Source organism: Caloenas nicobarica, chromosome Z (genome assembly GCF_036013445.1).
Source record: "Caloenas nicobarica isolate bCalNic1 chromosome Z, bCalNic1.hap1, whole genome shotgun sequence".
Lineage (NCBI taxonomy): Eukaryota > Metazoa > Chordata > Aves > Columbiformes > Columbidae > Caloenas > Caloenas nicobarica.
Window position 1 is genome coordinate 46,027,580 of NC_088284.1, and position 72,089 is coordinate 46,099,668.

Genomic DNA, 72,089 nt, shown 5'->3' on the forward strand with positions numbered 1-72,089 from the left:
ATGTGGCTTGGCTTTCCTCAAATTTGTACAGCCCCAGCTTCCACACCCTGTGCCAATTCTGCTAGGACTCCACTGTGACTCCATCACTACCATGGAGCTGATGTTATATACTGGGAGAATGAGCTTGGTTTCTGTCTGGCCCACTACCCAAGTGCTGTTCATGAGAGTGTCTCACCAGCTTTCTGTCCTGAACTGCAAAAAGGAGCCTGGACTTCTCCTAAGAGAACACTTAGGCTTATCTGGCTGTTGCATTTGTGTTGGTCCATGCTCTGCAGCCCCTTGATAGCTTCCTATCTCATCTATACTGAAAGTTTTGGTGATTGTGTCCTCTTGAAGATTTCCCACCCTTTCCAGGCATTGGATGGGTCCAACATTTGTAGGAAGTTCGTGCAAGTCTGAGTGAAATTGTTTTTTCTAATGAACAGGGATCTACACAGAAACAGACACTTGAAATTCTTCCAGTGGGCTGAGACTTGGGAAAATCAGCTTGGACTTCTGCTGTAGTGGAGTGTCATGAACAAGCTGATCCCTGCACCTTGGCCTCAGAGAGGAAGTAGGCACCACCTCTGTGTTAACTGTGGCTACATCAAGGGCTGATGGCTTTACAGTAGCTTTGCATTAGGCTGCAATGGCTCTCTAAATCCACTGAGAGAGGCAAGTTTGAAAGTAAACGAGATACAAGCCTGATGCTGAACTCCTGCTGACCCAGAAGAGGAGAAGCAAGTGTTATCAGCCCTGCTGCCCAAGCAACCTCCTTTGGGGCTTTTGGGGCCACAAGCTTGGCATGCAGGGAGGGTGGAGGGGATAAGCCTGGTGCAGCACCTGCTCTAAGATCCCTCTACAGAGACATTTCCCTTCGCATGTAAGATGGAGGAGTAGGTAATCCGAGCCTGGGAAACCCAAGCCTTGTTTATCTTGTATAAATAGAAACGGTTGTTTTAAAAGGCAAATAAGAAACAGGTCCTTCTCCTCCTTTTGAAAGATGGATCAGAAGCAAAGTATGATGTGCCATCACTATGAAGACTTAACACATTGAACGTCATTTCAGTGTATCTACATAGGCTTCCTTGAGCAGAGATTGATATGTGTGAGGATTTAATCAGTGCATGAATAATAATAACAGAACAGAGACCAACAACAGCAAGTCAGCAGGACTCTCTGCTCACCACTTAATGGTTATCTGCCTGTGTTTATCTGTTACCCACACATTGTATATCACCGAGTCTCAGCCTACATTAGCTTTGCTGCTCATGCTGGCTTAGCACCCGTATGCTCTTTCATGAGGGCAGCACTAGCAGCCCAAATTCACATGGTCATATGCCATATTTTATTGTGAAACACTCGGGGTTTTTTGTTTATATATCCTAGATACAAATTTCAGGTAAGTATGATGAAATAGTGCACCTTTTTTGTTTTGTTGTGCTTTTCCCATATGCTAAATACCACACTAAAACATGCTCCAACCCCTACTAAAAAGGAGCCGTCTGGGAGGTATAGTTTCATAGCCAAATGTGGACCTTGTCTGAATCAAATTCCAGGATGTAGATATTTGTGATCGAATCTAGATCCAAAAGTCATATTCCACACTTTTGTAAGGTACATGGGAAGCAAACAGCTGAAGCCATTCACCATGATCATTGAGGAGTAATCTTTTAAAATTTCTGGGCTTTTTTTTGTAGAGCGGGGAAAAGTCAACCTGACTTAGAGCAGTGGGTCCCATCTTTTCTGTCCTTGTCACTCATAGTCATATTGCACTTGGAACAGAAAATGCTGTGGCAGCAGCATGAGCATCCTGCTAAATGAAGTGCTTGTGGACTGGCGGCTGCGGTGTAGTGATGCTGCACCCAGCCTTGCAAAGAGACTGGCAACAGGGCTGGGGTCTGTCCCCAACCCCACCATGAATTTGGCAGGCATCCTGGATGAGCTGCTTCGTGTCCCACCCATCTTCTTTTCTCTGTGTCGTAAGGTCTTCAGGTCAGTGACAAAGTCTCCCCGCAGTGCTATTCACAGAGGAAAGTTACATCTAAGGCCACCTGGCAACACATCAGTTAGCCTGACGATACAACACAGTGTTTAGGTTTCACAGGGTTTCATCCCCTCTTGAGGTACCACTCCGCGCAGCTGAGCACTCACCGGCTGGCCAGAGCTAATTGGCCCTGCAGCTCCTTGTCTTTGGGGGTGCACCTGATGGCACAAGTGCCCTTTGGGTGCACACGTGCTGCACCTCTGCTGCCAGACAGCACACAACTGAGAGCAGCTCAGTTGGAGGACTGGGCTTTCACTCTTGGTCTTGGCTCAAAGGTGGAAGAGCTGCTTCCCATTGACTCTGCAAAGTGGAAAGCATCCTTCATGGCCCTAAATCAGTTTTTAACCTGTACTGAAATGGGAGACAGCAAGAATGTGCACAAATCCTGTGCTCCTGCACAGGGTGCAGCAGGGGCGGGTGGGTGCGTGTTCCAGGCTCATGCCAAAGCCATTCCCCTGGGTCTTGGAGCCACATCGCTGCTTCTGACACAACACGCAGCTGCAGTTCGGGTGGTTCGCAGCTGGTGACTGTTCGTTCGGTGGTTGGTGAGGTTTTGCTTTTTCAAAGTGTCAAATTTGTTGCTGCATCAGACTCGTGCTACAGCGGATGCCTTATGAAGCATGTCTGCTTGCTTTCAGCAGCATGTGCTACAGTCTCAACACATTTTTCGTTCTTATAAGGTGCGAATCTTCTTTTCGTCATTCAAAATAAAGCCATAAGAACAACCAGCTTACCCGTAAGAGGGAAATTACCAGGATAAGTCGCTGCTGCACAGTTGGTTTCTGCCTTACTAGAACAAGCAGTGGTAGGAAGCTGGAAGGCAATGCCGAATTTAGATATCTCTCTCCTGGATTGGTAGGCCAAATCTCAGCTAGTCATGCCAGTAAAGAGAAGTATCAGACTCTCTTGTCCAGGACCTGAGAAACTGGAGGTATGTTTCTGCACCTAAAATTATCTCTAGGTTGATGGGCATTTATTCCTTGCACCAAAATATAAAAGCTGTTTATTCAAATGATATGGGATTTGGGAATTTTCTTTGCTTGATCTTCTTGCAACATCTCTTAGGAAGCAAGTGTGAGATTTGCTGATCTTTGCCACCCAGCACACTCTGACTGTGGCTGGCCGGGTGGCTGTTTCACAGGCCAGAAAAGCATTTTCCAGAAGAGATGACACTTTCAGGACATTTAGGCTCAGCAGCTCTTCCTGGCATGCTTTTTGCCAAATGCATTTGTGAACTGTGCCAGGGTCTTGGCGAGTCTATCCGGATTAGGCGTGTCCAATTATGCACACGCAGCAGCATCCAAAACAGGCTGCCCCTCCTGGCATGCAGCTCCGCAGCATTGAAAGCACACTGGAGCCACTCCACTGTGGCAAACCATTTACTTTGATTGACAGCCCTCCTGTGGTCTTCAGACAGAAATCTCTGCAGCAGCAGGCATGAGGCCATTATTTGGTGCAAGACTTCTGCTCTAGGGAATATTATGCATTAGTGTAACAGCTCTTTTCTAGAAGTGCTTTTGCATCACTGGATGATGCTTACTGTATGTCCTTTCTTGGCCAGCAGGTCCATGTCCCTGGAATAGCAAGGCATGCTCTGAGACAGCCACGTTTCCAGCTGGGCTGCTGCTTCATGGCCAGCTGCAGGGTGCCTGAGCCATTCCTGCCCTCCTGCAAGTGCTGGTACTCCATCAGCAGGTTATCATGCTCTCGTGATAAGGTGCATTTTGCCTTCAAACTGCATGGAGATTCCCCAAGTAGGAGATGAGGTAACCCACCTGTGACTGGTTGCCTCCAGAGCAGACATGCCAGCTTAGCATCTATCTAGTCACTGAGGCTGTGTTTTAGCTAAGCCAGCAAGAGAATACAAAATTTGGATGCTTCCTCCTCTCTAATCCCTCTGTGTACTTATGACAGGCAGTGGCTGAGGCTTCTCCACAGTCAGTACCTCAGAAGCCTCAATGCAATAAGAGATGTTGATGGTACCTCCTGTATCACTGATGAGGAGAACACCGTACACCGAGGCATTACTGATCCACGTAAACATTATGTGGAGGCGCACAGGCCTGCGTGGGGCTGCCCGTCCAGCATGGACTTGAGTCTCTTGTGCTGCAGGTACCCCTCAGCCACGGGGCAGACCCTCAGCCTGCCCTGATCGGGGAGCCTGCAGGGATTTCCCACTTGGTACTGGCAATTACACCACCTGCATGGCCTCGCCTTTATGTGAAAGTGCAGCAAGAAGCTATCATTTGAACACAGTCTTCATTTGACAGTGAGAGTGATGAATAGAGTTGTTTTCTTGTAAGAAAATTCTATAATATGTCTGAAATAACCAAAATGGGTTAACCTTTCTGTGGACTGGATCTGCACAGCGTGCAGCACATGAGTTGGATCATTAGCTGCTGCACAGCTCAGGCTTGCCAGCATCTGAAGGGACATTACATTGCCTATGGTTCTCTCTCTTTCTTTACAGTATTAGCTCTAATAAAAAGCACGCACAAAGTCGGAGTTCCTTTCTTAAGAAGCCAGATGGACCAGCACCTCCTGGTGCAAAAGCACTGCCATGAAGACAAGAGTTTACCACTGTAAACAAGTAACGAATAGCTGGACAGAACATGAAAGTTCACATTGAAAACTGAGTTCTGCAAAGAGGAATCTGATTTTCCTGAGGTGAGACTGCTGCTGGGCTATTTTAGCTTAGGCTTTTTTCATGACTGGCTCTAAGTATCCCATGGAAAACTGAATTAATGCATTTACAAACAAGCAAAAAAAAAAAAAGATTTTAAAAAATCCCTAAATTATATGTGATAGTGCATTTGAACACAAAGACAGAATTATCAGGAAAGATCTGCTACGGTTTGCAGGGGCCTAGCTAAAGACACCGTGTCTCAGAAGAAGAATTAGCAGCAGACTTGAGTGTTTTGATTTCAGCTCTTGCATTCAGGCTTGGAATGAGCTCATGTGCATTTCCAGATGCTCTACCACCAACTCTCTGAAGGTGGTAGTGTTCTCTTCTCCAAATTTGCAGCTCCCACACCTAATGCAAAAGTTAAATGATTGTCTGCTGTAGGGATGAGGAAGAGCAAAGCAAGTGGGAAGAAAGAAATTGAACAGAGGGAAGCCCTTGCAGAAGTTAATCTGCACTATCCTGGTGAGCTGAAAACTGTCCTCTGCATCTCAGTGAAGAAGGATCTCTGTTGTGTAGTGCTGAGGGCTTCTTTTTCCACGGTCTTAACTTGTTTATCACTTTTTGGAGCAAAGAGAGAGAGAAATGCAAAGATGCATAGGGCACTGTGGTCACTGCCTCATTTTATTCCTCCAAGGAGTGGTGTAGAAAAGGAGATAGTTCTGCTTGAGCCTACCTATGTCCCAGGGAGGGCAAAATAAGAAATAAAGATGCAGTGCAAAGGTATTTAGACCACTTGTACTACCTATTTCCATTATGGTGACTCATGTAGGGAAAGAAACGTGTTTTGCAGAGGGAATTAGGAATGCATTCCACTTCATTCTGCATTGGCAAATGCCAGGTCTTGTTCAGAATAATCTCTGCTGGATCTAGTTGCGTCTCACCAGCCGAGACGCAGCAACCCACAGTTATGAGTTTTGTACACTGCTGTGTCTCTTTAGTATATTAGATGCAATTTGGCGGGGTGCAGGGGGGGACCAAACCAAACCAAAAGAATACGTAACTGGCAAACCTGGAGGTAGGCACGAAACCAAAGGTCCTAGTTAATAGCATGGCAGTACTTAAACTCAGCTTTTGAGAGTCTCAGTTTTGTACATGACCTGTCTCAGGAGGAAAAGTTTCTGTGATTTGGTAATACCCTGTGCACAGTATTTTGTTGAAAAACATCCACAGTGACAACTGAAGGCCATTTGAAATGTTGTGAAAACGAGCTTGTGACATGTACGGCATGAGAGACTATCCATGCAGCAGCTGACCTGAGATAATCTATTGAAAAATAACGAGGCACAGGAGAAGTTAGAGGTCTTAAGTACTTGCTTGGTGGTTTCTGTCCACAGGTAGTCAGGAAGCCACAAGCAGGGCCAGATCTGTGATATGAGCAGTATAGTGTGGGCACCATGGCTGATGAACGCCTGGATACTCATGTTCTATGCTAATATTGGCAGAAAAATTACTTGATAGAGGAAGAGTTCCAGATCTAAATTCTGCTTTTTCATATGCACAAAATTTTTCTTAAGCTTTCCTTTTGTTGCACAGCACATGAAGTTACACCTTATGCTTTACTAGCAAGCTTCCCACTGTGTATACTGGTCCATTAGCAACAGCCGTTCAGAGACAGCAACATCCCTTCAACCACAGCACGTTGTTCTGTGGATACGGAGACAGATACCACAGCTGAGCTGCTGTCACTTGCGTTTTGTTTTGTAAGAGGCAGCAGGGCATGAAAAAAAAACCACAAGTATCTTAATGCTAAAGTCCTTCAAGCTGCTTCAGATGGGGCAGCCATGGCCAAACACATTTTGAGAAACCCTGTCCTTGTGATGAGATACGGGCTGAAAGTTTGCCAGTAGGAGTATGTTTCCACTGCAAATTTTCCAGCATTAAAGTATGTTTGTGGAAGGACAGCAAGAACTGTGAGGACAGGATATACTTCATTAACAATTGTTCACTTTTCACCTTGAATAAAAGAAGACAAAACATGGAATTTAGCTGGGAGGTAGGTTGTTAGGGTAAGTCTAAGATATGTCAGATATAAAACAGGTTTTCCTGTCTTTGATCCTCAGGTCAGCCATTGATCTGAAATCAAACCAAATCAAGCAAAGCCTTGTGATGCTGGCCTCTAAGTGTCTCTCCAGGAAGCAGCTTGACATGGAGACAGGGATTTAACTTAATCATATTCAGAAAACAAAGAAGCAGAAATTACAGCGTCACTGGAGTCACTGAAGTATTTTGAGTTGCCTTCTCAGAGTCTTAATAAAAGATGGATAAACAGGTTCCAAAGTTATGTGAAACCACCACACCTAAACTCTAGCCCATTCCTAGCATTAAAATGTTAAATTAAACGAAATGTTTTTGAAGGCTTTGAAATGTTTGGTGATTATTTATATGATGGCAGTGCCTTCAAGCCTAGACAAAAATCAAGGCCCCACTGACCATGCACAGCTCTTGCCACTTAAATGGTCGGGACTACACTTCCAAAAATGCCAGTTTACACCACCTTTTAAAACTGGGCTGCTGGCTGCGGCGACTTGAGAAGGCTTCGGAGGACTGTTCTTAGACACTGGCAGGCTTTTAACTCCTTCCCCCCCGTATCAATCTTTTTCCCTTGCTTGCTTTCTAAGAGCAGTTTCCCTTGTGTCAAGCAGCTTCCAGGCCTGCAGCGGGGCGGCAGGAAAGGTGGCAGCAGCGGGAGGCCTCTGCTTGTCCGTGCTGGGCCTGGTGGTGCTGCTGGGCCTGGCGGTGCTGCTGGGCCTGGCGGTGCTGCTGGGCCTGGCGGTGCTGCTGGGCCTGGCGGTGCTGCTGGGCCTGGTGGTGCTGCTGGGCCTGGCGGTGCTGCTGGGCCTGGCGGTGCTGCTGGGCCTGGTGGTGCTGCTGGGCCTGGCGGTGCTGCTGGGCCTGGCGGTGCTGCTGGGCCTGGCAGTGCTGCTGGGCCTGGCGGTGCTGCTGGGCCTGGCGGTGCTGCTGGGCCTGGCAGTGCTGCTGGGCCTGGCGGTGCTGCTGGGCCTGGCGGTGCTGCTGGGCCTGGCGGTGCTGCTGGGCCTGGCGGTGCTTCAGCCCGCAGCACAGCCCAGGCTACAGGGGCTCATTTTGGCAGGTACCACTTCTAAGAAGCACCCATGATTACAGATAAAGACAGTCATGCCTCCAGAGGCTGCGAGACCTCTGATCTCTTTCTAAAAATCGATCTATCACCATACCTCCAAGTCCTATAAACAAGGGTGGAATTTTTTGCACGCTCGTTGGAGTACGCTGGGCCTGAAACCGAGTTTGACCGCCTCCCCAAGTACTATCTGAAAGACAGTTTTCAGTTCCATTTGTTGTGGGGTGCCTGTGAATTACCACACTCCCCGGCTTTGCTAGCATCACTATGTACAAAACGTTGCCATCTGTGGAGAAGTGAGTTACATGCACGCCTGAGTACTGGCTGATGAAATTTAGAGCTGTGCACCTCTGCCAGGTAGTTTACAAAGTGATTGCTAAGGGGAGGGCAGGCTGTTTGCTGTTTTCCTTTGTGTGGCACTCTGCAGTGGTCCCTGTCACAGCTGGCTGGATATGGCAGCTACGCAGGAGCAGAAGAGTAGCCCTAGTGTCTCTATTACCCCACAGTCAACAAACACTCTGCTTTTTAAATTTTTGCACATCATCTACCTGTCTGACTTTCTCCATGAAGATAACCCTCAAATCACATTAAACAACTAGTACATGGGGAAATTTTGTGCAAGCTCCCAGAAGTTTTGTACGTCCACTAAGAGTAAAATAAATTGACAGATTAAATTCATCTTACTCACTTGGCTCAAACGTGAAGGCAAAGTTTATTTTACCACAAGTGTTTATCTTGCTGGTTATGATTCAGCTTACCAACTGTTCTCATATGACCAGAACAAATTTATTCTCATAACAAGAGAAACATTAATAGCCATTTTATCAGTCAAATGTCTAAAAATCTCATTTGCTGTTCTAATGCATGTCTCCAGCATGGAAGGCTACTGAACTGAATGGCCTGTTTGCTTCCTGCTTCCTCCATTGACTTTTTAACTTCCTCTTCAGAATAGCTAAACAAACTTATTAGCACATTTAACGTTGAAATAAAAAACCTAGTGCGGAGGGTGAGTAGTTTTCTAGATGTCCTGGAGGGCCTTGGTCGTGTTCATCAGCTTAATGTTGGCTGTAACCATCAGGTTGGAGCCATGCATAGGTACCTGAGGCTTAAATAACCCGAGTCTCACCGAGGCTGTCTTTGGTTAGTGCTTTGCATATTCAGGTTGTATGTGGAGGCAGCTCAGAAGTCACTGCTGTATGCCTGGCTGAGCCAAGCCATCACCAGAGCATCAGCTGTCTGGGCAAGAGGAGGACCTGGACCTGGAGGAGGGACATAGAAATGCCCAACTTTGATCCAGTGCTGCTTGCAGCAGCCTGCACAGGCTTGGCCATACTGCCTGTGCCCTGGAAAACATCAGCCCTGGCACAGGCAGCCTGGCATGTCAGCAAGAGCCAAGGTCTATTTTCATTTCAAACAGGCCCCCAAAATAAATAAATAAATGAAACTTGAAAGAAAATGTCAAAAGAAACTATCCTGAAACAGATAGTGAAAAGTTTTCTTCCTGATTCATGCAAAGTCAATCAGCGTGTTACTAAATACATGCCAGGAGACATCATCATAATAGGAACAATCAGGTCATTTGAATAGCCAAATATGCTTTTATGCCGTATTTGTTTACCTTGTAGAGTCTATCCATGCTATGCATGTAAATGCCAAAGTCTTTTTCTTGTTAAGCTTAGTAATCCCTCCTCCCCTCAGCTATCAGAGTGGTTCCTTGTTTGTACCTGTCAAGGGTTGCTGAAACTTACAACTGTTGGTTTAAGCAAATGCGCAGTCCTTCGCCAACAGGAATATCCTGTTTAGTAGAGCGCTCTAAGGTGCCATTTATATAAACTTAGCTGTATACTGTCACAACAGACCACTCCATGAAATGATGAGCAGGTGCTACAGGTAAGGGAGACCCTTACTAGAAACATAACCATTTGTCTAGGCAGAGACGCTGATTTTTCTCTAACGTGAGATGGAATGATTTACAATGAGGGTGGTAAAACACTGGAACAAGTTGACCAGAAAGGTGGCAAAAGCCCCATCCCTGGAAATATTCAAGGCCAGGCTGGCTGGGGCTCTGAGCAACTGGATCTAGTTGAAAATGTTCCTGTTCGTTGCAGGGTTGAACTAGATGACCTTTAAAGGTTTGTTCCAACAGAAAACATTCTTATGATCCTGCGATTCTCTAATTAATGCCCAGTTATCTGCTGGCAATGGAGAAAGCCCCTCTCAGTGCAAAGGGGCTGGTAAGGTATGACAGCATCCAACTGCAAATCAAGGCAGCCAAATGTGAGGCCTCTGACAAGTCTAGTTCTCGCTTGATCTGCAGTTTATCAGGCAAACAGTCATAAGCACAGTTGCAGTCATTACACTCAGTCCTACGCTAAACAGACTTCAGCCTAAGCATGCAAAGCGACTGGGAATAGGGAAGTGATCTTCATTCCTCTTTTAGGTATAGGAAACTGAAACACAGGGAGGTTCTGGCACTAATTCAGCAAGGTGCTTAAGCCTGTGTTTAATTTTTAAGCTCTGAAATGCGTGGGTGGCAGCTGGCTCCATGAAGTCAAAGGCAAAGCTCACATGAAGCAGGATTTTGCCGTCTCTGACTATGAAAGTGTTTTGGGAGGGAAACAGCTTGCCTTAGGTCACACTTGGAGTCTGTGGCAGACCTGGGAATTGACACTAGGTCTCCAAAGTCCCAAACTAGTGCCTTAACCTGTTTTCAACTTACTGCATGCTTCCTCCAAAAACATCATTGCACATACTTAGATACACTAGATAGCCCTGAATGACTATAAGCCCATCACTTGTTTTGGACAGCTTTGGAGGGTAAGATGAAAATGCATCTTTGATTTCATCCTCCAAGTGATGTTTAAATAAGATACAAACAAACTTGAATGCATGCTTATGGAGTATGGTGTTATGTGACATACAGCATTGCAGAATCTCTGTTTTTATTTATCTGTGAAGAGTTCTTGGTCACAGCCCCCCGAGGCCAGCCTGAGCCCCAGCGCTGGTTTTGAGGGGCCGCCTCTTGCTGTCTTGTTATCCTCCGGCGCCTCCAGGCTTGCCTTTATTTTATTTTATTTTATTTTATTTTATTTTATTTTATTTTATTTTATTTTATTTTATTTTATTTTATTTTATTCTATATTTTTAAATTGTTTTTTTATTTTTTTATTTTTTTTATTTTATTTTTATTTTTATTTTATTTTTTATTTTTATTATTTCTATTTATTTTATTTTATTTTATTTTATTTTATTTTATTTTATTATGTTTATTTTATTTTACGTTTTAGCCTCGGCGTGACCAAGCGCAGAGCCGCCGCTGCCGCCCGCCGTGCGGCCCGGCGCAGCCGCCGCCCTCAGGGTGGCACTAGAAAACAATGAATGACGGCTCGGCGGGCCCGCTGCTGCGCTGCTGCCGGGCTGCCTAGGCTCTGCAGGCTGCCTCGTACCTGCTCCGCCAGAGCCTCACTGCACTCCGGGTGTATCACTTCCCTCTGTCAGCAGTAAGAGAATTTTAGGGTGAAGTTTGCACCAACACTAAAACCCACTTATGCTTCTCGAATATCTCAGTGTTTCTAAGTTAGATTGGTGTGAATGCTGCCTGATCTGTTAATGCTTGCTGAAAGGCTGTCATCCAGCCTCCAAGTTATCAGAAAGTGGTACCTCACAGTAATGCCACCTTTCATGTTCCACCAGCAACACTTCATCTTGTTTCACAGCATCAGACAATGGCTGTAGTTGGAAGGGACCTCTGGAGATCATCTAGTCCAACCCACCTGCTAAAGCAGGTTCACCCAGAGTGGATCGCGCAGGAATGTGTCCAGGTGGGTTCTGAATGTCTCCAGAGAAGGAGACTCCACAACATCTCTGGGCAGCCTGTTCCAGTGCTCGGGCACCCTCAAAGTAAAGAAGTTTCTCCTCATATTCAGATGGAACCTTCTATGCTTCAGCCTGTGTCTGTTGACCCTCATCCTATCATTGGGCACCATTGAAAGGAGTCTGGTCCCATCCCTTTCCAAATGGCCCTGCTCTTTTATTTTGACTGAAACAACAATTAAACATTTCGAGTCAGGAACATAAATAAAGAGTGTTTTCCTTCCACTGTGGACCTCAACTTTCAGACCCCAAATGTGAAATGTTATTTTGGTACAAGATGAACAAAAGTGAAGATGCATAGAAGTATTAATATTGGCTTTTGGTGAAGAACACAGCAATTTATAGCCTTAGATTTCTGTAAGTCAAAGAATAAAACCCTAGTATTAAAAGGAAATAAAAAATCCAACAGCACAGAAACCAGTAACTCAAACATGCGGAAATATAATTATTCTCAGCATTCAGTAGGTTTTGTGGTTATTCACTCCTGAAAATTAGCATATGGGTTTTCCCACCTAGGAGAAAGACAATAACTCTTTCTTGTTTGTTGCTGGAGCTCCAAACAAGCCAATTTCTGCTCATGTGACCTTTAGAAACCAGGGAAAGCTGTGTCAACGTAGGGCTTGATTGAGCCAGGTAATAAAACCTGATCAGTACCTGAGGGGTGACGAACAAGCCCTGGGTTACACATGTGCCTGCCAAAACCAGAATGTGAGGAGGAACATAAACATAACCAAAGGTTTTCAGCAGTGGCTAATGATGTTGGGTGTCCTGAGGTCTGAGCATACTATGAGGTGCAGTTATGTGCAGTTATGAGGGTGGCTGATTCCTCTGCCTCTGAGGATCCAGGGCTCTTTACAAGATGAGTTTCAAGCATCAAAGGAGCACAGCTATCATTTCCTTCTGAAATGGGTGAAACAAACCACTCTCAAAAAGGAAAGGGCCAGATTTATTTGCTCCAATAGGAATGTGTGACGTGTTCATGTTGGTGCTGCCATGGGACACAGAGCACCACACATCCTCTAAACTCCTGCCTAAGAGAAATAGCAGTGGCTGGTCGCTGGTCAGCCCTGGGCTGGAAGATGGCTTCTCTGCTGAAAGGAGGCAATCTCTAAGAGCCAGCTTGTACTTCTAAACACCATCTCCTGTTCATCCGAGTATGAATATGGGCCCCCAAGTACTGCCATGCCAGGCACCACCGTGCTGGTTGCCCGCCTGGCCCAGGGAGAATGCAGGACCCTTGCCTTAGCTGCTACACAGCCTGCTCAGATATGTTTGCGTATTTATACAAAAGAAAGCAGAGTTTCCCTAACCTGGTGATGCAGAAGGCATCTGTGCTGGCCTGAGCCCCGTTGAATTCAGGCTCCCACTGGGACAGAGCTAGCTGGTGGGACTGGCAAACCTTTGCTCCAACTTCCAGTGCAAATCTGGGCTTGACCCATCATCAGCTTGTCCTCACAGTCCTTCAGATCAGCTCTGCAGAACAACCAGGACCATTGTACTGGATACCAGAAGGACTTTTCACTGTGAAATATGCCACGGAGAAGAAGGAGAAAGTCACCTTCCTTTAGAGGATGGGATATGAATCACACATGGAGGGGTGGTGACCAGTGCCAGCTCATGTTGCTAGCCCTTCAGAAACCTCCATCTTCTCCCCAGCACTTGTTGCTTCTCATCCTGCAAACCCTGGGCTGAAGGGATGTGCTGGCCTTTCCAGAAGCCCTGGCCATGCAAATATAATAAAAATAGCAAGCTATCCTCTCAAAAAGAGTCTCATGGGGACCTGGTTCTTCCTGATTTAGGGTTAGCGTGCTTGTGTTAGTGCTCTTCGAGCCTACTGCTAGTTGTGCAGGCGGTGCCTGGATGAGTGAGGAAGGCAGAGGCATGCCTCAGGGTCCCCAGTCAGGTGTCAAATCCAACAATCCCAAAAGTGCCTGCTTCCCTGCTGCTCCCCTTGCCATCCACGCGCCGGCCTGCAAGTCAGGTGCTGTGGCCCCACACACCAAAGTAGCGAGTGTGTGAGTATACAGGCTTAATAAGATTGTATATTTCCCCACTCACATGTACATGGAATGATACAGCATTGCAAAAGCAGTGTTTAATTGCAGGGCAAAAATCCTTTCCAAAAGAAGAGCTTAACTTTTTTTTTTCTTTTTCTTTTCTTTCTTCTGCCAAGAACATATGTATTTTGTATAGATTTAATTACATGATACAGAAAGGAAAGGAGGTTTGCCCAGATACTATGGTGATGAGTGCCATAGAAATGCCTATAAATAAATAAAAACGCAGAGCAAAACCAGACATCTGCAACAAAGTATGAGGGGAAAAAACCCACTCACCCACCCAACCAAGAAAACACAAATAAAACCCAAACAAACAAAACAAACAAAAAATTAAATAAAACAAAAACAAACAAAAAGAACCCAACAACACACCAAAAAAAAACAACCAACAAAAAAACCTGCCTGGAGTTTTCTACACAGTCCCTCATTTTAAAAAAATAAAAGCTCACCACTACTTCTTTCTGACATAGGACCCAATGCTCATTTGGACTCATTTCTTCCATCACCCTCAAGAATCACAAGGTGGGCACATCACACAAGGCTGGTGAGGGGTCTGGAGCACAAGTCTTATGAGGATTGGTTGAGGAAACTTGGGCTGTTTATCCTGGAGAAAGGGAGGCTGAGGGGAGACCTTATCACTGTCTACAACTACCTGAAAGGAGGCTGTAGCATGGAGGGTGTTGGTCTCTTCTCCCAAGTAGCAAGTGATAGGACAAGGGGAAATGGCCTCAGGTTGTGCCAGGGGAGGTTCAGATTGGATATTAGGAAACATTTCTTCATGGGAAGGGTTGTGAAGCACTGGAACAGGCTGCCCAGGGAAGTGGTGGAATCACCATCCCTGGAGGTATTTAAAAGGTTCATAAACGAGGTTTTTAGGGACATGGTTTAGTGCTAGAGTTAGGTTATGTTTGGATTCAATGATCCTAATGGTCTCTTCCAACCCAAATAATTCTATGATCTAAATTTGCATTCTCCAGTCTCTCCTTTCTGCTGCTGCTGTGAACCCTCATCACCTGATAATGTTTGTGCATACTAAATAAAGAGGATCTGGAGTGCTGGGAACCTCGTGAACGTCGATGTCATTTGAATTTGGAGAAAAAAAATGAGCTTTCACACACGTCCCAAGTTGAAAATCCTGTCCATGTTATAAGTTTTCTTCATTGCAACAGAGGAAATAGGATGAAGCCCTACATGGGCTTGAATGGTGATATGTGGCTTGCTTTTTCTTAGCATCCAATAGACAAGGACATCACCTCCCAAGCTGCTGAGGCCCTCTTGCCACTTGATTTCCGAATCATCTTTTCATGTTTTTGAGCCTTTCATCTCAATTCCTCTGTACAGCAATGTGTTCTGTCATTTCACTTAAGCCACAGGACTCCAAGGGCTGGATCTTCAAGAACAGCACCCAGCTATAAAGTGAGAGCTCTGTCTCACAACCAAAGCTATTAGCTTGGCTCCCCAGCACAACTGCAAATTCCCTTGCACTGAACTAGTAAGGTTAAATACTGTCATTGCAAAGCACAGGGTGGGATGCGGGAAAGAGAGAAGAAGGGAGGAAGAGGGGAAGGAAGGAAGAGGAGAAGGAAGGAAGGAAGGAAGGAAGGAAGGAAGGAAGGAAGGAAGGAAGGAAGGAAGGAAGGAAGGAAGGAAGGAAGGAAAAGCTGGAACAACAGCAGAACTAGCATACTTCAAAGATTTATCATCTGCTCCAGCTCAAAACAGCTCTGGTTTTGATTCATTTTTATATGAAGGGGGAGGAAATCAGAACAGCTGTCACTCTATTATTTCCTTTAGTATTGCTGAACCATTTCAGCTGTCTGCAATTTTTCCTCCTACCAATCTCTCCTGTTTTCACATCCCTCTCTCAGGAGCTGTGCTGACAGCAGTGGAGTGCACCCAGAGCCCCGTGTGCCTCCAGCCACAGCATCTTGCTGAGTTCTCTACTGTTAGTCCTGCCTAGGAGAAGAGAGACACCAACATGGGCACATTAGTGCTGGGAGGTTTGTCTTACTGCTGTCACCTCACTCCCAGTAGCCAGCCAGTGCAAAGCAGCAGGCAGTGAAAGGGTGAAAAAATCTACAGAGTGACTTCCCTGGGCTGGAGAAAATTCATATATTGAGTTTTATACATGGAGCACATTCGTAGAGGAAAAGATTTCTGTCTTGTGCTGCAGTGTTGCCTATTGGGATGCATTCACGGACAGTCAATATTTATTTAAATGAGTAACTTGGGCAGAGTTATTAAATGTAAACTCTGGCACCTTATGTTTAGCACAAAATAGAACACTGGGAGAAGCCAGTCAGAGAAAACCTCTGAATTACCCAGTGGTTTGGGCAATACTTAAATCATTCTTCTGCTCTGTATTCTCCCATACCTCCCCTCTGCCTCCCTTCTCCCTCCTTTGCCTTGTTCACACACGGCTTCCAGTTTTGGACCCTGAAGATTCAGATCTTAAACTTTTTCAAAGTGCTACCTGTTTTTATAATGCTTTGGATTTGCCTATGTGGTTCATTTGCGTAGCCCCAAATCAGCATAAACCCTAACCTCATCTCACCAAGGGGATTTACCTGTAACCATCCGAATTTGGTTTGCTAATGAAGTAGTCAGATTCCCAGACAACTAAGATACACCCTGATCACTTCTTAGAAAGCAAATTCTCTCACCTGGAATGAATTTCAGTACCCAGTACAAAGGGACACTTTTCCTTTGACACTTGCTCTTCAAAACCTGGGACACAACAATAGGGAAAGACGTACAGAAAAAGGGTTTTGAAAGTGTTATCAAAGAGAAAAGGTGGAGTTAATCTCGGAAAGGTCAGATTAGGACCAATAAACACTGCTGTGTTCAGTTTCCCTTTCCATGTAACAATAAACGTAAGACTAGCAAATACACAAACGCAAAAAATTAACAATCTCTTAGTAATAGATGTGGACAAATAAATGATGAGTAATTCCAACCCATGCAGCTGTTTGGGTACATCAGGTGGAAAATGTTTTAACCAACAGTGTTACATCTTGCTAAGATTCATGAATCCAAAGAAAATTCTGAAAAGTAGGGTTTTTCTCTGTGTAGAGTGAAATGTGGAGAAACACCCATCCTTAAACAAACAACATTGATGGGTGAGGGCTTCTCAGCTGTTCTGGTGATTAAAATATCCAGTAGGCTCAAACATCTTTTAAATATTGACTGAAATATTGTATTATGCCTAAATTCCCCTGGCATTCTTCCAGTGTGCAGTAGACTGGATGAACTCATCCATATGTAAAAATGCACATAGTTAAAAGGCTCAGATTTACTTTCTCTTCCCAAATTCATTAAAAATACAACCAAAGTTGAATCTTTCCAGACTTTGGTAGTAAACAACAAAATCAAGGCTGATTTAGAGCAGCGGGTTAGATCCTTCCCTTCTCTGCAGTATGTAGGAAAGAGGAAATGGCAGGAATCTGGAAGGCAGCAGCCTTGGAAACTACAGAAAGGAAATACTTTCTTCTCCCCTCCCCCCACCTCTATTTTTAGGCAAGTTCATAATTAACTGTGGACTCCTTGCCACAAAGTCTCTCTGAAGCCAGCAGCTCAGGAAGGCACCAAAGAGGATCAAATATCTATTAAGTGGCACCTGTAGAGTTACAGCACAAAATAAACACAGGTTGGAAAGGCATCTGTGTTCCTCAAGCTTCTGAGCTTGAACAAGCCTGTAATCATCAGGGCTCAGAAGGGAGTTTTCCAGGAAGGGCAAGGTAGGATCACCCCTGAGATGCCCATGACAGGGCTACTTGTGCCTTACAGTTATGGCCAGTGGCTGAGGCAGAATAGCAGTGACCAGACGAAACTTTCTGCCACTCTGCCCTGTGCTCTTCTGCTCCTCCACAGCGGAGTTAAAGGAACCCGGTTGCCCCAACTGTAACAAGTTGGTCTCTTTGCACATGAAGACTTGCCACTAAGTTGTACATTCTAAACACGGCAATTTTGTCGAAGCAAATGCTGGTTAGAAAGTGTTTACAGGAGGGTGGTCAAACATCTTGTACAGGTGACAGCAGCATTATAATATTCTTTAAGTCTGAAGAGAACACAAACAGTTACTGGGGAGGCAGGAAGGCAGAAAACAGTGAAATATTTCTTTTTCCACTGGAAAGTGTTTCGATAATTTGAAACACAAACAATAATCTGTTGCACAGCCAACAAATTCAGCCATCCATTGTCGGACAGAGGAGCCTGTTGCAGAACTAGTGTGATGAAGGAACTGAGAAAGGACAGCCAAACCTAGTACCTCCCAGTGCAAAGACAAACGCATCCCTTTGGGTAGCCTCCTCGAGTAGCCAACAGCATTTTTGACTCAGTATGTTTGGATCCTAAACACAGAATAAAACCTCATCCCGAGCTTAGAAAGTAAATTCCAACATGCTTCAGTAATCACCGTCAATGTTGCCCCTGGTAGTTTATCAACATATTAACATCCAACATTCATTTTTATCAGAAAAGAGGAACATAACTATGATGGACGCTAAGCTCCCAGGAGATCCCTCGTGCTGGAAGACTCCAGCTGAGATCTGGACACCAAGCGGCGCTGATGCTGTGGCACCCTACCAGAGGCCCAGTGTGCAAATCAAACTCACGCAGGAACCTCAAGAAATATTTTTTCCTATGTGTGAGCAAAGCCCTCTCTGCAGTATTTCTACATGGCAGGAAGCACATCGTGGACTCAGGGAGGCCAGTGGCAAAAGCCTGGGGAGGCAAGTTTTTCCACATGGTGATTACAATCCTGCTTCCCCAGGCCAGCAAAATTGGATAGCTTTCCCACGCCTTCCTAGGGGCGGGAGGAAGAAGCAGACCTGACACTCCACTCCTGCCAACCATGAAGGCATCGACAGCAGGACATGCACAAACAGACATTGAACACCACCAATGAGGCTTCCAGTAAATGAACGCCTGCCTGATGGTGGCACAATGTTGCCTGTCAGACCTTTTCTAACTGCTGTGCCAGTGGGGAAAATCATTCTGAGTAACTGCAAGTTATTTGTTTCTAAAATTAAGGGTCTTCAGCCAACCAATACAGGGAAGCTGTATCATTTTGTTGAATAAAGCCTGAAAGTTAAAAAGCAGAGAACTTGAATAGCAAGATCTAAGCAAGCCTTAGCTTGTGCTTGATAAACAAGTGTGCTGTACCCAAAGCAAAACCATGCAAAACTTTTTAAAGTTGCAGCAAGATGGCTGCGGTGATAGTAGCACATGATTATGCCTCTGCTCACCCAAGCTTCAGAATGAAAGGAGCTTAGCATGTTCCCTTAAACTTATCGTTAATAAGCATGTCACAAGGCTGACCTCAAGCTGACCAGGTCCATGTCAAAATGACCATCTCAGTTGCAAAATGAGTCACAGCTCCAAGAGTCCGGAAATCATCACCAAAGGGAAAAGGTCCAGCTGCCTAATCCCTCTTGTGAGCAGCTACTAAGGCCACTCATCTTCTGTAAAACTCCGGGCGCACATGCTCTAAAGATGGAATAAACATTAATAAGGCACAAGCCACTTTTTCGCCTCATGTCTTGCACACCATTAAGGTTCTAGCCTTGAGAGCTCACAGGTAAGCATCCAAAGGTGAAAAGGAGATTAATAGATACCTATCTGCAGCCAGGGTGGAGAAAAAGGCGGTGGAAACACCACCACCACCACCACCACCACCACCCACTTCTATGCCACAGACAACTTCTGCACTTGGTGGCAATGCCCTCAGCAGTAATGAAAACGTCCCCCAGTAAGTCACAGTGGGAGCGAAGGGCAGATGAAATGTGAGTCATTCAGGTGTACAGCAGACAGGGGAATGTGGGTGTGTCACCCTGTGGCTCCAAGCCAACGTGACCTCAATTAAATTTTGGCAAATGACGGGCCTTCCCCTCTTTTATGTACATATTCATCTCCTTGGTCTCCAAAGATATACTGATTGAGCCTACACACAGCTATTTAATCTGGGTAGCTCTCCTGGCATGTACAAGTCAACATGTGGTGGTGGTGGTGGTTGTGGCAGTGGTGTTCCTCTCCACTTGAGTTTAGCTCACCACACCTTCAGTTTACTTCCTCCAACCAGCACTCCTATCACATTCAGACCCTTGCCAGAGCCCTGTGCTGTTAACCACTGGTCTGTTCGTCCATATTTTCAACCCGTTCCCGTTCTCCTGCTGCCTTAGAGCACACTCAGGAAGGAGGAAAGACAAGGGAGGAACACAGTTTGCAGTGGGTTAATTTGGAAATTCTTGCACTCAAATGCTGTTGAAGTGTTTAACAGGGACTTCAATGGAAGCAGGATAGCTCTAGCGTCTAGCACACTCCCACAGGAAACCTGTGTAAACTAATTCAGTTGAACCGTTAGCACTCGGAGTGATAAACCGCAGGACTCTCTGATCTTCCCTTATTAAATAAGAGAATGAAATTCACTGATTCATATCAGCTTAATATAAATCCTTGTGAGATTCGCAGTTGACTTCAGTAGTGGCAGGATCTGGTAACCTCCACAGGGCAGAGCAACTCTTTTGCAAGCACACCTCCATGTGACAGAAGAAAGCTGAAAGCATTTGTACAAACAGTGTTGTTACAATTAACGACCAAGTCTTAAGTGTGCAATCTTCCAGCGTGTGTGCAGCAGACAAGTGAACACCAGCACTGCAGCTCTGAGAAGATTTTTATTCTGGTGCTACTTTTGAATACTTGGCACTTGGTATGCAGACGTGTGCCATCATGTTTCGAAAAGCTCCATCTTCACACGTTAAGTGTGTTTGAGAGAGTTTTGGGCTAGGGGTGAGCAGGATTAAGGAGGGCTGTAGTCTGACTGCAGAGGTAATTTTCTGTCATGAGAGCTTTTCCCTTCAGTAGCTAAATAGTGCTCTGGGGAAGCTCTGGAGGTGCTCACTCCATGTCAGAGGGGCAACCCCTAATAACCTCAAACTTTGTTTTCAGATGCTCCAGCCTGAGCAAAGTAGCACCTGAATACAGCTTCAGTAATGTTAAACAAATCTTGTTTTTCAAGACACCCTTACAAGATTGCTTGGTGTTTTACATGTGTTTTATGAGATGTGCTTTTTGATGCATGTGATGTTCCACTGTATCTGTGTACAATCTTGCACCAAAGTGCAACTCCAGGAAGCCAGACACAATGAAACAGGTGGTGAACACAACGTGCTGTTTCTAGCTCTACCTAATTTATCAGAGCACAACTGGTGCAACTGCTCATTTCAGTATTTCCCCCAGGGACCTCCTTAAGAACAAGGACTGCCTCTCATGGGCTGCCTGCTGCACAGCAAAAATAAAGTGTTGGATCCTGTCCCAAAAGTATAGAAGCAGTGTTTTGGAAATGGTTAAAGGAGCAGCGGTGTTTCTTTTAAAATACCAAACTACAACCATGCCCATTTATGTCTGGAAAGACAGCCATATGTGAGGACAGCTTGGTTAGGATCAGGAAAAAAAGAAAAAAGAAAAGCAAGTAGGAGAAGAGAACAAAGCCCTGTTTCAAGAATGCCATTGTTTGGGCAACTATAAAAACCTACAGTCTATAAAACCATCAAGCAGAAACTGAAGTTGGCTGAAGCAGATAATGTATTACTAAATGCTAGAGCATCTTATAAAATTCTCAAGGCTACATAATGACAGAACACTTGCAAAAGAAACAAGTTTCTCAGATTATACCTTCAGATTTCAGTACTTACAGATGTGTCAGGCTGTAGACTTTGCACAAATGTTCTGAATAGCAGCCATACAGAAGTGTTCCTGCAGCTACCCAAGCATGCTCCAGCGTTATCAAGACGCAACAACATGCTTCAGGCACTTAATACGTGCCAGTTGCAACACTGACCTTGGATCTCTCATCCAGAATCCACAAGCAGAGCAGAGTAGGTAAAAATGACTGGCTTAATTGTAAAAAGTTTTCACATAAAAAAAACTTCAGATAAAGGATGACTCATAACTTTAATTTAGCTTTAAATACTTGCTGTTTGCAAACCAAATAAGACATTCCCTACTCCCTGTGTTACCTATAAACCAAACCAACAAAGATAGCTTTCAGTTGAACAAAGCATGCCTAGGAGATAAGAGGTGAGAAATATTTTCTGCATCATTATGTTACTTGAATGGACTTAGAAAGAAACGGCACCGCTCACCACACAAAGAACACAAAATATGAAATTTAATGGCATTCCTAACACATTTGGGAACGAAAAGTTGACATTGCCACTCTTGTTTTAACTACTGCAAAAACACAAATGGCTCTTGCCTGTAATTTATTTTCCATGCTTAGCTATATTAAAATTGCATATATTCAAATTCCTAGCTGACATTTTAAACCTGTGTAAAAAATATAATTTCTTCTCTTCACAAAGAGTAGTGAGAAAAACAGGTTCTATTAATTGAGCATTCGCGTTGAAATCATCTTATTTGTACACATTTGTAAAGAAACTAGAACAATGTGGTCTCTAAGGACAAGTACAACAAAAATGGTAACAACTTGAGGCATGCAGCAGGCTCAGTGCATTTAACTGAAGCAGAGTGCAGTTGAAGGTACGCTGTGGACCTCACATCTTGAACACACAGCTATACCATTTGTAGACTCCACATGGTCAGCCTTCCCAAGTTATTTTTGTGTACCAGGATTCCTACAGGAATTTTCACTCTTCAGGATACTGCCCATTTATTGAATTCCCAGGACAGAGGCGGCTTTGACAGAATCTCCATGTAGTTTATTGCTAAAAGTTGTTTTACATACAGTCTTCATTCCTTGAGTCAAGTTTATTAGCTGTGATTTTACTCAGTTGATTTTCCTTCATTCACATGAAAGTGGTAAGTTGCACCAGCTTATCTGAGAAGGCCAAGAAAACAAAGCTAGAAATTTTTCTTGCTGAAAAGAGTACTAAAAAAAAAAAAAAAGTTTTTTTCTTTGAATATGGAGTCTAATGTCCCAAACAGATGTATTTCCTCTAAAAAATAATTCAAACTGAGTTACCTTAAAAATGGTAAATCACCAGATGCATATCATGCAGATGAGATAAGTGGCAATTCAATATTCAGAGCAAAAATTTCCAGAGCAAAAATTTTCAGTACACTCTTTTCTCTAAAAAGATGCATTACATCAGCACTGCACTTATACAATCCTATCTTTAAGACTCTTGATACTGCAAGCCCCTGCCATGACACTCCCTTGCCTTGGGAAATTCAACCACTAACGAATACTTAAGCTTTCTTTGGACATATCCATGCAGAGAAGAAAATTAGAGTAGCCATTCAGATAAAATATTATAGGTTTATTTAAAACTTACTTTCCACTTGAATATGCAAAATACAAATTCCAACAAAATGTTCATTTTTACTTCGTAGTTTACAAATATACAAAATAGAAGTTTGCTTAAATTTATATTACATATTTATTATGTAAAGAACTATATAGAAAACATTTGTTCTGCTTAAGGCATATTTGGGAATAAACCATTGTACAAACTATTGCACATCGAAACCACAGTGCATTACAGACTGTCTGCATAAAGTTATTTTCTTTAAAAAAGGATAAACCAGGTTTATTTACCTGATTTAGGTCATAATCTGTGATCGGAAGAGAAAAATATTTCCTTGTCAGATATGCAGCAGTTTGAGAACTTTGGCTTCCTGTTTTTGGTACCTCTAGAAACAACAGTCACTAAGCACCATGAAATAGGCTTTTAAAATATAATTTGTACCTGAATTTTTCCTCCTCTTTTAACATCATAATGGCTTTTAGAAGGAAAAAAAACGAAAGTACAAGATGACATTTACATCTAATATTGCATTGAAAGAAAATTAAGGGAATGTCATTTCCCTGTTTAATATCCCCACCATCCGAACTACACACAGTCTGTTTAACCCTGATATCCATGACTTCCAGTCACTCCTTGGCATTTTGTAGTCCGGAAATAATTCAAGTTGGATTTACAAATGGAATGATAGAAGATCCAGTCATTGACCCCAATGTTTTTGGTTCTCTTTTAAATGCATATATATTAAAAAACAGTTGCGATGTTTGTATGCAATTATCCCTCTTTTCCACTCTTTAGAAGACTTCACCTTGATTATCTGTAGTGCTTAAACTGTGTTCTCCCCGTGTTGTGGAAGACAGTCCTTGTACTGTAAATACTGAATCTCTCTGGCCGTTAGGGAATGATCCACTGCATCCAATTAAAAGTGTCTCTTCATGTGTAAGGCAAGGTGGTCCGACCTGGAAAATGCTCTGTCACACCGCTGGCACTGGAAAGGGCGGTGACCTGTGTGTTTTCTGTAGTGACGAGTAAGTTCATCAGATCGGGCAAACTTCCATCCGCAGCCTTCCCAATCACAGTGATAAGGTTTCTCACCTTTACCAATACAGAAAATAAAATATGCCAGTTAGGTTTTTTTCATGGCTACCACTTCTACCACCATTCTTTCAAGAAGCACTAACACACACTGTCTTGGATAAGAAAAAGGGCGATGCCAAACAAAACGCACTGGACTTCTTGAAGCAGTTGCAAGAAAACTATAAAAACTAGCAGAGTAAGACTATCTTTTCAAGATGTTGGCATCACTGAAATCTTCACTAAAATGCTCATTTCCACCAGTTGTTTTGCACACAAGGCTTCAGAACACACAAGTTCAGATAATAATAGAGTATTTTTGCTGGCTAATGTTATACAGTCAAATAGCAACCAGAAATAGCTCAGCAGACATAATGTATTTAGATAATTGTAGGTCTCAAGAATTAAAAAACAGCTGGAAACTGTTTTCATTAGCTCAGCGTGATTAAGAACCCAATCTTACTGTCTTCACTGTAGCAAAACCACTGTTGATGGCAAGATGACTTTCCCTGACAATTACAAATTCCTGGCCCTACACCGCAGACGGTACTGACCAGCTTGGGGCAGACGGGAAGTACTGTTCATTTGACCAATTTTTTTTCCCCCCACTGCCATTAGCTGAAGATGGAGCCTAACTACTGCACTGACAGTAAGTAGTTTCACCCTTTCCAGTCTCCTCTTCAGGAGGAAATTTTGATTCAAGTTCAAAATCCAGAGATTTAAATTATGCAAATTCCCAGGTTATTTAATCACTGTTACGGAATGCCCGCCCTGGCGAAACCACACACGATGTACCTATTTTCACAAGGTTAGTTACTGCAACACCACATTCAACTGCAAGGTTAAGGTTTGAACTTGGGCTCAGACGCACACTTTGGCAGATTTTATTTGAATTCTAGTAGTAGCCAATCAACCATTAAACTCTGCCTCTTCGGTGCCAGCGCAGGGGAAGACGTACTCCCACACATAGGCAAGGTGCCCCACCAGCGCTGCCGACCCAGCTGAAAGCCTCACTCGCAAATGGCCCATCACAGTTTCCTCAGAAAGGGAACAGCAGCTTGCAGAGGTACGCAATCTCTTGCACTAGAGCAAGACAAGACAAGAGGGGTGCATGTGCAAAGTGTTTAACCACAAGCAAATAAAGCAGTATCTTAGAAAGAAGTCTGCTCCCTTCTCGGAAGTGGGCCAACACCATGAAGAACAACAAATCCCAGCTGACTTCCAACTACCTGCTAATTAGCCCACCACATAGCATCAGAGAAGCAACAAACTTTGCCTTCGCAAGAAACCCACCTGCCCCCACATCTGAGTCATTCTGAACCATTAAGTGAAGACTGCACAGGACTTCATGTAGCCAAGGGGGCAGGAAAAAAAGCTCAGAAACCCAGTAGAGAAGGGTTACAACTCACGACTTTTAGCCTGTCTCCTGTGCTTCCCACTCTTCCATGTCGAAGAGGATCCCCATGCCCCTCAGGCCACAACATCCCACTAACGCCACACAGGGACTAACCTGTGTGGGTTCTCAGGTGCGCCTTGAGATGAGAGCTCTTGGTGTAGGTTTTGCCACAGCCCGCATAGTCACATGTGTGTGTGGCTGTCCTTTTCCTAGGCCATGACCGGCGTCCCCTCTTGGGCTTGGTCTCCTCTGGCAGGCAGCCCCCAGGTGGCATCAGCTCTACAGGTGGACAGGGGAGAGTGAGCACCGCTGTGGCCAGCGCCACAGTAGGCGCCCCAGCATGCCCGCTGTGGAAGCACAGGGACTCACCTTGGTACTGGAGTGTGCCAGGTGGCAGCTGCTCGGGCAGGAAGGTGGGGTAACCAGAGGCCGGGGGGTACCCTGGGGGCAGTGGCAGCGGTGGGTGGCTCAGCCCTGGAGCATTGGGGAGACAGTCTCTGCTGCTTAGCATCTCCTCCGGCCCCAGCGAAGGCGTAGTCCGGGCAGGCAGTGGGCGGCCCAGGGAGAAGTCATGCTGGGGGGCTCCTCGGGGGCCACTCCCATGTGGTGGTGGTGGCTGCGGTGGGGCCAGGGTGCACGGTGGGGCGGCCTCCTGCTTGATTTTGGGGCACATCCGTGGCAGGGGGCTATAGGGGGCCCCAGGACCCTCAGTGCCAGGTGGTGGCGCAGCAGCCGGGGGGCCGCTCTTGGGGCTGAGCCCCGGGTGGCTGTACTCGCCCACGGCCTTCACCACGAACTTTCCCTGCAGGCTGCCCAGGGGAGGCAGCGCGGCCGGCGCCGGAAGGTACACCGGGTCCAGGTCGGGCCGCATGAGCTCAGCCACAAAGCCTCCCGAGGGGGACACGTCGGTGATGTCGGCCAGGTTGAAGGGGGCAGCCGGGCCGGCAGCAGGAGCCCCGTCTCGGCTGCCGCCGCCGCCCCCGTAGAGGAGACCGGCGGGCTCGGGCCGAGGCAGCGGGTAGGCGAAGGGCCCGGCGGGGCAGGGGCTGGCGGTGGGGGCCGGGGCGGCAGCGGGGGCCACCACCACGGCAGCGGCGGCGGGCTCCTGGTGCATGAGGGAGTTGGAGAGGATGAAGTCGAAGTCCAGCAGCTCGTTGAACTCCTCAGCGTCGCGGCGGGGCCCCAGGGCGGCGGCGGCCTCCAGTTCCGACGGCGGAGTCTCCACGGGTCGCGCCGCCAGCGCCGGCGGCGTCCGCTTCAGCTGCGACAGCTCCACCCGCCACCGCTGCGGGGAGACGGGTACGGCTCAGCCCCCGGCCCGCCGCGGCACCGCGCCCGCCCCGGCCGGCCCCGCCGCCCTCGCCCTGGCCCCGTCCCGGCCGGCCCGCGCCGCCGCGACGCCGATACTCACGTTGCCGGGGCCCGCGGGCCGCGCCGCCTTCTCGCGACCCGCGGCGCCCGTCGCGAAGGTGGCGATGGAGGGGAGGAGTGTGCCGCTGAGCGCCATCTCGCACTCGCCGGGGGGCTGCCTGCGGGTGGGGAGAGCACAGAGGTGTCAGGCAGCGGCGGCGGGAGAGAGGGAGGGTCGGGCCGGGGGCCGCGCCCGGCACCCACCGCATCCGCGCCGGGGCGTCACGCCGAGCTGCGGCCGCCGCCGTCGTCCCGAGCGCCGCCGAGGAGAGAGGGGAGAGGTGGCACGGACGCGCCGTCCAGCCGCGGAGAGCCGGCGCAGCGCCGCCGGGTTGGTGCCGCGGGAGCGCCCTTCCTCGGTGCTTTACCGGCGATGAAGGTGAGCGGGACGCGGGGCGCTAGCAGCGCCGCGGGGAGGCGGCCGCCGCCCGGCAACGCGGCTCCGGCACCGGGAGGGCGGCGGCGCGAGGTGCTTCCGAGGGAGCCGGGGCCATGGGGGAGCCGGGCGGGACGGACGGGGCGCGGTGCTGCCAGCGGGTAGGGAGGGGCCGGGCCGGCCCGCGCTGCGCTGTTGCCGCTGCCGCCCCTGCTGCCGCGCCCCGCTCGGCACTGCCCGGCGCCTGCCGCCGACGCCCTTCTTATAACCTCACCTCGCGGCCGCCCCGCCCACTGTCGCCGTGGCGACGGTGAAAACAAACTGACACGTGGGGAGAGGAGGCGGGGCGCGCGCGAGAGGCGAGGGGGGCGGGGGGGGAGAGAGAGAGAGAGAGAGAGAGAGAGAGGGGAGTCCCGCCCCGCCCCCGCGCGGCTCTTCCTGGCGCGCGCAGCCCGTGACGCACGCGGGGCGTTGACGCCAGCGCGGGGTGGGGCGGCGGGGGGAAAGGTTGGGGATGCCCGCGCGGCGGGGCCTCGCGCGCACCTGCGGTGGCGGTGGGGGAGGGGCGGGGCGGGGAGGGCGCCGGAGCGGGCCGTGCTCCGCGTGTCCCGCCGCGCTCCCGCCGCGCCGGGGCGTCCGTGGGGTTGGACACCGACCGTGCTCCCGGCCCCCGCGGCGCGCCCGGCAGCGCCAGCAGAAAATAAAGTAAAATAAATGAAATCAAAGGGAATAGCCCGAAATCCCGGCTGTGCCGTTTCCTCTTGTCTCTTATTTTCTCTTTCCTCTCTTCTGTTTTTTTTTTTTTCCTCCCTTTTTTCTTTTTTTTTCTGAGGTGCGCCCCGGTGGCGGGAGCTTTTACGCGCCGTGGTTTGTGCCGCTACGGGACTGTTTTTGGCTCATGGGCCTGTTCGTCACAGGGCGCCCACCGAGCCGGGGAGCGGGACGCGCGGCGCCGTGCCCGCGGGACGGCGGCGGAGCAGCGCGGGGCACACGCGGCCCCGGGCCCGGCGGGCAGTCGGGCAGGCCAGCCGCCCGCCGGCGGCACGGCTGGCGTCGAGGCTCCCCGCGGCGGGGCCGGGCGGCGGTGCGGGGCCGGACGCGGGACGCGGCTGCCGCTGGGTGCCGGCTGGACCCTCCGCGGGACGGGGAGGGTGGCGGGAGGGAGGGTTGTGCAGCACTGCGGGTGCGATGCTGGAAATATTCTGGAAAAAAATGGCGAAATCGAAATTAAAAGGCAATCCCAAAACAAAGCAAAATCCCACCGAAACCTCAAAGAAAGGACCGGGCTCGCCGACGGCAGCGAGTGGGGGCGCGGGAGCGGCGGCACGGCTCCTCCAGAGGGCAATGGCGAGCCGGCGCCGCTCGCCGGGCTGCCGCCGGGCCCCCGGCCGCCCCTCCAGCGGTGCCCCCCTCCTGCCCTGCCCGGCCGGCGCGGCGCGGGGCCGCCGGCCGGGCCGTCCCGCAGCAGGCGCCTTCCCCGCGGCCGCCGCTCCGCGCCTGCCCCCGGCGCTGGCGGTCGCGCTCCCCAACTGGTCGGGCCGGAGGGGTGAAGTCCCTGGCCCGCGTAATTTACGAACATGGGCCTGAGTAACTGATGATGACTAAATTAAACCCTGAAATAATAATAAAATGCCCGGCTTTATTTTAGAGAACTGGTTTTACCAGTTTTGTGTTACAAACGTTAATTATTAATAACTTTGGCGCTAGAAAATAGTTTGGGTGGTTTTTTTTTTTTTCCCGCACAAAGGCCACGTCTTGGCAGATGTGCCAGGAACCACCAGTAGAAAAAGGATTAGTGTGGAGAGATGAAGGCTGGTGAAATGCCCGAAAGCCGTCTTTTAAAGGGAAAGGAGGCACCTTCCCTACTCAGAGGTGCAGGGGTGGTGGTTGGCTGCAGGACAGCCTGCTCAGATGACCATGCTCACAACATTGCTGCCAGTTCCCAGCTATGACTTTTATCCAGGGCTTATGCTCTCAGTCGCTTTGACAGCCACTTCAGGAATTAGCATCCAAAACCAAGAGCAGCAATTTTAGGTCTAAACCTCCCTTCTTGCTTAGTCTCAGGAGAGAGCCCCTGATGTGGAAACTTGCAGGTCTCTGGACAGTTTTTCCTCATTGGTTGTTTTTCTTTTGTTGGTGTAAATGTTAATTTGTGGATTTCCTAAGCAATGCCGTATTTTCCAGGTCCAAATTTCAAGCTCAGAATCACTCGAGGCCAACATAAAAATTAAAATTGCATCCTTTATTAGAAATAGTAGAACAAGAAAGCTTGAAGAGCACATAAGTGATCTGATCTCTTTGAAATAAATACCAGAACTTTGCTGGTTCCAGAAGAGAAGGCTTGAGTAACGCAGGCTGAGGTAATACAAGTTGCTTTCAGAATCTTCCATTAAAATAGCCTTGGCCACAATATTTCTGGGTAATTCAGATGGACATGTGCAAGGTATGCGTTAAGATGATGTTAAAGAGATGTGGCCCACTTATATCTGAGTCTTGATTTTGAATTGCGTAAATGTTGTCAGAGTGCTTAAAAAAGTGTGTGTTTGCAGGCATCAATAAGTTTAATGCCACCTGCTTTTGAATATTCTGCATAAAGGTTGGCGCACTCTTTTTCACTACTTAAGCACAAGGCATAAGGTTTTCTTTTCCTCTCTTAAATGGAAGGGAATGTGATTTAATGGTCCAGAGTCTGGAAATTAAATGCATTAAATTTGCAGCTGCTCAAAACTGATGCTTTCCCAGCCTGCGTAACAACCTAAATGTTGTTTTCTTAGGAGTTTTGTTTTAATATGCCTTCTCTCACCAGCCATCTCCAGGTCTCAGCTTTCTCCAAATTTCCCAATTTTCTCTAAAACTTTCCTTCCACTAACTCAGAACACAGCATGGTTCTGTGCTGTTCAAAGCTGACTTCAGGGATTGCTTAATTCAGATACAAAATTGCACAGAATTTGTGTCCCTCTTGCCTTGGGATGTGCAATGACATTTTTCCAGATTATGCTGTGCTTGGACAGAAAGAAGCCTGCCGCAGCACTCACTGTGCTGGACTGCTGTGGCCTCTCTGTATTTCTCTCCCTCCCTGGGTAGAAGAAGGAGGTTTCTTCTACATCTACCACATCTTGTCGTGAGATCAGGATTGCCCTAGACTTATTGTGGGTGCTGTTCACCCATTTTCATAAAAGCAGAATTATTACTCAATGCTGACAACTCATATCAATGGCCAGTCCAAGCGGTAATTCACTGCAAGCACAGGGCAGAGGAAAAGGACTGCTTAACAGGGCTGATCATGGTGAAGCCTTAGTAGCTAGCCTGAGCGAGTACTAAACTCAGCAACTGGGAGCATAAAACCCAAAAGACAGAAAAAAGCCAAGGTGACAAAAGAGCACAAGTTTCTGGAGCAGAGGCAGTTGTCAGGAAACAGCATCCCACATTAAAAACAAGAAGAACGCCAACAACGAGAAGAAAAAAACGTTGAGCTGATTATGCTCGAAACAAAGACGAACGTGTTTTTCTTGGTATGTTTATTTTAAAGCCAAGTTTGGAACTCCATTTTCAACGAACTGCCTCTCAGGAACCACAATGCGCAACTTACCCCTTTGATTTGGTTGTCTATGACAGCAGCTGATGGAATCAGGGACTGCAGACTTTAGGGAAGATTGTGTCACAGCATCGTTGGCTTCAGACGACAAGATGCTTTCCTGGCATCTTGGGATTGCACTTTGTTATCTTTGCAGCATGCTGCAGCAGATAGCCTACAGGGCCAGGAGCTGCCAGGCCTCCTGCTCCAGTGCTGGCGTAAAATATCAGAAGCATGAAACTCATGATGCTGAGTTATATCTAATAGCATTCTTGTGCTACTTAAAGTCAAAAGCGATGACTCCATAATCCTTGGTGCTGTTCTGGGTTTTACCCTAAAAAGGTTGCCGGAGAGCAGGTGGAGGTGGGTATGTTCATGAAAGGAGACTTGACATCTGGAGGGTTTCTTACATCCCATGCAACCCAAACTAACTGACCTCAACTGCACTGTGGCTGAGAGGGGAGGAAAGTGGGAGAAGTCTCACATATGCCTACTGTGCAAGGTGCAATTTGGAGAGATGCAGTGCTGAGGATTCACCCTCTTCCCACAGGATCTCTGCACACCAAGGAAGGCGAGACAGTCCAGAGCCACAGCCGCCAAACTGCCTTCCTAGGCTCTGCCCAGAGAGACCTGCCTTTTGGGGATCTGTTTTCTGCCATGTATTGTATACTCTTCATAAAACGCAAGTGAGCTTAAGTTTTATTTACCTTTTCTTGCATGGAGTACTTAATTTTTTTTTTAAAAACAGACATAAAACCACACTCGCTTGGCAGTTACATTTGTGGATTATTAGTGCAGTGCAAAGGGCACATTTCTGAATATTGCAGGCAATTCCAGGCAGGTTTCAAGCAGTAGCAAGTGCATACGTACACAGAAGGCACATGCAGACTTAAGATCATAAATGTTCATGCTGAGAATGTCAGCAGTGCCTGTGGCCAAATCTGCTTTCACCTGCTTTTTGAAAGCCTGACCCTATCCTGTTAATAGTTATTTTACTTTCCTACCTGAGCAAGGTCAGGAAGACCCAGCAGTACATATTGTCACCATCAGAGAGCTGTGGGCTGGTTTAGGTCAAATGCCCTGTAGCAAGGCACTGTAGGTCCCTGCTGTTGGTCTTTCGGTCCCTTGTAAGAAGCAGCTGTTGCTGAGGTTGTTGTCAGTGCTGACGACAAGAGGTTACAGGAGGTTTCTGGACCATAAGCTGTTTTTTTCTGCTGGACAGCCAGCATGCTTTCACAACCTGGAGGAAAAGGGTCTGTGTGCAGGGGAGAACCCCGATGATGACATTCACTGTACTTACAGCACATCAGCCCAGTGTTTCTTCCTTGACAGCCTTTAACTAAGCAGGGCTTAACCTCAGGGATCTGATTCTCAATAAGAGTTCAGGTTGTTGTTTCCCAGTGAATTTTCTCCAGGGAATAACTCCCTGTGAGACTGAGGCATCTATTTCCAGAGGTGCTGATCCTCCTGTCGAGTACCATTCATTCAGCCTCACCTGTCCCTGGCAGAGGCAGCCAGCACCCTCAGACAATTTAGCATCACTCAGGATCTCTTGCATGCAGCAGCTTTTCTACTTTCAAGCAATCCAAGGGTTGTTGTGTTTCTCTGACAGTCAAAATACCTTGATTTTTAATGGAAAAGAAAGAGCTTTATACTTTTTTGTCAAGCTTAGGCATCCTTGCTTTAGTGGGTTTGCCCCATCCATCATTGTTTTAATGCGTTTGCCCCATCTTGAATTCAGATGTTCCCCAAACTTTAACAATGACTTATATAAGTGGCTCTCACAGTGGTACTGGTGCAAACAAGAACTCCACAATAAGCATCCATTTCAAAGTCCTGCATGTAATGTGGGGACACTTGCACACAGCAAAGAGGATGAATTCTTGTTTATTTGTTTGTGATTTTTTGTGTGGACGCAACTCATAAATTGTATTTTTCCAGGCCCAGTGGAGGAGTCCCAGAAAAGTAAAGAAAAAAATTACTAGCCATTAGCTAACCAGAGGATGGTCCCTGTTTGTGGGTGATATATTGAGTATATCCTTGAAGATGCAGGGAGATGTATAGGTGAGAAACTTGAGCTGCTGCATGGAGCTGGCTCTGAAGAAGAAGGCAAGTACAGACATTACCATTAATTCACCTTCCTGCAGCTCCACGGGGACCAGATTCTCTCATTATTATATGTGTGAAATATTTAAGGTACTGCTGTCTGATAGCCTGTGGAACAGAAAAGATACTTTTAACTTCTCTGTTTCCCTGAAAGAGTCTCTTTTCTGCTGCAAGAAGGGGTTTTACTCTCTGGCCGTCTCCCAGCCCCCTTGATCGCTGTGGAAAAATATGTGGAAGAGATCTCCCTCCTCCTCCCTCTTCTTTTTCACTCTTTCTCACCTTTTAATTAATAGTCTTTAACTAATCATAGAATCATTTTGGTTGGAAGAGACCCTCAAGATCAAGTCCAACCATAACCTGACTCTAGTACTAAACTATGTCCCTAAGAACCTAATTTACATGTCTTTTAAACGCCTCCAGGGATGGTGACTCTACCACTTCCCTGGGCAGCCTGTTCCACTTCTTCACAACTCTTCTGTGAAGAGATGTTTCCTAATATCCAATCTAAATGCCTCCAAGTGTAACGTGAGGCCATTTCTTCTCATACTATCACTTGCTGCTTGGGAGAAGAGACCAACAACCTCCTTTCAGGTAGTTGTAGACAGCGATAAGGTCTCCCCTCAGCTTCCTTTACTCCAGGCTGAACAGCCGCTCCTCATCAGACTTGTGCTCCAGGCCCCTCAGCAGCTTCGTCGCCCTCCTCTGCACTCTCTCTGGTACCTCAATGTCTTTCTTTTGATGAGCAGCCCAAAACTGAACACAGGATTCAAGGTGGGGCCTCACCAACACCAAGTACAGTGGCACGATCACTTCTCTAGTCCTGCTGGCCACACTATTCCTGGTACAAGCCAGGATGCTGTTGGTCTTTTTGGCCACCTGGGCACACTGCTGGCTCATATTCAGCTGGCTGTTAACCAAGACCCTCGTGTCCTTTTCTGCCAGACAGCTTTCCAGCCACTCTTCCCCAAGCCTGTTGCACTGCCTGGGGTTGTTGTGACCCAAGTGCAGGACCCAGCACTTGGCCTTGTTGAACGTCACACAGTTGGCCTTCAGCTCAACGATCCAGCCAGTCCAGACCCCTCTGTATGGCCTTCCTACCCTCCAGCAGATCTACACTCCCACCTAACTTGATGTCGTCAAGTGCACTAGATTCCCTCATCCAGACCATTGATAAAGAGATTCAACAGAACTGGCCCAAGTACTGATCCCTGGGGAACACCACTCATGACTGGCCTCCAGCTGGATTTGACTCCATTTACTATAATTCTTTGGGCCTGGCCATCAGCCACTGCTTTACCTAATAATCTGTTAATAAAAATGAATCATTTTACCAAAGATTTAGCTTCCAAAAACCTTCCCAAGCAGCATCAATATAAAATCAATTTATTTGTCTCTCCGCACAATTCTGAAATGGAACGATGTTAATAACTGCCCTCGCTCATTTCAGTTTTCTTATGGTTGCGGAACCTGATGGCAGCAGTGAGACTTTTGCAGACCTGTCTGCAGACTCAGGAAGATAACACACTTGCATCTTCGTTTGGTATTTCTTTTATAACTATAAGAACTGGTAACATTTTGCTCCCAAGGAGGCTCTAATACTGCAGAAATTTGTAAGTAGGTCTCAACACTCACCAAGGAGAAATCGTCTTTCACTTCTGGTGGATTTTTCAAGCCCTTTCTCCCTGGTTAAGCTCTGAGTTTCTTTTGTTTGAGTAAAATGGTGCTTCTAAGGAATGTAATCTGAACCGATAATGTGCTTCCTAACAAAACATACATTAAGGTGCAAGATATAAGAAAAATAGAATATATGAGATAGCTGCTTCTAGTGCGTTGTGCATTTGAATTTGCATGAGAGAGTGAGAGCTTAGCAGTGAAGTGCTTCTGAGTTTAAACAGAAATATTTTAAATTAAATTTGTGCTAATCAGCTAGGTAATCACAGGACAGTAAACAACACCTCTGCCATTTTTCCATGGTTCCTCCCACACAATGTTGTGGATAAGCTGACCTGGATAGCTGATTCACCCAAGATGTCTTTCTAAACTATTTGCCATGCTGAAGTCAAGAACATCTGTTGTTTCCCTGCATGAGAATCCAGCACAGGAAATGATTAGATAAATATTCCCCTCATTTGAACAGGAATAAAGACATTGTAGGAGAACACTGAGAGAAAGGATCAATGCTGCCTGCTCTGAGAATAAATACCAGGCTTCCACATTGTTTCCATAAAGGCCTCCAGCTCTGCTTCAATATTAATGGACCAGCAGGAGCCCATTACTCTATGATAACAGTGTCTTGCTCTCTTAATGAGAGCAATATGGCCACTACTCTCAGATTTTCGACATAGATGCTGCATAATGATGCTCCAATGGTGTTGCTGAAGGCCAGTTTTGGTGGCTCTGTTGCTTCCAGGGAAGCTTTGCCACAGAGAGCAGCACAGCCGGGACACTGCCCAGCAAGGACCACATGGATGGCTGGTGGCACAAAATGTTAACTGCTCTGGGAAACACCTCACCACGGATGCCCCACGCCAGCAGAACAGTTTAGCTGCAGTCATTGCTGAATGGGAGATCCACTGTTCACAGGCTGCCATGATGCACATTGTGTTTGCAGGGCACTGAGATGCAGGGATGAGGAGTGCCATAGGAAATCAGTAATGAAGAAACATGAGGAAATTAATAATGTCGCATTCTGAGCTGGGATTGAATAGCGTGCAATAATTGAGGCCTGGGGCCACACTCTACACAATGAGGAAGAAACAAAATAAGGAGTAGCTTCTCATTAGGCTCCAGATTCAGCCGGTCTAAATTCCACCTAAGTCTTTGTGCCAAATGTTTCTACTGGCAGGCTCTGGGCCTTCGGGGATGCCAAGCCAATAGGAAGACCTAGGTGGAATTTAGGTTAGGGCTAAATCTGTCTGCCACTGAGCAACATCTACCTCGAGCAATTGGTGAGGCAGATTTGCTCTGTAAAGTAGCTTGTGATCTTGTAATGCAAGAAAAGGGCCAAAAGACAGCGGCATGGGCAACTTTAATTCTGGCACATCCAGTTTGTTAGCACACAATGTTGTATGCCTGATTTTGCAACATTAATGTCTTCACAATTTTTTTTTTCTTTTTCTTTTTAAATGGGAGACATAATACCATCCATTTGTGGAGAAATGATACAGCTAAACTTAAAAAAGAACTATTAGTTTCTGAACTCCTTTAAAGTTTTATTGAGTAAGTTAGCTAAACTCTTTGTAGTGTGGTTATGGTACTTAGGAGAACCAATGCAGCCAAGGCTATGAATAAATGCATAAGTAGTTAAGATATAGTAGGATATTTACACCAGTTAATAATTTTAGATTCTGGCATCCCATGAGCAAAGACACACTCATTGTCAGCTGAACCTATGATTTTACCCTCAGAAGTCTGGTTGCCAAAGAGTGTTTCTATTGATAAAATCTACATTGCTTTACAATCCATTGTCTTACACAATAGGTGGTAATGATTCAGTGGAGCGCACCTAGCCTACCAGCTGGATTAGAAGTGTAGATCTGTCTCCAGAGGGAGGGAGAAAGAAAAAGTGAGCTTAGAAACCTATTTAAAGCACTAAATGCCCAATATTCAGAGACCATAGGTAGGGTGAGCTTAAGGATGCCAATGGGCTAAGGCTGGCGACTAGAAGAGCTTGTGTGGTTGTTCCCTCAAGACTTTACTGTGCCACAAGACGTATCACAATACTGGCAGCTCTGGTGTTTAGTACCAGAAGTAATTTTAAAAGGTAAACTAGATTTTACTGTGACTGAAAGATTCTCAACACTTCGTCTATGACCAAATCCATGTGTGTGTAGCTGTGGCTCCATGTTTCATCATTTAAAAAGGGGCTGCTCCTGCTCCGTACTTTTTTGTAAATATGGCCATCACAAAGCATGTTCATATAAGTCCTGTGGCTCCTTCTCTGAATGCTCGCATTTTTGTCACAGAGATGCATTGAGATCCTAAAACTCCCACTCTTCTTTGGTCATGAACGAAGGAAATATTACAAGGTGACTGGACTGTAAACAAAAGGAAGACATCTCTTAATATAATGAAGTCTTAATTTACCTGGTGAGGTCCTAGCAATACCCAGCACCTGGAGGCGAGAGCTCTGTGAATTCAAATCAGATTTCTATTTTGAAGGGTAGATAATCAGCTGTTGGACCTGCCGTGGCATCCAGGCAGTTCTCCATCACTGTAAGCCTGGGCAGAGATGATGTGGCTAAATGTGAAGTGATGGGTGGGAGGCTTGCACCACAGCTTTGGGCCTGTTGGAGTCTGGAGGTCAGACCTCCTGGCAGAGGTCCCTTGAAAGGTTTTGAAAGGCTGCAGTTCCTGGCTGCCTACATTTAAATGGGCATGAGGTGCTGGTGGGTAGAGATCTGCGGGAAGTTAGTGTATGCAGTGTATTTGATATCAGAGAGGGAAGAGATTCACTTAATGCCAGAGCCTTTTCGTCGAGACCTTCCTCTGTCCTGCCAAATTGTGGAAACCTCATCATTACAAATCTATTCCATGCAATATTTACAGTTTGTCTGTGAGCTTTTCCTCCTGGCTACTTCCATGTGTCTTGGAACCTCCTATGCACTGCCACTCCTTTGCAGATGTTATTTACATTGTTTTCACTCTCTCAGCTTTTCCCAGGTTCACATTTTCTTTGCTTCTCCTCCCGCCCCCAGCCCTGCCAATTTTCTCCAGTTTCCTCTTTTTTTGATAGCTAAATGTATCTGTTTGAAGAAAGTGCTTCCTCTCCTGTATCTCAAAGCTGTCATACTTTGGGTGAGAGGAGCTTCCTTGACTGCCTGGTGAAGCCGTGGGTTGGACAAGAGCCCCTGATACCCTAAAGAGAACACTGCCAAGTAATGCTGAGTTCACTCGCATTTCCTTCACTTTGGAAAAGATTGGCTTGACTCTCAGCAATCAGATTGCAATGCAGAGGAAATGAGTGGTAAGATCTGTGTCTGTGCCCAAATTTTTGGAAGCCAGGAGAAATTTTACAGTATGACTACCAAGACAGACCTGGTATGTTTCAGGCATCCAGAAGGCTGCACATGACATTTTTTAAGAACAGCCTGGAGCACTGTTACGTGGTCAGCTGCCTTCTTGGTTACAGTGGCAGCGTGATGTGCAAAAAGATTGCAAAATAAAGAAGATGCATCAGGGCACATGAGTTCCCTCCCCATCCCAGTTCTTGGGTCTGTCTGCTTTACAGTGACTCAAGTGCTGTGGGTTGCTAGAATTTCCTTTAGCCTAATAAATTACATGACAAGGAGGTGTCTCCAGACAGACATTCTGAAGTTTTCTTGACTCAGTTTCCCTCTGTTGCTGTGTTGTATCACATCATTCCAGCCCACCCCTCGGTTTTGGTATGCACAGCCCTGTGGCTGCTGCAGGTGTTTATCACAGCATCGTTGTTGCTGCTAGTTAGCATATCTGCTCTGTGTGTGCTCATCACTGCAGCCTTCAATGCAGCTGCCGTCAACAGGACATAGACACACAGCCCTTCCAGGGTTGTGGGACACCAGACTGCTATCAAACTCATTAACTCATTTCTCTTGTAAGCATTAGTGTTTCACAGAAGTTCTCCTTAGTCATCTGTGACTCCCTTCTGCACAATCCATGTGAATAAAGAAGATACTTGTCTAACTGTTATGTCCTACAGTGTTATGTGGAATATCTGAAAACACAATGAAAACGTGATCCTGAAGGACAAATGTTTAGTTTTTGGCCAGATGCTTAGAAGTGGTCAAGGCCCCAGTGCATTGGAAGCACTTGAAGCAGTCAGTTTCAGTAGTTCAACATGTCACACAGAAAATGTAAATACTATGAATGAAATAGTTAACTATTCATATTTAATTTAGGACAAGGCTGGGTTAGTAATATTGTTTGGAAATGGAGGATGATTTTAGTGCTGCTACGTTGGTTAAAATGTGGCTTGGATCAGTCCAGCACTAACTAATTTTGCTTATTTTGTTAGCTTATGCCAAACTTATGTTAACTTTGCTAGTACAAAAAGCATTTATTTAGCCATTAGGAGCAGCCTCCATGCTGCTAGAGGGTTTATTCATTAGCGAATCCTTTGTCTCAAGACCTTTGGTGTACAAAAGAGAGCAAGCAGCACATGAGAGAGCTGTGCAGTTTCTGCAGCTCTGCATGATCCTTCCCATCCGCTGCGCAGGGATGACCAGTTCCCACCTGCATTTACTGCTGTTGCGACTTAGAAAATGTCAGCTGATCTATCGCCATCTGCATTATTAGTCTGACCTGGTCTTGAACTAAGTCTGCATGAGAGTGGTGTTTTTTTTTTCCTTTCAGGGTTCAGCCACACTAAAGACCACATGCACCATGTTACCTTGGCTCGATAGGCAGGTGGTCATTTACCAACCTCTAGTGAGCCTGTTACTTTATACCCTGTTTCTAGACCTTAATTGTCCCAGGAGGTGTTGTACTAGTTGTAGTATTGTAGGAAAAGAAGCAAGCTTTTACTGTTGTAGGAAAGTGGTTGCCTGGCACAGTTTTGAGCAATTTTAAATGTGAGTAGACACAAGAGTGAAATAGACAATGAAGAAAATATTGATGTAAATAAGTGCTTTTTACTGAAATTCTGGAGAAAAGGAAAACTTTCCAGCATCTCATACAGCAGTCAGGTTACAGTGTTGAACCTGTGAGTCACAGTCATCTCTGTGTCAATAGATGATGGAGTAAACACAGACCTATGAGTGAACTGTTTGGGGGGGAGGAGGGAGCAAGCTTACTCAGATGTCAGCTTCCAAAAGTGGCAGGGAAAGGCTAAAAAATGGGCTGTGAAGAAGGTCTAGCTTCTTTCTTCATCTACACATATCCTGTCTTGGTAGGTCTTATCAATGTTCTATCTCACAGCCTTACTCTCTGCTTTATCTTGTAGCTATGTAGGGAATCCACAGGAACTGGATTAAGCAGAAGACATAAAATGGGAACAGGATGGGGCTTTGCCTGGTGGATCTTTGGCTGAGATAATCTGAAATTGGTGCAGCCGTACTGATTAGTAAGAGAAGATCGTCAGGCTGGTTGACGCTGACTTAAATGGTAGTGCTATTTTTTTTTTTTCAAACAGGGCTGTGAAAAACTGGAGATGAGCAGTTGTTCTTCCTCTCCTGCATCCTGCAGGAATCCTGCTGGTTCCGCCAACCTTATCTGAATTCAGTGACAGACTTCCCTGCTCTCTCCGCGAATTGGCAGTGTATGAAAACTTATGCCAAAGTGAAGCTTACAATATTTTGTTCCCACATCTTACCTGGGGTAAACAGTGCAAGAGTGAGTGTGAGGTGGTTATATACATGGGACTATACAGAAACAAAAACATTACTTTGGTGGATGCTCCCCTACAATAATTTCTTAATGTTTATTAGGAGCTGCATGATTCATGTAAAATAAATGATATTGTAAGCGTTAGTTTCAAAGAAAACTGAGTGGGCCCTACAGTATAATTTCCAGATCTTGACTTGTAGGTGGTGTTAGAGTCCGATTCACGTGCCTGAATTTCTTGACAGCTGAGTCTTCCGACAACAGAAAACTGTAGAGCTGAATCGAATGGTAATGAGTCCTGGAGGAAGAGAAGACTGTGCTGGGCTCCATCCTTGCTTCACAGAGTGACTTCCTACAAAGTGCTTGTGTCTAGCAATTCCTCCCTCTGAAAAGGGGATATTGGTACTCAGGTACCTCCCAGCCCTACTACGGGCTGTTGCTTAGCAATGCAGTCTGCAGGTATTGGTTATGTACCCCCAGCAGAAGAACATTTTCTGCCAGCTCTGGGTTGGAAACAGGCTGGAGCTACAAGTCCTGAGCGGAATCAAAAGCTGCAGGATGTGTCAGTCCTGGGTTGTCTTGCCTTGCCTTCCCTCCTCTCTTCCACCCTCCCCTCCCATGCCCTTCCCTCGAAAACTGGCTTTGAAAGCTGGAATTTGGCTTTCTATTTCCCCAAAGTGAAAGCATGTTTTAAGCAATGCCCTTTTTTGTTAGTTTGCTACTGTATCTAATTATAAGCCTCGAAAATAAAGCATCCTGCTAAACTAAATGCCTTGGCAGTGCCCTTCTGAAATTGCTATAGCTGAGTTCAAATTTCTAGCCCATTATAGTGCAGTTGGCCAAACAGATGGTCTCTGCTTTCCTTCCCCAAGCTTTCTGCTTTAGAATTTTTTTCATGGTGCTTTTAACTGAAGGCACTCAAAAGCTTCTTCATGGATCTTTGCTGTCTTAGAGAAAGTGATCAACCACCTTGACTGTGTCTGTATGTGCTGCAGTACTTGGGGACATCGAACTATTTCTCACTCCTTTCCTACTGAGATATTATTTTAACCCAGATTAACAATTTGGGGTAACTGGCATAGAGTTAGACCACACCTGTTTGTGTTTTTACACTAAATTGGCTTTCTCAAGTCATTCATAGGATAGGTGTTTGCAAGAAGGAGGCCTTTTACTTGATGAAAAGAACACACCATGCAAGCCTGATACATAAATTTTTCAAGAACAGATAATTCAGCCCTAGTTAAATATAATTCCCTGGCAGAGCATAGATAGCCTTTATTGAAAACTGATCAGCATGCCAAGTTTCAGTTGTTAAATATGAGTTTGGATTGTTCAAGGATAAAAGAAAGCAATACTTTTTCTTGGCATGCAAGTATATCAGAAACATCCATGCTAAATGTAATCAGACATGAAACAAAGAGAAAAAAATCAGCCTGCAGAAAAAAATAGATTTCCCTCACTTGAAGAAAAAACACTGCAAGTTCCAGCATCAAAGACTTGATAGTTCCAAGTTAGTTAATGACTAGAAATAGTAGAAATGCTATTTCCAGGTGAAAGGTCCTTGTGTTATTTTTAATTCTGCCATAAATAGACTGGTGTAGGATACGGTAAGTTAGGCCAGAGCCCTATTAAAATCGAAGTATTTACTGGATAGCTGGAATGATGTCTCTCACTGTGTCAAAGAGCCTCTTCTTTGTTTGCACATGTTGGTGGTCCTATGTTGAGGTGTTAGCAAAAGAAAAAAGGGCAGCATGAGGGTTTGTTTGTTTGGTTGTTTTTTTTAAAATTCAATAGCCAGAGAGCTGCCTGGAGCCTGGGGAGCTCTGAAAGCAGCCTGTGGACACCTGCCTTCTGCTTTGTGTCTCAGTTTGTTTCCTGGGCTTTGGATTCCTCTAGCAGACAGCAATCCATGAGCATACATCAGCCTCTGCAAGAAGATCAGCATCCTGGCAGGACCATGATCATCCAGAGACCCACCGCAGCTGTAAGAAAGGCAACTCGCACAATATGCTTCTCTGGCATTTAAGCTGAACTTCTCACTTCCTCGTGTTTACTTGCTGTGCCTTTGTTTTCCAGTCTGGAAATGCTGTTTTCAATTCTTTTTGTGCTTATTTGTGCATTTAGCTGTGTTGGGATCAAATACAAAGCGTAGCTCCAAGTGTAGTTTTGCACCCTGAAAATCCATGGTAGGCCACAACAGATACAAAGCAAGACTCTAGAAAATCTCCTTTGACTCAGTTGCTCCAGCATTTTTTGTGATTTCTTTACCTCACATAAAATGGGACTCCACAGTGGGCTACAAATTGTTATACTCTGCATTAGAGGGAGGATTTGTTTACTCTTCATGCTTAGCTTCATTGTGGCTGGCTGCTTGTATCAGCCTGAGCTCCTCAGGTAGGCACACGAACCAGTCACAAGCCCATGGTTTTGACAGCGCAGCCCACCAGGGTTTCACCCAGACATTACCTCTGCGGTGAGACAAATGCTTGGGACCGGTTTTGCCTCCTGGGGGACATCTGTGTTTGGCATTGCTGCATGTGTGTGGGCAGCAGTGCTGCTAAGGACTGACCTCACCACCTTGGGTGATGTGCGTCCCTTGACGCCAGGACAGACCTTCTTGTGGACATGGGGCTCCTGGTTATCTAGCTCTTATTTCATCTCCTGCAGCTGGCTTTCATTCTCATGGTAAACACGGGCACAACGAGTGAAATGTGAGCCTGATCTTGCCCTGCCACACAGTCAGGAGGCAGCCTGGGTTGCAACTGGGAAGCTGTTTAAACATAGGCATCATGTCACAGCTAGATGCAAAGTCAATATCTGTACAGCTTTACATGGCTGCCTGTGTCCTGAAGATCTGGAGAAGCCGGTTGACATTTCCCTCAGAAGATAAAAACCTGACCCAGTGTCTTTAAAGGAGTAGGAGTGAGATGCTGAGGTAGGAAACCAGTTGTTTTCCTTGCTTGGCTGTAAACTTTTACAAATTCCAGCCAGACTTAGTTTTCTAGTGTCACCAGATTTCTGCTGCTAGACATGGGTATTCTGCTGTTTGGCACAGCAATGTTCCTGTCTGGTATCTAGTGAACATCATTAAAAAAACAAAGAGTAATAGTTTGGTGAAAGTGCAGAGTCGATAGTGCTGAGTAATGTATTTGCATACTGGCATATGTGCTATAAAAGTAAATAAGATTATGTCAAACTAATCTGGAAGAGAGTTGATTTAACATCCTGGCTAAAGTTATGCAACCAGCGGGAGGCGGGGGTGTGGGGGGTGGATGTAACAGACCGGCTGATGAAGCCTGGGGGACAAAATGTCCTAGTGGAAATTGTATGTAGCACAAAAGAATGTAACATAAGAACCCAGCAGAACAGCACTGATTCAAGGCTGCTTATATACACACACAACTGTTTTTCTGTTAGTTTTAGGAACGCACAGGACGATGAGAGGGAACAAAAAAAAAGTATCTGCAAGACAGATTAGCTGTCTCATTCGTACTGAGGTCTAAGTTGCTTCTTGGTCCTGATTCAGAAAAGCCCCTGCAGGACATGCTAGGGCGTGAGCGTGCCTCATTGCATTCGATGGATAAATGCCAATCCATATTTTAAACTGCAGGACTGAACAAATGCTCAGGTCCTGTTTTCAAAAACTGTCAGTGTTTCAAGATATGATCACCCTCCAAACACATCACGTGTTGAAAAGTTTCAGGACTTCAGGGGTGTTTGGATTTGGACCCAACCTTCATGTTTGAGCTTTGATGTTTAACAACTCATTTCAAGCACTTATTTTGAACAACTCCGAATTTTTAGGCAGCTTTGCTCCACAGTGTCTCTCCACAGAAACTTCATGTAGTTCATGTTTCTTTCTTATTATTACAGGCTGGGAGCTAACTTTGCTATAGAGAAACGAATGTGTTTATTGCAGTAAGTGAAGTCTGAAATCAAGATCAAACCCTTACTTTTAAAGGTCTTTGCATTCAGTATTGCAGATCATAGCAGACAAAACTCTTTTCCTCCTTGCTGATAGTCACATGTCTCTAAATTGAACCTGACCCTCAATGCTATGTCTAATGAGTAAATTATTAAAGCCTGGAGTTTGAGAACAATTTCTCTTCCAAGAAACTTTAAGCATAAGCTTGTCAGATGTATGAAAATTTGTGGATAGCTGGAACAATGATACCGTATCACAACATGGTGAGGGGAGCATTTTTTTGCTGTTTGTTTCATGTGTTGCATGAAGGTGCAGGCACTTAAGGAAGTAACATCTTCAAGCATAATTACAGTGCCAGGATGTGAAGTTTTGGAGCACAGTTAATGTTTACAGTGAGGCTATGTTGAGTCTCACAGTGAGTATTGATGGCAAATCTACCTCTAAGAGCAATGGACACAAGAAACTTGATGCTAGGTTTACTGATGTCACCAAATGCTCAAGTACAATTAATTTGAGAATGTCTTTTGCATGTAATTGGCATAGAGCTCAGAAGCTTCCTGCACTAAATTTTTACCCAGAAGCTCTGCAAAGGCTCTGAGCCTGCTTCTCAAGCTGCAGTGCAAGCATTTGTTCCTGTGGCTATGTAACCATGTCTGTGCTGGATCTGGCTGAGGGGAACAAATGGAGTTGGCCTACACTGTAGGGACAGGGATTTGTACCTTCTTGCTCTGGGTGAGGCAGATTTTGGGGGCCTGCAGTCAACAGGAGAGACAAATGCTTTCAGACAGCGGTGTAAAGTTAATCCTTTTCGCTAGCTCTGCAGAGAGACCAGACTTCAAGTGTCAGCAAGTGTCAGGCAGAAGGAAAATGAAATTAAAGATTGTGGGATCTTTGCAAAACTGGAGAAGCCCCAGGAGGAACAAAGGCACTTCAGTGCACTTTAGCTGCAGCATAGCTCAACAGAAAGGTAGCTGAAAGCCTTTGTTCTTAGCACCCAACTTTAAAGGGATGTGAACTCTTGTGAGGAAAGGTACTAGCATGGCACATCTGTTGTGTTGTGAAGTCTGATTAAGACCAGGCTACCTGTTCCTGTGGTCAAGTTTTACCTTATTGTCATGAGTGGTATGCTGTCAGCATCGCGGCCCCAGTAACACTCTTCTGACACTCAGTCATCTGGCACGTGAATCTTGAAGCTTGAAGGAAAGATAGGTAAAGAGCTGGACAAAAAACTAGAAAAAATATTATTTGTCCAGGATCATTTCACCGAAGCCCAAACGCAGGTCACTTGAGTCTGGAACAGGAATGAAACAGCAGCTGATGGGAGAGCTGGAGTCAATGCTAGAAGGGAAGCAATATGCACCTCAGCAGCTGGGCACAATAAAGAAAATAACATAGAGCAGTGTCTCCATGAGGAAGGTTTTCCACTTAAAAAAAAGTCCAGTTTGGACTGGACCAACACCTGAGATTCAAAGACCTATGAGACTTGAGCCCTAAAAGTGCACATCTAGGAATGCCTCTTCTTCACCTACTACAGCTATTGGTGATCCTAGGGCTTCTTTGGAAGCCCAGCAGTGGTCCCCTGTGAAGTGCTCAGTACCTGCGCCTAATGGTGTAGCCTTCAGTCTTCTCTGCCCATCTTCTGTCCCATTGTCCTCTGTCCTTGTAAGACCAGAAATGATGAGAAATAGACCAGCTTTGAATGAAAAAACTGCCTAGAAAATGACAAGAGAAGAAAAAGAAATATGTTCTTGAGTATAAATCTTTTCCCCATAATTTCTTTACAAATTCTTGCTAGTTTCTGAGAATGTCTTGGATAGAGGCTGAAGCTGTTCTTTGATAAACTTCATGAATGTTTTGATTACATCAGAACTAAAAGTCTCCAGATGGATATTAACTGTGAAAGAAAATAGTCTCCAAGAGAACATGAGTCCTTTAGCAAACCTAAGACACCCCTGCATATTTCAATGATTACAAATGGTTTTCGATTTGCTGATTTAAATTTAAGCAGTTTGTATTTGGGGATGCTCAGATGCCCTGCTACTGTGCCCTGTTCTGTGCCTGCATCTGCACAGCCAGTTGTTGATGGTGGTGTGCATGGCGGTGCTTATGTCGGTATCACAGGCGCCAGGTCATGTTAGCTTGTGACCAGATTTCCCCTTCTAATTTGTCCCCAACACCTGCCCCTCCATCACTCAGTACACATACAAGCTGCCTGTGCATCAGGCAGGAAGGCATTTGTTTTCCTGAAGTCCCTCTGGAGTGAAAAAAACACTTCCCTCCTTGCCCGTTCCTTACAGGAGAGAGGGGAAGAGGGAACAGATCCTTACAGATACTTAAGCATCTAAGTCACAATTGCTTTAGGGGTAATGAGACATCAGAGTCACTCATTAACCATGGCCAATGAATTTGTCCAGCTTCTGGAAGAAGCAGGAACTGAACTCAGATCTCCTCAATCTTTTTTAATTTCCTGAAACAAGAACCAGCCTATTTTTTTTTTCCTGACACAGCACCATGTACGCTTCCCTCAGCTGTTTTCTTTTCCGAAGCCAACACCCTTCTTTGGCTGCATCTGAGTATTTCCTGATTGTTTCTCTTTCTCTTTCACCTCTTATTATTTTTTTTGTTTTGTTTTACTTTGTCCTTCTATTTTCTCTTTTGCTTGTTACTTTTTTTTTGCTCCACTTTTATATTGGTCCAGCCAATCTGATCTTCAAAGGCAAAGCCATGAAATAAGCAGCGTGGTTGCACTGACAGGTCTCTGCTGGGCCTCTTTGTCTTTTACAGACAAGATTTTCAAATCCAGCTGTAATAGCTTTCAGTGCATAGGGCAATGCTATTACTTTTGTGTGTTAACCGTGGTCAGCAACACACAGGTCACTTAAGTAAAGGCTTAGGACTGTCTCAGAAGGACCCTTAAGGACATACTTTCTGTCAGGCATGTGCTTAAGTCATGTTGGCATCATATGTTTATGTGTTTTGGTAGAGAAGGGTGCTTTTCTTACACACGAAGAAGGATTCTTAAGCTTTATACTTGCAACTACTATACGTGGCAGATTTGTAGAGTCAGACAAAGGTTTGAGGGCTGGAAAAGACTGTTCTGATAATCTTGAGAGACATCTGGAATGCCAGAGGTCAAAGAACCCCATTTCTTCTTTAGTAGCCTTTCAACAGCTAGTGGAGACATAGTTAACTTTATTGTTGCTAGTATCTTATCACTACTACATAAAATGCTCCCAGACTAGTGCATGTCTGTAATTATCTACCTGGCAGATGAATAATATTTTCGCAATGGCATCCTTGTTGTCGTCACGGTATTCAGTTACAGGCGTCATTTCGGTTATTAATTGTGCTGTTGTCTTTACTGCAGTACTGTGCATCTGCTGATATTAGAGGACTACAGATGAGCAAATCTTCTGCTCTATACTATCATCTTCCTGTTGCAACAGGAGAAGCAGAGGCACAGGGCAGTGAAATAAGCGTCTGGATCAAGGAAGGGCAGAGGCACTGTGCTCACAGTGCTATAACATCAGAGGCAGTGTGCTTTGTTTTATTACATCCTTGAAGCAAGATCAGTGGATTCTTCTGCCCTGGCTTACATAAGCTTAATTTCAGTGTTGCTCTGCTGTATCTAGTATTTCCTATAATACTTAGATGTAGAGCACTAGAGGTGCTGCTAGATCTGTTTGAAGACCTGACCCTAGTTCCAGCAATAGCTAGTTGAAGTCTGCATTTCTAATCCTAAATAAAAGGTTGGCTGGGATTTTCAAAGGAGTTTCCAAGGTGACAAATGCTACTTCCTGGTGCCCTGTTGCTTTTGATTGTGTTTTATCTAAATTCTCCTTCATTCTTTATACTGTCTATTTTCTACTAAGTGAGATTTCAGATCCGACGTCTTGCTTGCTATGCCTTCATCTTGACCAGTAAAGCAGATAATCAACCTTCTGTGCTGCAAACCCTCATGCAGTCTGGGGCTGCTTCCAAATCTTCCTACTAAAGCAAATGAAAATATTACCAGCAGTCTTCATGGAAAGCCCTTCAGTGAGCTTTTGATCAAGCCAAGGGGATAGTCATCTTGCAAGCACCAGGCTCATCCCCATTGCCAGTGTTGTACCCTCTCATTACTGATGCCCTCCAAGCACAGCTGAGGACCTCAGATACCAGAGAGAGGCAGTCCCTTAGCTCTTCCTTGGTGCTGGGGGCTGAAGAGGAGGTGCAAATAGCTTTGTACCATAATCTGAACTACAGGCATCCTGCCAAAATACAAGAGAGTTTGTTTCCCATTTGTCTCCAGACTGCCTGAAAAGAAGCCAGAGGACCTTCTCCTTCGCTGTATGGTAGGTTGCCTGCCTCTTGAATTGGCAGGGTTTCGCAGCCTTTTGTGCGGTGCTGCCCTGAGGTAGCCCTGCAACCTCTAGTACTGAATTGTACCCATGGCTGGAGCTGCAGGGCACCGGGCAGCATTGCTGCAGACTGAGTCTACTTTACTCCTCAGTTCCCTGAGACACCATCCATATTTATGTTTACAAATTTTACTGGAGCAGAACTAAAGTATTTTTTAAATTGACCTTTGACATAAATTTCTGGATTTCCATGTCATGGTAAGGAAAAAAATGTGCACATCATCTGCACATGGGTCAGGCAGCACTGTGTGCATGCCAGATGGTGAAATGGTGATAGGGGTCCTGAAATCCAGGCAGAAATGCACCAGGTTCAGTGTATATATCTATGCCGAAATAGTCCACAGCATGGCAGAGACATGGGCTGGCTTGCAGGGGAAAGTGGCTTTGTACAAGCTCTAAAATCATAGATATGGTGAAGCTGTGAGCTGGCAATCAGATTTTTCATTTGATAGGATGCCAGTACATGGTGTTTTGGTTTGCAAAGTCCTTGACTGGGCTATTTAGCAAACTGCATGAACTTGCTGATGTGTGAACTTATCCTCCTTATGCCAATGCAGAAGGTTGGCTAATCTGCTTGCTCTTGGCTTTCACAGACATTCAGCTATCCTTGTATGCTTGGAAAAAAGCTGTGTGCTCTGTCCATAACATGGTGACACATGGTCTTCTCTTCATTAATTACTAAGCAGTGTTACGATAGTTTATTACATTTAGTGTTGGGTACACTTCAAAATGCTTGGCAGTTCAGTGAATCACTTGGACCCTTTTCATCCAAAATTATTGCTGGACAAGGAACAGTTTTCTAAGCTGCTCTCATGAAAACCTTGAATGGTCTCCACTTGAGAAAAGAAGGCAAAATGTAAAATATGCCATGAGTGTAGAGGTGGCTTTCAGAAGTTTCTGCTGAATGCAGGGTCCTGCAATAGTAGGTGGTGGTCAAACATTTAGGAAGGGATTTTTCCTGCCCCAAAATACCTGCCAGCTGGACAAAACAGGCAGGTATTGCCAGGATACTTGTGGTGCACGGAATTTAGGGCTTACATATGCTAGAAGTCTGAACTGTATATTGTTTCACTTGCTTAGGTGTATCAACAGCTTAAAACAAATTCAATGAAGAAAATGGCACCGTGCATTAATTACAGCAAGTATTTTTTACTGGGATAGAATTAGCTCTGACCAATTATAAATATCTGTGTGCCTTGTTCATGTAAAAATGTAAACCCAGAACTCTTCTGAGGAAGAAACTAGGGTGAGGTCCATTCCACTGAAGTCTCTGGTCTTGGGCCAATTTGGCCCTGCTATGAGTTTGGCCCCAGTTAAACTCTCAGGTCATGCTTCAGTGAGATGCACAGCCCTACGTGAATTGCAAGGCAGATGCATGTGTCATTCTCTGGAAACTGTTAGGCACATAGGCTTAATTAGACATAGACCCCTTTGGATTATTTGTTATAATGATTAAATCCTTACTAATGACTCTCTCATAATTAATGGGTAGCCTAAAAATTGGTATTTCCCATGTCTTAAAATGAAACAGTGATGTTTTGAAACAAAATTCTTGAGTAAAAGGTAAATGGCAAAATACATGTTTAGTTACATGTGTTAAAGTTGGCAAGATACATTTTCAAAAGCAGAAGTCTAAATTAGGTTCTAAAGCCACAGTTAGAAAGCTAAATAAACAACTGGGCTTTTTAAAATGCCGAACACCCATGAGCTGCCTGGCTAGAGCACCAATAACAGATTTCAACACTTTTATCATCATTGAAAGACAGTACCGAATTCCTTTGATTTCCAACCAAGGGTCTGGACCTGAGCATCCACAATTCACGCAGCCAGGTACCACCTGGATCTCCGAGTGCTGCTGATCCTCTCCTGAAAGTGCAGAGCCAGCCTGATGATCAGAGGAGGCACAGGGACTCAGGCAACTGGAAGCTGTATGCATTTAGGCTGGGAAATACACATTTCCACTCCTAATTTTTAAATCCTAATGCATTTAGTTTTATTCTATAAGCGGTGCAATTTATGGCCTCGTTAGAGATTCATGTGTTTGTTTTCACTGAAACAGTTGGCTGTTGTTGGTGATGTTATTGGTGAGGAGCATGTTATCTCCTCCCCCCACCAGCCTTTTAGATCAGGACCCGTTGGTGCCTGGGAAGCAGTTGGCTGATCCAGGAACAGTAGATGAAGCTGGGGCTTTATATTTATGCGCCTTCTCTTTTCCCACCGAAACATATACATGCCAACACATGTGTACTCCTTCCCTTACATGGCAGCCCTTCTTCTGCTTGCCAAGTCCATCATCTCAGTTCCCCCAGAGAAGGGTGGGATACTGATGCAAGATGCTGTATTAGATGGCCATTCCCCTCCCTTGAACTGGAGTCTGATGACATGTCTGCTGAAATGCGTCAGACGGTTGGGGAAAGAGAGAGAGAGCAAGGGTGACGGAGAGGGAAGTCTGGGTGGAGGGATTGGTTTTAATTAAAACAAGTAAAGCCATGTTTTCCAAGCCTCAGCTTGCATTCAAGTCTGGGAGAAGCTGCTGGGTGAAAGTGAATTTTCAGGTGGCTTGATTGTTTTACAAGGGATTCTCTGCTGTGAGAAAGCTGTGATGCTAGGACATATTTGGCCTGGGATTTATGGGGTGCTCAGCCTGCAAAAGACCCCTGGATGGGTCTGAGGTGGGACCAGACAGTGACTCTAAGCTGATAGCTCCAAAACATTTCAGCTGTAGAGCAGAAATGGCATTTTCCTGGCTGCAAATGTGTTTTTTCACTTCCTTTGGTCAAAAGGGCAAACATATAGGTCTGTTCTCTAGTCCTCACCATGCCCTGGGAGGCCCTGGGAAGGTCCTCCTTCTGCCACTGGCCGTGTAGCGACACATTTCCCTTCCACGTGTGTCTCTTGTCCCTCTCATCCATCACCAGCAGAGACTTAAAGCTCCCTAACGCCAAAAACTTTGTACATATTTATGTGGTACAACAGAGGAATACCAGTCTCATCAGGGCCCCCAGACACCACAACAGGAGCTGTATGAGTAAAACAGAGTAGGTACTACAGAGCCTTCCATGATCACCAACAGCTTTTTCTTCTTTCATCCCCAGCAGCAGCATGTTCCTCTCGCATGAGAGAGCTTGTGTCAGCTGTGAGAGAAAGCTAGGAGGTTTGGATGGCTGGCTAAACCTGGTAAATGAAGCTTTGCCTGCACAGGCAAATGCTGGGTTTGTGTCCAGGACCCTGTTTTTATTTAAAGTGGGATTTGTGTGTGAGACAGTGGTCGTCTTCTCAGGCATCCTGCATCTTCCTTGCTGAGGTACTTTCTCCCTGCTATCATTCTGGAGTTGCTGGAGATGGACGGTACCATAAATTTGCATTATGAGTCATAATCCTCATTGTGCTGTATAGCATTCTGGAATCTAGCTCTAACACTGTGGAGGATTCCTTACAGTACTCCAGTTAATCCCTCCTGGAAAAAAAAGAAAACAATAACTTCAGATACCTCTGGAAAAATACAAATAAACAAATCAACAAAACTAGGGAGCTTTTTGGTGTTAGTTTCCTAAGATGCTTCAGGAGGAACCCACAACAAGACTACTTTGAAACTCCGTTTTGCAGGACAGTGTCTGGAGGCCTCTGAATCCTGTAGAGCCACGTCAGTGCCTAATGTGGACCTGCATTTCTGCATTGGCTTCATATGAAGCAGCCAGAAGAGCACTGGACATGAACTGTCACAGGCTTGTTGCTGCTGCTGAATATGATAACAGAGCTGAACTTCTTTTAATAGATGTGGTTTTTTGATATGGGAAATTAATGAAGCTAATTTCTTCAGATGTAGCATCTTTTCTTCATTTCTCTGTTTCTGCTTCGATCAGAGATGCTGTAGCAGTGGCAGCCTCTGTGCATTTATTGTGTCCATTTGAAACTGGTCAGCTCATCTATGGATTTTTCTCATGTATTCCTTGCAAAGCCCTGACAGACTCTCACGTCTCACAAAACCTGATTCATCTGCACGTGGACTTGCTTGAAGGCCTTTGCTTTAGAGCTTCTTCTTTGAGAAACTTTACTCATTCACTGCAGGTGGACCCAAGCTGGCTTGCAGAGTCCAGGTTGAGCTGTCAAGAAAAGGAGAAATGCTGCTCCTCTTACTCTGAGCCTTGTTTTCCCACCTCCAGAGGAGAGATACTGACAACCCCGCTCCTCTGCCGTGGGATGTCAGAGGGATGACTATCAGCAGTTGCAGTGGCACACACGTCATGGACAGACTTGTGCTGCTCCTGGAGCATGACCGCCCCTTTTGTGGATGCCTTGTGCACAATGACATTTCCATCCTGCCAACCATGGTAAAAACCCAACCCCCATGTGAAGAACAAACAAGCGTTTGTTTCCTTTTGCTTCAGTGCATGCCTGGCATTTGCCAGGAGGATTTTAATGCACTGTTTAGATAAGATGCAGAACCTTTGCTTGAGCCAAGCCAAATATGCGCTTTCAAACAAAAGGAGGGATTTCAGGGAACGGAGCTAATGGTGCAGGTCCAGGGAACTTTCTCAGGGGAGCCTTTACAGTGAGGAAGGGCTCAAAGGTCCTTTTCCTGTTGCAGGGAAGAGTCCCAGAGAAAACGTGTGGGACCCAAGTGCTGTGTCTCCCTGTCCTCTGGTGACCTGTGAGGGTGATCTTCTGCAGGAGGTTTGCAAAGAGCCCGGGCTGGTCCGCGCTGAGGGATGTTCCCCTGGGCAGGGTGGCCCTGGGCTCTCCAGCCATGGAAAAGCGAAGCGTTTCCTCTGGTTGTGTAACACATGTTCTTCACGCAGACCTCCTGAAGAGGCTGGGCCTCTCCTTGCCCGCCTTGTCCCTGCCTTCCTGCTCTCTTGTTTCTTCTTGGCAGTCGGACAGCAAGGGAACTCCTTCATTAGCTCACCGAAGGCCTGGAGGTAAACTCCCTGCCACACAGAAACCAGCACCAGCTCATTACTTACCACACACAAAGCTTTCTCACACATGCAAAAGTACCTCTATGATATGCACTGCATGCATGTGTGCAAGTTAGTTAACACCAGCAAATTCCTGTTAATTTTCTAACTAGTTGCTGGTCTGTTTGCTGACTTCTTCCTTGGGAATGATGTTTCCAAAGCACTAGTTTTCCATCTTGGTTAGTACATCAGCCCACCGTTTATCTTAGAAAGTCTCTGTATGTTCTACTTGGTCTAGTCTCAGTTCTTCCAGAAATCAAAAACTTGTTATTTTCCTAGTGTAATGATATTTACACCTGCCAAGAAGCAGCTTCGAAGTATGCTTTGAAAGTATAGTTTTTCAAAGCTAAGAGGAAGGGTATTTCAAGGGTCTGCATGCTGTTTTCTCTCCCCAGATGTTGCATACTGCCCATTCTCAGAAATGAGATATGGATCTAGGTGGATCCTGGGTCTGACCCACTTCTTGTTTTCCATTCTCTTGTGTCTGTTGCAGATGGGAAGATCATAGTACTTGTGAGAGGCCAAAGTGTCTTTGAATAAAGAGTCGTTCCTTGTATTTACTGAAAAATACTCATTAGATCAGCTAGCTGACTATTTACCAGAGGAAAACCATTAGGACTACTAAGCAGCAAAGCATTATGCCAAAATACAAGAGTTGGCCCAGGGATTCTTAAGCGTACAAAATGAAGTGGTTCATGGGCAGAGGAGTCAAAATCTGATTAATTGAGCTGTACAGTACTGGCGGTTCCATGTTTGCAACACAATGTTTAAACAGAAACAGGGCTGAACATGATTTGCCCTTTATACTTATGGTTAGGCTGGGCCTGTTCTAGCTAAATGGCTTGCTGACACCTACACTATGTGAAATGACTTAGCCTTTCATTTTTGGTGGCTGGGCAGGAAAGGATAATGCTGGACTTTAATGTTCCCTGCCAAGTGCCATAAAAAAGCCTAGTTCACCTTTTCAAGAGACGTTTTCTTCTGCAAAACTTCATACACCTCTGTGGCATCTGAGCTTTCTTAGTGCAATGGTTTTGTGGGAAATTCCGCATTGTTTGAGTCTTTAACGTGCTGATCACTGCCAGCAGTTTAAAAGGTATTTTTTTAAAATAGGATTATTTTTTAGATGGAGCAGAAGAGCCTATGCAGAACAGGATAGATACCGAAATTCCCTGTGAGTGTCTTTTTTTCTGCTTCTGGTGCTACATTACCTTTGACTACACTAATCCAAGAGTGTCTGCGCTGCTGTTCTGTGAAACAGCATTAACCTGCCCTTGTGGTCAGCTGAGCTGGGAACTTCGTGCTGCCACAATGACACAAAGCGCTTGGAGATGATAGCTTATAAAGCAAAAATTCCAACTGAGATCTAGCACATGATGGTGATCAGTGAACTAAGAGCATCCCTGTGGTTAGACAGGCACACCAGCAGTAGCAATTTTTCCTTGCACACCTTCAAGCTGTACAACCACAGGGAGATACCATGAAGATGGGGCACCGCAGCTTCCTTATTGATATAAGCCAGCTCTGTTTCCTTGGAGTAATGTATTTCTAACCTCTGAAGTTTTGACCCTCAAGAGGAAAAGCATATGAGGATGCTGTTATGACACCTCTTACAAGACAGATCTTGTTTCTCTGCTGCTGTGCCCTGTAATGTTAGTGCAAAGTGAGGCAACTTACTTTCTTTGAACACCTAAGTGCTGGAGTCAGATCCTTGAAAATCCATCTGAACATACGTTATCCTGACTGATTAATTCAACATCACTTGTATGGCCCACGGGGATGTGGTAAAAGCTCTTTTTCTACTTGTGCCTGGGGCATATATGTATGAAATTCAACCCTATTCCCTCCCCATGAATAGGATGAGGGCAGTTAGGCTTTGGAACATACCTTGGAGTCAAAGTAAAAGCATTTGCTCTGTCCTTAAGTCACCTCACTGCTGCTGGTTTATTACTGAAGGCTCACAGCTGAAGTCAAATGCTGAATGGTTGCCAAGTACAGCATGTCATTTTTAATATACGAAATTATGGGAGAACAACATTGCAAGCCTGTTCCTGCAGCTTTTTCTTACACAAAACTTGGGAAGTCTCACAGCAGCGAAAACTTCCACCTCTGAGCTTGGTGTCACTCACAGCCTGGCAAGTGGGACTAAAAGGCTAGAAACACTGTCAATTTTATTTGAAGATGAATTAGACCAGAGACTTCTGATGTGAAACGTTTTGTAAAACTGTTTTGTTTTTCTGTTGTGAATAAACTCATTTGCTACTGCAAGGCTGTTCCTGAGTACGGCACAGATAGAGTGTTTCACAGAGAATGGCCTGTCTTTGAGGCAAGAGGGACTATTGTTTCTGAAATTTCCCTCCTCTCAAAAATAAGAGGGATTTCATTAACTAGTATGTTGTGACACTTTATATGCCTACACTATATTTCAAGTCTCGTCCCCGTGACTTTAACTTATGAATCACCTTGCATATTCCCAGAATTTTAGATAGTTTGTAAATTAGCAGATCAACTCATGCCATAAAAAGAATATAGGTTACAGTGTATAATTAAGTTATATTATCAAGAGAATGTAATGTAAACAGTTTTAAGACATGGTAATAATTAACACATTAATGTCTGGAGCTCTGCAACAATGTAAAATGATTGGTTAGTCTTGTAATAAAGACTGGTGATTTATTGTCTCTCCATAAAACAGAACATGGCACAGTTTGGTGCCACTTTATCTTAGTACTAAAGGAAAATTAGGAAACAGAAATGTCAGAAAAGATTCGTGGTGTCATGTGCTTCATCTCAGGACGGGATGAAATGCCAGGACTGTACCTTTCTGAGTCAGATCCCAGTTTCAAACATGCTAAAGGATGGGGGTAACGTTTTACAAGAAGGAAAGATATCTTCTAAATGAGAAGGTGGTGGGTTTTTTTTGGTCTTATTGTCAGGACTCAAGTGAGGGGAGTGAGTCGAAAGCATTGTGTCAAGGATACTGGTGTGAATCCCACACAAGCATGTACTTCTTTTAGTTCAGCCCTTGGATTCAATCTATATATTTGCTTCCTTGAGTGAAATCAGTTTATTTGAAGATAAAAGAGATCTAAGTGTGTTTATCGGGGGGAAGTTTTGTGAGTAGAAGCAGGTTAAATGAGTTAAAATTGAGCGCCCTTCTAGTGCCTAACTTCTTACAATAAAAAGAGCATCATTCACATCGATGACTTTTGATTCAGCTTGTCCTGTGTGCTTTTAGTCTCTGATTGGTACTAATCCACATAGCAGCCTAGAGATCAGTAGTTTGTGACAAAACCAAAGCTGCTTCTTGTGTAATTAAAAAACGGGGAAAAAGAGTAAAACCAAAAAAAAAAGAGTAAAAAAAGTAAAAACCTTTTTCCCACCCACCCCCAATTTTATTTGTCTCTCCATAATTGAAATAAGAGGCCAAATGAAAAAACCAGCACTTTTTCTGTGTCCTGCATATCCAAGTCATCTGCACCATAGTGCTTGCTCTTTAGAGAGAGATCTTGGTGACACTGTTCCTATATTACAAAGGCTCTGACCTCACCTACCATATAAAACAGAGCAATAAAAGTTCGGAACAAAATGTTTGGATAAATAACAGGCAATTCTACCCCCTGGGAAACCAAGGTTGGGCTGCAGCTGGCTGGGAATGCTACTGTTTGCAGAGTCCTGTTCCCTGATCTGAAGGGAAGGACTTCTCAGGATCATCTAGAAAAGCAGGGAGAGGCTGCTGAAACTGTGCATCCCTCTCCTCTGTGGAAACAGGGTATTTGCAAGAGAGTAGGGGTGCTCTAAACAGTGCGAGTCCTGACCAGGAAACAGGAGCAGGCAAGTTTAATGCAGTCTCCCCAGAAGCCCCTTCTGTTACGGCTTCTCTGAATGTCCATTTGCAAAGCTAATAGCCAGTAGAGTGGCCTCAGAAGACTGATGATAATTAAGATGATGAGACAACAGCTAGCTAAAATTATTCCTTATCCACAACAGGGTGAGGAGCCCAGGCATGGCTAGGGGCACAGCACCTGCCAGCATTGTTAGAGGTGAGCGTGAGTGAACGTGAATGACCTGACTTACCCACTTCTGGCACAAGCAGAGCTGGTCTTTCTCATCCGAGAAGGTAGCATTGCCACATTGGGAAGCGTAGATCCCTTGTCGCAATTAATCCCGTGGTTTTGCATATCAGTGCGTTGGTGTGGTCTCTGCCACTGCTCCTGGAAGCTCCTGTGCTGTGCCACGTCTGCCTGCAAAAAGTGGAAGCTCCTTATTAAATTCCATGGGGAAAAATTAAAATGAGACCTGGCATTTTCAGTCTGGAAAGCAAGAAGGTACACTGGCCTTTGCTAAACATGTATCACACACCGAAAGTGCAAGGGTTCATTACAGTGAGGATGTGTAAGCAGAAACATTCAGTGATCTAGTTAGAAGACTCCTGTGAGAAGCTGTTAAACCTTGCCACTTGCAGTTGCAGTAAAACTCTTAACAAGAAGCTAAAATTAAAGAAAGCAAGATCAGCTTTGCCCCACCTTTCAGCTAGGGTAAACTGGTGCAAAATGGAAAGAAGTGACTAGAGAACACTTTGTACCTGTTTCATACAGGTGTAAGTCACAAGGCAAAACAAAACACATGCAGACTCCTTGCTTGCAAGTCATTTTGTAACAATAAGCATGCAGCTGCCTAGGAATGAAAAATGAACTTGGTCACCCCTGGGCAACTGTGTCGCCTGCTCAACAGAAAGGGCTGGCAGTGCTCTCCTGCACCCAGGCCCAGCAGTTCACGACAGGCTTTCACCTGCTGAGGGCTGCACGGTGATGGACAGGTGGAATTCGGGTGTCTGAAAAGAGATGTCTGGCACCGTTCAGATACCTTAGAGTCTCCCACCTGCTTCCTAGCTGTTTCTCCAGAAGGGGCTGGATCTCCTTCATCCTGCATCCTCTATGCCTGCATCCAGCCTCCAGAGACTAAAATAACTCTAGAAACCATCCACGGGATCCTAGCTTTTATTTCCACATTACATAGTGCTTGTGCTCAGTTTTCCTCTGGACCCCGTGAGAGGCAGTCATCATTTGGTGAGTGTTCCCTTGGCTTAAAGTGTCTGAAGTAGTGAGAAGAGCCCATCAAAGTAGTATTGTGTAGCACAGACATCGTACAGGCACTGTTGCATGCTCAAGGGCACGATGCAAAAGCAAGCAGCAATGAAACACACCAGGCTTCCTTTATATTAAGAAACTCTGCAGTAAAAGCACAGGTCTGGTTGCATTGTTATTTCAAAAGAAGTGAACTGTTGGGTTATAGCTGTGCAGGTCTAAGGCTGTAAATGAGGTAAGGTTTGTGGTAAGAGATAACCAGTTTTATTGGAGTAAATTAGCTGGAAAACTGGAAAAAAAATCAGGCACACAAGCTGCTCTTCAGGCCTGAAGCAGCAGGCTTCAGAATAAGTATGAGCTGATAACAGTTGCTCTAGATTTGATTCAATTATGCTAACTAGTTAGACAAGCAGAGGGAAGAGTCAGCTGCCTGTAAAGCAAAGGGGGATATATGCAAGGGGAGAAATGATAAGCCATTTAGCTCCTGTAAGACAGAGAAATGTAATTATGAAGAATCCACTCTCTGCCAAATTAATAAGATCAGCTCCAAGGCAGTGTTTTGATGCAGCAAATTCAGCTTCTTCGTTTCCTAGTATCAGATCAGAAGTGCTGTGGCTGCATAATACAGTGTGTTGATCCAGCATAAACATACCCTGCTGCTCAGATCTGGTAGGAAAGGTTGGTGGATTAATTTTGTAGGCCAAAGTTTAAGGTATGGTCTTTCACACTGCACTGGACATTGGACTGTCAAAAAAGTTCAAGCTGGGGTTAAGTTTTCTGTTCAGTACATTTGCTATGTAAATTGAGGTGTGATTGAGCACAATCAAGTCTGATCCAGACTGACTTCATGGTACTGGCTACCTGGTACTGATAACTATGGAATCATGGACTGTCCTCCGGGTTACTTACAGATACATTTCACCACCAGGGAGCTGAAGTTAAGCTAAAGTTGGACCCTTTGAGGAAACTGCTTCTGGACGTTTTTTCTCCAGACTTTACAAAACTCATCTGTTTTATGACTTTGTTGTATTTTCATTGAACTTTTTGTGTTAAACTATAGTTATCAGCAGAGGCATTTATGTGAACTAACTTTGTTGTAAAACTCTTCTTTTTAAAAACTAATTTGAAGTAACATCCAAGTAAAAAGACGGAGTAATTTTGTTTTGGGTTAAATGCAACATATTTCTGTTTAATTTTGTTTTGCCCCAAAATTTGAGAGTACTTTGGAAGATAAAGTTTTTCATAATGCACCTAAGTCAATACTCAAAGCAATTAGATCTAGTTTGCATTCTGCAAGGGGAACTTTCCTTGTCCTGAAGAGCTGTGGTAGTAACCGCACCCTTCATATTTTTCATACAGTAAAACCCCATCAAAATTGTGTATACAGGCTACATTTGTAAAAGCTGGTTGATAATTAAGCCAGTTATTATTGTACTGTAATCAGAACTCTTATTCTGACAGCAGGCAAGGTAGGTCAACAGCTCAGGTATTGTTTAATTCAAACAGCTGATAGTGGAATTTTGAGTACTTTTGATGCAATAGGTAATTTTGGACAGAAATACAAAATGCACTAGGAGGAGGCAGGATTATCTTTCAGAGAAAGTAAGTTTTACCAGATGGAATTACTTGAGCTTTAACATAGAATGACTGAAGGAAATAGATGTATATGTATTTTTTTCCTTTGATGCTGGCTATGGATTTAGTGATTTAAAATCAGTAACTCAGAATGTCTCTTACACTTCATTCAGGTTATTATAGTTCATTAAATGCTTGTTTTCCTTTCGTAATGCTTGCACTGTATTTTTAACAGCCATCATCACTATCATTATTGGATCTATCGGGTAGCTTATAGTGCTTATAATTATCATATCAGGTAGACCAAAAGAATGTAAGGGCTTTCATTAAAACCTTTGATCAGAAAGATTTTGGGAGTCTTATATTCCTTCTTATTTATGTTTTAAGATGACTTGCCAAAATGTATCTAGCTTAAAACCAACCCCAGCTTACAATGTATTCAAAACATCTTTAAAAAGTTTGTTAGGTTTACATTAAATTAGGGGGGGAAAGTTATTTGCTTTTCTTTATCTGACTGAAGAGCAGCAACAGATTTTAGCATTTTGTTTGGTTTATGAGAAATGATGCAGACAATCTGACTGGCTAATGTAAAGATAGTTAATTCCTTGGAAATGTTCAGCATACAGCAAGCTGCAACTGAAACAACCGTTACAGAAAGCTATATGGCCACTGCTAGTTTTTTTCTTTTTTGCCATTTGAAAAGAGGGCAGTTCTTCCTAACATAGGATATGTAGTGTGGGGTTAATACCCGGCCATGGCAGATGCTGTAAAACTGTCTTTTAGACCAGCCCTTCATCTAGTAATGGGTCCTCTGCAAACTACCACTCCATGAGAAATCATGGTTGCTCAAGATGCAAATCCTCATTCAGGACTGTGAGGGCAAAAGAGCCACATGAAATCTTTAGCTGTGGGTGAGGTGGCTTGCTCTGGGCTGGTCTATCCATTTCCTGATGTGCTCTTGGGTACTGAGAGTTGCCAACCACACAGTTTGGTGTCAGGCGAGCACCACGTGAGAATGGGCATGGAGAATGTTTCCTCCTCCCTCCAACAGACAGTGTCTCGAAGTCTATTTTTCTCTCTTGAGAGCCCTTTCTCGGGATGAGGTGTCAGTGTGTTACAGGACCCTCAACACTGAAACGTCTAAAAAGGCACAACCCAACCCGAGGGAGATCTCTCGTTCTGGGGGCTGTCTGCCCTCCAACTCTTTGGTAGCCCCGTGGTGGTGAATGTCTCTCTTCCAACAGCCTCTCAGACTCTGTGACACCCTCCAGAACCTGCCCAGCTAGATTTTCAAAGGAAGACAGTTTATCTGAGGCCAGCAACAGGTCTTCACCAGATTTTCAAGCCATGCTATGTACTTAGGGGATGTTATGTTGGAAAATCCAGCCACATATGTCCCACGGGAGGCTAGGTGGCCTACAATTTCTGGCCTTTAATAAAATTTGTTGGAGGGGATCAGCACTTGGAAATCTACCCCATAGTGATTATCCAGCCACATGGTAAAGCAGTCACTTACCCTGGAGGAGTTTTTACTTCTTCAGCTGCCTGTAAAAATGAGCCTCAGTACAGGCACAGCAGGTCAGCTGGCACAAGCCTGCCCTGTGATGGGTGCATGTCCCACGGCTCCCCGCAGCTCATTAGCTCCTGACCTGTCCTCCTCAGTGCATGCCTGTAGGCAAGCAGGGAGCAATTTTCTTTGTACTGGTGGAGTTAAGCACAGGAACGAGACTAGTGTATGTTGGTACAAACCACAGCTTCTGGAATTATGTCACTAACACTTAGTGCAAACAACAAGAGCTTAAAATACCTGCTCAAGGCAAGATCTCGTTCTAGGACTGGCTGCTGACAGATTCACAGCCGCAGGGATGAGGATGATAACTAAGCTGAAAAGATGAGGGCAAATCATCTAGAGTGTAGGTAGAAAAAAGGTCCTAACCTTGACGTAAGGCATCCAACAGTCTGGCAGTAGCTTTGCTCAGGGCAGTCTCTGTTCATACTATGAATTTGGGGATTTTTTTCTCCCATTGAGCAAACATCTCTAAGTCCCCTATTAATCTGGGTGATAACGTGCTACTATCGTGTACAGCCTATAAAATGAAACAGAATGCTAGAGGCTCTAGGGTAATGATGCTGTGAGATGGGTTACTTCTTCCCTGGGAGGGAAAAAACCAATATTTGTCTTCAGACAAAAGGCTGAGATTTTGCCTTAGTGCAAGCTAGCAGAGCACATGTTACTGCAAGGTGGCTGGAATATTTGCAGTCATCTGTGCCTGCAGCAAAGAAACACCTGGTTTTGAATTACTCCACACACAACTTGTGCTAGGCATCTCTGCTTTGTGTCTGCTTATTCTAAGAGTCCAGGTGCCAGTCTGAGAGACCCACCAGACAGATTAACAGCACCAAGTACCCCACCCACTTTCCTGCCATTGTTGTTTATTTTATATCCCTGCGAGATGCCATTTGGGACCTAGCAGGCAAAGGGATAACAGTGCTGACACATCTCAGCTTTGCAAATGTTGAGGGAACTTTACCATAAACAGGTGTTAACCACAAACCACGCTCTACAACCTTGGACCTGGTGCCATGGCTGATGAGCAATCAGTCCCAGTTCTGCAGCCAGGACTACATCCACAGCAGGATCTTCTCAAACCTGAGGATGCTCGTCAGGATGTGCGCTTTGTGTCTCAGCCAGCTTGCACCAGCAGACCCTGCATATGATGAATGACTGGAAAAAACTTATGGAAGACAAATCGACTTGCAGAATCCTGATCCATGTATGTTCCCTGGTAAAACTGAGCAAGCATTATAAACCAGCTGCAGGATTTGCCTCCCAACAGCCCAGAGTGGAGATGCCTTTCTGCCTCTGTCTGAGTGGTGCCCACTGGGGTGCAGGCACCACAGTTCCTCCCTCCTGGCTGAGAAGCTGTTCCTGGGAATGGAAGAGGAAGAGAGAGAGAAAATGCTGGTAAACACCTGGCTGTCTCTGCACAGTTATTTCTTCAGAATGATTCACCTGCCTCCTGTCCATGCCCGAGTACCTGCCTGACACAGGGAATTGCCTACCTGCATCTCCCTTTGGCAAGACAGACTGCGAGGAGCATCTTGGAATTTACACCCGTGCAAATGAACTCTTGATATAGTGTCACTGACAGTGCTGTTACAGCAATGTCAGATGCCAGAGCCCATTGATGTCAGCTCTTTCCTTGCTCTCTCCCCAGCCACCACTGCTTTAACAGCAGAGACAGTGAATAGCCTGAGCAGTTGCCCAGAGTCCAGTCCAAGCCAGAGAGACAGGAGAAAACTCCTGGTAAAATCAGCTAGTAGCCCCTCAGCATGGGAAGAGAGGACAGAAAGACCTGGATTGAGGTCCAGCTTCAGAGCTGAGCAAATAAAGTGTTGCCTGGGCTGTGCGTTTCTTGTGCTGCCAAAGGATGCCCCTTCTGCTGCCTTCACTCATTTCAGGCTGCTTATGGAGACTGCAATTAAGGGATGTGATGTGGAGAGAGGGCAAAATATTGCAGCTGAGTGGAGATGACCTTCATTAAACAGCCTTTTCTTCTTGTGTGCTGTCACCTTTCTGATTGCAGCAGGAGCAACTGAAATCAGTCTTGAATGTCAAGATCTGAGTTTGCTTACACTGCTGAGAGACCCACAGCTGGCTGCTCAGCTCCTTAGCTAGCTCCCAGAACTCTTTCCAGTGCTTGGGTTTTTCATGGCCATAACAGTGGTGAGAAAATAGTCATTCCATGGACACTGTTGGAATTACACTGGTGCCCATCAGGGGTAGGTAAAAGAAGAGCTGATCTCATGTCAGGATCGGACACTTGGAAATAGTTTCACATAATAAGACATGGGACGCACAGTAAAAGGCATATGCCCTGTTTTGGTTTTGTGCTCCGATTCAAAGATCAGAGCTGCCTGCCCTTGTGCAGTGCAAACTCTGAACCTGGGGCTCCTGCTGCGAACTGGTGAAGCTGTGAAAATTCAGTGTCCTAGAGAAAGCCTGGGACAGTACTTGGGAGGCCAAAAAGGTCCTCTACCTCCTTGACGGTGCAATGGAAGGAGTGAAACAAGATGCCATGTCACCACATTGATGTAAATCAGCCAAACTCCTCTGTGCCTTCAGGCAGCCCTCTAGCTCTGCTCCTTGTGGGAATCTGGCTTTGGGCTGGGGTGGGAGGAAGCAAAGAAACCACCCAATTTCTAAGAAGTCAGTGAGTTTTCTGAGGTACCCAGCACAACTGGGGGAACACTCCTATCCCCAGGCAGAGAGGCATGCTCATCGTGCCAGCCTGTTGCAGATGGCAGCTGGGTAAATGAGAGAAAGTTCTGGTCAGCAGCACCACTGGCACACTGGCACTTAAGCATCAGCAGTATTTCAGAGAGGGTGGGTAGTTCAGAGTGGTCGCGTGCAGGTTCAGAGTCGCTGTTGGAGGCTGAAGAAGGAGGCTTTCCACTGCACCAGCAGTCTGGTCCTGCCAATGTGTTGGGGTGAACCCAGCTGGCTGTCGGACACTGTATGTCTTGGCAGTAACTCTCTCTCTAATTAGACTTAAAGGGCAAGGCTGTAAGGCTGTAATACTGTTAATAATACAGAGTTATTTTTTTCCCCTCTTGCCATCTGGCACTGGGGATATAATAAAGAGACAAAATGTTTACTGAGCAAGGAAGTGGGGTGGGTAAGTTTAACCTGACATCAGTGATGATGTTTGAGAGACATGCGGATTGGTGGCATTAAAGTTACAAAGTGACTGCATGACAGGAGTTTGATCCTTTGGACTGATCTCTGCATACATCTTGGGCTGCAATCCCACCCCACTGAAGTCAGTGATCAGAGGAAATCTGTGTGTGGGAGAGCAGTTGCTGATTTACACAAGCAGCTCTAACTGTATAAAAAAGTCTTCGGATGCCAGGGCCAGACTCGGGAGGAAAAGAGGTGTCCAAGTCCAGCGCTTGCTGCTAAAATATCACCTTGCTCTGCTGCTACCTAATCCTGAAGGCCACAAAGCTTAGAGGTGTATGCATGGTAAAAGTTTCACTTCTGCTGTACCCACAAGCACCCTGACCTTAGCGGTAGGGAATCTGAATTGGCAAGTCTTTGAGGATCTGAAAATCTCTACCTTCATCCCCCGAGAGGTCTCAGACTGACCTATGTGCACTCTTTTGCTGTAGGCAACAAGGCCCTCAAGCTTGTGTTTCCATGTTGCTCAACTTACTAGCACAGGCATCACCTAAAAATGAGGTGCTGTGCAGCTCTGAATCCACCATGCCCCTGGCAGCAGCTGGTCACCCCCCTCCTCTCTTGATGCTGCCCTCCAGCTGCTTTCTCCGTGCTCCAGAAAGGGGCTTTTCACTCCCTCTGCTCTGTGGTGGCTGGCAAAATTAGGCAATGCTCCATGGGAGACAGAAAGAATTTCCTCTGCTCGTGGCAAAACCTTAAAAAAAAAAAAAAGAAAAATAATTTTTGCTGATCCATAAGGAGAAGAATAAAATCTATATTGAGTATCACTTTTTTTTTTTAACAACTGAATTGTAGTTTCTTAACAACGTGTTGTTTCCTATCCTTATGTACATTCTTATGTTTCAAGTGAGCCTCACCCCTTCCTTTAAGCTGCATATTTTCCATTTTAAGATTTCCTGTTCAAGCTAAAGGGCAAAGATCTTTAAAATATCAGCATGAAGCTGGGCTTACTTGCAGTGTGTAAAAGGTAGCTAGATCCCAGCACTCAGTCTGGCTGTCGCACTTTCTCCTTATCAGAGAAACTGAGTTCCCAAGTTCAATGTCTTTGACTTTCTAAGTAACTGATGCGTTGGACTAAAGTCCTGACTATGCGGGCAGCCAGGCAGGAGACAGCAGAGTAATCCACCTCTGTGCTTGATGGCCATTATTTTTATAATGACTGGCAGCAGACACACAGACTTCTGTCTTCAGGGTGTTTCATTTCTTGCCTCTCTCTCTCTTCTGTTGGCATGCATCCACTTATTTTCTCTCTGACATCTACAACAGGGCACGAGTGAGCGGAGAGACAAGGCAGCACTGAGAGGGAAGGAGTGCACACCAGATTCATCCAACAGCATCTGCTTGTGTGGAGGCAGCACTCGAATCTTTACCTGTGCCCCAAATGTTGCAAAAGACCCAAATGAACAACAGCTGTAAGCCCATGCCTCAAAGAGTGGTATTAAAAAAATCACTTCTCCGTTTAGCATGTGTGGGGTCCTGGACGGATGTTAGCCAGGTTGGCAGGGGGCAGCTGGTGCCTGATGCCAGTCACAGAGGTTCCAGCTGCAGGTCAGGGTGTGAGCAGGGCACACCAGAGCCAGCCCCCATGTGCAGCCAGTGCTCCCTGGAGTGACAGACCCTCTCTCCCTCTGCCTCTCCCTCTGCTTTCCCCTCCCCTTCCCTCTGGACAGTCCCCAGCACAGGTGGCTGCCCAGAGCTGGGCTGCCAGCTCCAGGTTCGGCTGTGTCCCACAGCGATACCATGGTTGCTTCTGCACCAAGAGGCATCCCCCTTTCTTCCTCCCGTGCAAGGACTCAGCTTGGGCATCAGTTATTCTCCCTGGGGTCCCTCTGGGCTTACCCTTACAAACAGCTGCCCCTAATCAAATTAGGGTCACGTTCAATGAAGACAAATGCAAGAGGGGAGGAGGGCAGTCTGTGGGGAGTTAATCCTGGAACAGGCAAAGCTGCTACTGAAATATGTCTCTGGCAAATATGGCTAAAAATACTGTGAGATGAGGAAGAAGATATGGAGATAAACATGGGTCACAGCTGGTGAAAACTGTTTCTGGCCAAAACACTTTTTTGACAGAAAGTGAATTTTTTTTTGTAACTGGAATTTCTTTTGGAATACTTTGTCTTAAAAAAAAAAATCCCTGACCCTCTCCCAGATCAAACTTATTTCAACCATTACTTTTTCCTCTGTGGAAGATGAGAAAAAAGAGGTGGGAGGAGAAGAAATCACAGGAGGAAGAGAGTAAGTTCACTTCCAGTCTGCTCTCTGACCATGTCCTGTCCTTGTGCACTTCTCACAGTGCCAAACACAGCTGGAACAAATCCTGCAGGTACCACCAAAACGTAGGTGAAGCAATGGCAGAGATGCATTACAAGCAGTAGTTTATGGGGGAAATCTGCAAAGCACACATATTGCTGGACGCAAAAGGAATTTATGGGGAAAGTACACCTCAGCGCTTTCTCTTCCCAGGCAGAAGGTGAGGAGGTGCAGGAGATCACAACAAGTTTTGGAGAGATGGTCTCTCCCCTGTGGCCACTCTGGGCTTGGCTTATGGTTTGCTGGTTAAAATCCCCTGTTGGTGTCTTGCCAGGATCCAAACCCAATGAATGGAGCCCTCTCCCCTGCTCTGGAAATCTAGTGCCGGGATGTTTAGCTCTGCTGATGCCAGCTGCCAAGCTCCTGGGATGCACTGACATGTGTCAGGGGCACCCAGACCAGCTCCCTGGCTCTGAGCCCATTTCTGGTGATGGAGACCTTACTCATAAGAGCAAAGCCAGGAGGCCCAAGGGACCAGTGGAGAGCGAGGGGTAGATGCTGCACTTATGGTGACTCAGTGTGCGATTCTGGGAAGAGCCCTGCTGAAATCTGTGCAGCTCTTGGAGTACACTGTGTTTCGGCATGGCTGGGGCACAAGGTCTTCAGGCCCTCTGTGAGTAAGTCTGCTGCCTGCAGTGACTGCAGAAACCTGAAATCTGTTCTTAGAATTTCTATTTGTCGTGGTTACCCCTGCAGAAGATACACAACCCTGCAAGAAGTTTGTGCAATGCCTGAATGCGTATAAGATACATGATGCACAGCTGTGCCAACAAAGTAAAGCAGATGTTCCAGGGTACCAGCAACACTGTGGATGCAGCAGGTTGCCATGGTTAAAAAAAATCCTAGTTGTGCCTACTGTGACTTGAGTGTTGCTAAACCGCTATGAAGGTTACCGAACTTGTCCTATGCTCAGCCTAGCTATGCCAGCTCAAGGTACAGCCAGTGTTTTCGCTGCTCATGGGAGGCTACTGAGCTGTGCCAGAGGAGGGAGACATGGATATATGTCTGCATGACAGCAGCAGGGTACACCCCATCCCTTGGAGCAATGCTTGGACAGGAGCAGCTGCGGAGAAGGTGCCTGCTCCATTCAGCCATGTCTCATAGCAGAGGGATGAGGGTGGTTACCTGAGGTGTGTGACACCTTAAAACCAAGCCATGTTTGCCAGCCAGCCCTTGTTAAAGCTCTTACAGCCTCACCAGGTCAGGTCTGCTGTAACTGGCAAAGTCCAACTGAACACACACTCAGCTGGGAGTTTTTATTATTGCCTTGTCTCAGAGAATTCCTTTTCTCCTTTTCTGTTGACTATTTTTTCTAAGGAAGGTACAGGGCTTAATTTTTCTTGGTTTATCATTTAAATCAAGCAACTATCTTCCTGATGCCTCCTTTTTAAAATTCCCATTCAGGTCTTCCTAGTCTCACATTTATGATTATTAATAGGGGTAGCAGGAAATGCTGGGTCAATTTTTATTTCTCCTGAAATAAAAATGCTTTTAGAATGTCTTGATTCTAAGGAACGTCTTCCGTGGAAAGAGAAAAAAAGAAGTTTTCGTTCTGGAAAATATCTAGAGGTACGATTGTTTTTCTTAAACAATTTTTCTGTATTTTGATAGTAATTTTTAGAACTAGCCTTTCTCAGGAAACTTAAAAAATATGTTTGCCTCAATTCCAAATGAAGATGAAGGCAAATATCAAACACTCAAACTTTCAACGAACTAGAAAGCCCACATTTAATTTAGTACAAGTTGCCAAGCAATTACAAGTGCTGTTCTTTCCCCCAAGAATTGGTTTCAACAACATTCTGTCTGTCAAACAGAAATAATTGCTCTATCTTGATAGGAAAAGTGGCCCCTTAAGTCCTCTGGCTTAACTTTAAACATGTGGGAGCTAGAGGTCTAAACCTCATGCCATCCCAGCAGTTTCCCTTTTGCAGTGGGTTTTCTCACTGCATTAGTGTTCCCTGACCAACTGTAGATGCTCATGCCACGATCAGCACAGTCAGGGCCAATATGAGTGTGTAAAGAGATTTTTGGGTGGCTCCTTGTACCCCTGAGTTCCCAAGCCCTAAGAAGAGATGGGGCTTTTCCCCAATGCTGCCCAGCAGATGTGGGGACCTGACTGGTGAACCTTTCCCAGGACTGCTTCTTGCGAGAGCAAACAAATGCCAAAGTGATTGAGAATGGTGGTGAGGCTGCAGCTCAGGAGGCAAAGAACAGGCAGAGAGACTGTTTTCTATGCTGTCCACGCTCTGCTAGGTAGTGCAGAGCTAGAGCCACCATATGAAAGAAGGTAAGATCAGTGCAACGACTGGAAATCCTGTAGTGTGCTGCCAGCACAGCAAAGGGAGCCCATGGAGGGACAACAGATTCTCCTGATGCTCAGTGTGCTAGAGGAAATAGATATGTGGAGGTAAATTAAGTTCTCCAACAGATGCTAGGGAGATGATAAGGAATGCCAGTAGATGATTTATTTTCACTTCTGGCTCAAGTCTATCCAAGAGTGCTGATAAGGTCATTGTTTCCCTTGAGTCATTGTCGTCAAGCTATATTTGTATGTTTACATGATTAAGTAGCAGGGGAATCTGGCTTTATCTCAATTTGTATTTTTATGGTCATGTCTTCCTTGTATTTGCCTCTGTTTCTGTCTGTGCCCAGGAAACAGGAGAGCTGAAAAGTCTAATCAGCACTGTGGTGACATCCTTAAGTGATTTACTCCAGGGCACACGTGGAACCAGGTTTTGAATAGATATCTCCCAAATGCTGTCCTGGCACTGCAAGGACAGAATGATTATTTCACCTCCTAGCTGGTTAAAAAGAGAGAGGTCCCACTTTCTTTTAAGATTTGACTCGTGCATAATTCGTGCATGATTAGTGGACGTCATCAGCATATGACGGACATGCATCTGGCTGTCTTGTATGGTTGCCTTTAAGTGCCTTGTGGAATGTGTTCTAGATGACTGAGTCAGGACCATAAATGTTTATTAGCCTGATAAACTCCAGAACAATCAATTAAGTCTTTATTAAAACCCTTTGTAAGAGGATCCTCCACATAAAGCAGGACCAGCAAAGACTTGTCTTTCTTGGCATCCCTGTCCACCTCTACTGGTTGGGAGACTCTCTGACCATGATTTCTGCATGCTTGGGCAAGCTGCTCTGAGTAATGCTGTGGTTCTAGTTAAAGTTTGTCAGTAATCGATTTAGTACCCTCTTACACGTGTGGGAATAAAGCACATCTCCTGTGTGGTGGTTTGTTTTTTAATCTGTTCTGTGAGTTTGGATTGGAACCAGTCATTTTTTTTTACAAGCTTTCTACTCTGGTTCATAACAGGTTTACATCAAAAGAGAACTTTCCTCCTGGCATGTCTCAGTGAGGCAGCTCTGGTGATAACAGAGTAAACAAATAAAATGACGTGACACTATTCCTGTGTTACAGAACTGCTGAAGTCATTACATAGGGCTCCCACCTCAGATAACAGTGAGGATAAAGGGTAATTTCAGTCTACCTGAGGACTGTCTGGCTGGATGGATTTTTTTGCATGGTGCCTTTTTGACAGGGCACTGCTATTTACTTCCCCAGCAGAAGTTCCCATGCACATGCCCTATAGCTCGCCTCCCCCAGGGAAGGCACTGGGATGTGTAGCCAGGCAGGGCTCTGAGGGTGCCGTGTGGCCAAGCTGCAGAGGGGAGCAGCGGATCTCCAGGATCCATCCCCATCCCAGGGTGTGTCCCCTTGCCCCCTAAGTATCTGCATTGCGGTGCAGATAGGAGGGCACCACAATAGTCTGTTTGGAGGTAGCTGGGTAAGTCCTCCCCGCTCACACAACTGGGGATGTCAGGGTACCTGCAGACATCCCGCTTCACCTGTTAAGCCTCTCTGGGGCCGCTGTGCCACAGCGGCCTTTTCCTTTAATTTTGCCAGGAGGCAGAAATGAAGACTGCTCAGAGTTAAGTTCACTCTCATAAGCTGAGCGCTTGGGATGCAGCGGCTGCCAAGGCATTCCCTTCCTCTGGGATGTGGAGCTGAAAGCCAACATTTTGGTTGGAATGACTTTGGACCAAATCTTTGGGGCTAATTCAGGCATCCAAGCTGATCTTATTCCACTTCTCTTTATGTAAGTACCACAATTTTTATTACTTGACAGTATTAGATAATCTGGTCTCGGGACCAGGTGTCTCTCAGGAAAAGGCCTCCTCAGCTGCTCATTGCTGGAGCTTCTCTGTATGCAGCTTTTAGTGCCCTTGAGATTGGCATCGCAACAGGTCTTCCTCCATCCTAGCTTGAATCTGGAAAAATGTTTCCTAGATGTATAACTGACCTATATGAAGTGAACAGTTACGAAAAGTAGACCTCAAAGAAATAGAGCTGAACAAAACCCAAGGACTATGGTTTGCTTTGTCACAAGGTCTGAGATGTAGATGGAGGTGAGTTTGGTCTAATGACCTCTCTTCCCCACTCCTCCCACACAGGCAGGAGAAGTTTTGTTTTGTTTGTTTTCTCTTGAGTCATTTTGTTTGGTAAATGAGGTGATTAAATAAATAGCTAGGGAGTGTTTCCTGGTAGAAACCGAAAGAATTAAAAAAAGACATTTTTAGTCAATCTAGAATGTTTTTAAGGATACAAGCAATTTACAACAAAGTCTGCCAGGAATGTTGTGGTGGAGGAGGATTGAGACAGGAGGCCATATAGGAAGGATGGGATGAGAACCAGCTGCAGGTCCCTGCTTTGCCCTGATGCAGGATTTTCCACCCCAGGTAATGGCACTGTCAGAGTAGAGGGGCTCACTTCTGGGTCCCTCACCTGGGTGTAACTCTCACAGAGTGAACCAGAAGGGCTTCCCACCTCCCTGTACCCC

At 45.5% G+C, this 72,089-nt stretch overlaps 1 protein-coding gene across 1 annotated transcript; it reads right to left on the reverse strand.

Moving 5' to 3' along the window:
• Positions 1–23,005: 23,005 nt before the first annotated feature.
• KLF4 (KLF transcription factor 4) lies at positions 23,006–27,094 on the reverse strand. Its single transcript, XM_065657607.1, is given in 6 exon segments — positions 23,006–24,100; positions 25,590–25,754; positions 25,845–26,760; positions 26,887–27,009; positions 27,012–27,053; positions 27,056–27,094. Coding segments are annotated over 6 exon segments (1,461 nt in total). The 3' UTR covers positions 23,006–23,924.
• Between the last annotated feature and the right edge of the window lie 44,995 nt (positions 27,095–72,089).